General features: G+C 37.8%; 1 protein-coding gene, 1 long non-coding RNA gene and 2 other non-coding genes across 4 annotated transcripts; 2 read left to right on the forward strand and 2 right to left on the reverse strand.

The window, feature by feature from the left end:
* The first annotated feature begins 37655 nt into the window (after nt 1-37655).
* On the forward strand, nt 37656-37763 carry LOC112799312 (small nucleolar RNA R71). The gene has a single exon (XR_003200886.1). It is a non-coding gene; the product is annotated as a small nucleolar RNA R71 (small nucleolar RNA).
* Nucleotides 37764-44665: 6902 nt separating this feature from the next.
* LOC140184311 (uncharacterized) lies at nt 44666-46914 on the forward strand. Its single transcript, XR_011880743.1, has 3 exons — nt 44666-44791; nt 45350-45492; nt 46562-46914. It is a non-coding gene; the product is annotated as an uncharacterized lncRNA (long non-coding RNA).
* A 210-nt stretch (nt 46915-47124) lies between these two features.
* LOC140184106 (uncharacterized) lies at nt 47125-48461 on the reverse strand. The gene is made up of 5 exons (XM_072234392.1): nt 48209-48461; nt 47860-48095; nt 47542-47757; nt 47233-47325; nt 47125-47136 (listed from the first exon to the last, which is right to left on the reverse strand). Exons 1-5 carry the CDS (start codon nt 48459-48461, stop codon nt 47125-47127), a joined length of 810 nt encoding a protein of 269 aa, XP_072090493.1.
* Nucleotides 48462-58043: 9582 nt separating this feature from the next.
* On the reverse strand, nt 58044-58151 carry LOC112798892 (small nucleolar RNA R71). The gene has a single exon (XR_003200488.1). It is a non-coding gene; the product is annotated as a small nucleolar RNA R71 (small nucleolar RNA).
* Between the last annotated feature and the right edge of the window lie 9223 nt (nt 58152-67374).

The raw sequence follows: 67374 nt of genomic DNA on the forward strand, positions 1-67374 counted from the left end.
GCATGTTTTCACTTTTAGGAAGAAATCTCAAAAGCATGCTATTTAGATGAATAAGTGTGTGTTTATGTGAAGAAATCCACTCAAATCAATCCAAAATATATCGTCAAATTTGGATTCATCAAACGATCTGGGATTTAAAACTATCGGTTACTTGATTTGAATTATGACAATCTTCTAAACTTTGATAGGGTTATTTGCCAGTTTAGGACTATAATTGCAACAAATTCGAGTTTTAAATTTGTAAAATTCTAAACCGGCATTTAGCCCACGTCAAGTTTTTGGCGCCGTTGCTGAAAATTTACAATGTGTTCTTGTTATTGGCTATTGTGAATATATGAATAGTGTGAATATCTTCTTTTTGGTTATTTCTTGATTTTTGTTAGTAGCTAGGAGTTGTTTTTCTTTGTTTCTTGATATCTTTTTTTTTTCTATTTTCTCTCTTCTCTATGAATTCTCATTCTTATGATTTTGGGTATGATTGTGGAAATGTTATAGAAAATGGTTATTTTAATGCATGATGGTTTGTACCAAAGAAGGAATTATCACTTGAGGGAGGAGGCTTACATTCAAATTCAACCTTCATGACATGAACCACCTCCACCTCTCTATGATAGCAATCTTCCCTGTAGTGTATATCAACCCAATATATATGGTGGCCCTTGCTATAGTTATGAACCTCAACCACCATATTCCTATGAACCCTATCCTAAACATTGTCCTCAACTACAATACCCTCAAGTCCCATTTCACCATCAAACACCTCCATACAATCCAATTTCATATCCACCTTTATACAAATCTTATGAGCCTCATGAACAACCATATAAGCCATATGAACTAACCTTTGAACGACCACCATTCAAACATCACTACTCCTATAACCCCCTTGAACCATCACCTCATAATACACCACCTTAATACTTTCACCCTTATGAACCACCTCCCATATATCAAGACTTTCTTCAACATGATGAACTCTATTTTTTTTCTATAAACCTTGATGGAAGAAACTCTTCAACTATTAATCTAAGAACAAAAAGAGTTTCGGTATTTTTGAGAGGAATTCCAAAAAGGAGGCGAGAAAACTACATGGCTACTATAGCCGAAGCCCTAACCTTCTTAGCCTTACTACATTCATGCCACAACCAAAGCATTTCTATGGATGAATGTGAAAAATTGACTTTAACTGAAGAGTTCAGGGTGAAGAAAAGCCTGGAACCTCAAATGGAAGAAGAGGAGTGAAAGCATGAGTTTCGACAAATGGAGGATGTTGAGTGTATTGACCACGAGGAGATGATTAAGTATTTGGAACAAGTTGAGATTGCAAGCAAGCTTGACAATGAAGACCTTGTGCCTTTTCACCATTGCAAGGTAAAGAATCTATTGGAGAGGAATGTGTACACCCTCTAATGAATGTATCTCTTGATATAGAGGAAGTCTTAGATAAAGATGATGAACAAGAGATCAAATTTGAAGAAGCTTGCCAAGAGGTGGTGGTTGCTAAAGAAGAGTCAAAGGGAGAGGGAACAACCATAGCATATCCATTGGAAATCTCCCTTGCTAAGTCACCATCCATATTACAAGTTGAGTGGGTAATCATCTCATCCTTTAAATTTCTTGGTCCATATCAATATGCCTTGTTGGAAACGAATGGTCAACTTAGAGCTCTTTGTCAGTTGAAGAGTAAGGAAGAGTTGGATCTTGGTTGTCAACTAGAATCAAGGTGCATGGTGGAAAGAAGCTTAAACTTTGGAGTCCGAATGTGGATTAAAGCAAAATTCAAGGCATTTCGAATGAGGATTTGGAGCTTTGAGGAGAATTCAAAAGTTTTGTCACCCAAAATAAAGCATGAAAATCAACAAGAAGGCGAGTGCAAAAACAAGGTTTGAGATCCCGGAATACAATGTGAGAATCAACAACATTAGAATCCTACTACTTGGGATTTTTTGAAAGTTTGGTGCACACAATTTGGGATCCCAAAGACCATTGGAAGTCCAAGCGTTAGTGGAGATTCAAGGATGAATTAAGCATAAGCCACCATGACAAGAGTCTCGCCAACCATGCAACTTAAGGACGATAAATAAAAGTGCTTGGTGGGAGACACCCCCACTATGGTAAAACCTTCCTAAACTCATCTCTTTTTATAAATCTTGTATATATTTTTCTTAGTTATTAGCTTGATTTGATAGATTTTTATTGTTAATTGCATGTTTGAATATCTTGTTTGATTTCACTTTTGAAATAGTTTATAGCTTTCTTAATTTGATTTTTCTATCCTTATTGCAATTATTGAGTTTTCAAGTAAGTTTTGAGTTGATTTTGGCTTTAGGATGTTAGAAAATAGGTTGGAAACTTCTTAATAGGCTTAAGTGTAAGAAAAAAGTTTTCTTTTATGCATACGCATCACACCACTTTCCGAATTGAAATCATACCTACACATGACCTAGATTGCATAAACAAGGGGTGTGAACCCAATTTCATGCAGAACTCCCCCCTTTTATTCTCTTCTCTCTTCCTTATTCCTCTCTCCTCCCACCTTTCCTTCACCAGCTGCCACAACTACCAATGACCACCACAGCACTGTCGGTGGCATTCTCTAATAGCAGATATCACTACTATTGCACCACCTCTGCTTTTCTATTTTTGCATCTCCCTCCCCTATTCTTCAGATAGGTTCTAGTTTAATTTTTCTTTAATTGTTCTAGGTTTTGATTAACCTAGGTTAGTTATATGTTAAGTTTTAGTTATTAAATGAATTGGTTATGATTATTTTCTGCTATTGTTAGGTTGTTTTAAAGTAGAATTAGGATTTTCTGGTGTTAGTGTGTACATAAGTAATCATGCGATTGTGGTTCGTGTGTTTGAAATTTCAATTGTTTGGATTGGTTTGATTCATGTTCTACTGAAATTATGAGATATGTTGCTGATTTTTGTGTTATTGATGTTGAATTTTGTGGATTGGTGTTGAAAAGAATGCTTGTTAGTGTTATTTTGTGTTGTTTATGCTTTTTCATACCAATTGTTTGATAATATGCCTCTAAGAACTTTTAATGAAATTTTGGTTCAATCTTTGAAAATCAATGCTTGTTTGCACATGTTTCTTGTTATTATGCATTGATGTGAATGTTTCTAATTGACCAAAGTTTTTTAATCTTGAATGATTGAGGCCTTTGTTTAATGGTACGAGATTTAGTTATATTGGTCCTAGGTAACCCAACTATCTCAACTTTGTATGCTCTTTTGGTTTTGGGTTATCTTAGGAACACTTTTCAATTCTTAAAATTAATCTTGTGCTATTGATTATAGAAAGTACATTGGTTTTTGAACTTACTACACTTACTTTGCTTGAATATTATTCTTGTTTATTTCATACACCATTATTTATAAATATGCCTCTATGACGATTTTGGATTTTAAATTGCATGTCGTAGCTACCATGTGATTTAAAATGTTTGATTTTGTTTGGCATAATTTCTTAAGTATAGTTGATAATAGTGAGTTGCTTGAGATGATAATGGTTGTAATAATTGAGGTTTTGGTGTATTTGTAGTGATACCATACCATGATTGGTTTATTTTTGAATTGAATTTCAATCTCTACATATCATATTTCAAAACATTTTTTTGCACAATCTACCACAAATGCACCATTTCCAAAATACCTAAATATTTTTGGGCTCTTTTGACTTGTTTTAACTTACAAGAATTCTTTAAAGTATCTTAAGCGCACTAAAATGAGGGAATTGAATGTTCACTTTTTATGTTTGTGACATATAGCTTTTCAAGAGCTAGTATGTGAATTCTAAACCATGCACAAACTTAGAATTCAGCACTATTTTTCTTCGATGTCACCATTTATGAATTCACCTCATTTTAATGATCATAACCTCTTTTTAAGAAAGTCATACCTCCTTGATTATTGAGGATTTGAATTGTTGTTTGAATGAACTTGTTTTCTCAATGTCTAATTGTCTTGACCTTTGCTTATGATTGTTTTAAGTCGCTGAATGTATGTTTTGACATATTCTCTTCGACAAATTTTTCAGAATGTGTCATCATAAGCAAACGGAACGCAGAAGAAAAGGGAGGCCTATCCTTCATCCGCCAATAGCATGTTTCTTGAAGATAACATGTGAACTCTCGAATATTCATAGCATGTTTCTTTATTGTTGGGTTTTTATTTTATTTTTCATGGATTGTGTTATTAGTTTGCTTTTCTGTTCTTATGGATAACCTTCTTTCACTTTCTATCATTGTCTTCACTTTGGTTTTATTAGTTGAATTAGATTGTTTTTGTACATATATATTAGTAATACTTGATATAATTTAGGATATTTGTCTCTTTTTTTCAACTTAACATCTCATATGTTTAGAAATTGTGAAATTTGACAATATTTGATACTAATGCCTTTTATTGAAACGTTGAGAAATTTTATTGTTTTCTATTTAGCTTGAATTGTGTTGAGATTGAGTTGTTTGTTGTTTATGTCATTGATTGATCATGAAAATTATACTTATGAGCTTTTGAGTCAGAAGTGGTGTATTAATACAACACTCAATTATTCTTTTCTTGTGTGACTTTAGTCTCTCCTTGTATTTGTAACCCTACCTTGTCTCATCCTTTGATTTTAATTGTCATTGCATGCATATATTTAAAATGATAAGGCCTTGATTGTTTTGGAGCCACTAACCATATAGACTACCCCTTACATCAACCCTAGTTAGCCACTTTAAGCCCCTTATCCCTTTTTATTGAAATATAACACAATACAAGCCTAAGACAAAAAAAACCAATAAATTACCTTGAGCTTAACTCTCTAATAAACCGCTATTTTACGGTTTATTTTGTACTGAATTGAGTGGATTTTATCCACTATTCTCACACTTATTCATAGAATTCGCATGTTTTACATGTTCCTTCCTAATTTTGTGATATGATTGAAAACATGCTTCTTTGGCCTTAAATTTTGCTAATTTTAATATTTTTATTACCATTCGATGCCGTGATATGTGTGTTAAGTGTTTTCAGGTTTTATTGGGCAGGAATGGCTTAGAGGATGGAAAAGAAGCATGCAAAAGTGGAAGGAACACAAGAAAATGAAGATGTGAGAAGCTGATACCAACGTGCACGCATAGACAACGCGTGATCGCGCTATACTTCAAGCGACGCGTATGCATGACATGACGCATACACATGACCAATGCATCTTCAAAGCAACGTGTATGCATGACAAAGCGTCACGTGCTGTAGATATTAGAAAATGCTGGGGGCGATTTTTGGGATGTTTTTAGCCCAGTTCCAAGCCTAAAAACACAGATTAGAGGCTGTAGAGTGGGAGAATCAATCACTCATTCACACTTTCATTCACACAAATTAGGTTTGGATGTAGAATTCTAGAGCGATAGGCATTTCTAGGTTTAGGGTTTCTTTTTTCAATTTCTCCTTAGGTACAGATTCAGTTTTCCTTTAAATTAGTTTTCTCTTACTTTTACTTGTTTAAGAACTTTAGTTCATCTTTTTCTCTTGTTAATTTCCCTTTTTCACCATCTTTATGTTTATGATCTCTTGTTACGTTTGGTTTCTTTTAATGAAATTTATGTTCTCTATGTTTATTGTTACTCTCTTTAATTGTTAGTCATTTATGTTGATAATTGGTTGTTTAGATTTTATTATCTCTTATTAATTCTCTATGTTTTTTATTTTGTGCCTTCCAAGTATTTGATAAAATATTTGATTGGATTTTAAATTAGATTTTTATGTCCTTAACTTGGATTGATCAATTAGAGACTCTTGAGTTATCAAAACTCTTTTGTTGAATGGTAATTGAAGATTGCCGGTTAGCTTGAACTTCACTAAATCTAGTCTCTCACTATGAGTTGACTAGAACTTGTGAACTCAAGTTGATTATATGCACTTGAAGTTCCTCCATTAGTTTGAGGTTAACTAAGTGAAAGCAAAAGGCAATTACCATCACAATTGATGATGATAATGAGGATAGGAATTCCAATTCTCAATCCTTGCTAGGACTTTTCTTAGTTGTTATTTCATTTCCTTGTTATTTACATTACTTGTCTCTTATCACAAAAATCCCAAAAATACTTTTCCATAACCAATTATAAATACACTTCCCTGTAATTTCTTGAGAGATGACCCGAGGTTTAAATACTTCGATTTATTTTTATTGGGTTTGCACCGTGACAAGCAAATTAAATTTTGATTGAGGTTTAATTGTCGGTTAAGAATTGTACTTACAACACAATAATTTTGTAAAAAATTATTACCGACATTTTTTCTCCGTCACTCTCTAGATAACTTAGGATGTTATGTGTGCTTAGGCATAAGATAGGAGTATTGCGTGAGGACATGAAATAGTCAAAGTGTGAGGGAGGATGTATATATTAAAGAAAGAAAAAATTGTGTAAAAAAAAGAGACAAAAGAAAGAAATGAATATATATATGTGTGTGTGTGTGTGTGTGTGTGTACATATATACATAGATATATAAGGTATAAAAAGAAAGAAAGGGAAAAGAAGAAAAAAAAGAAAAAAATTTTTGGCAATAGTTAAGCTATATGGTTTAGAATAACAAAATGTGGTTGGTTAAGTTTAAGTTTAGGCACACATAACTTAAGTTCTTAGTGAAGTAGGCTATTTTCACTCATTTTTTTCAAATCTTACCATACCCTTACTTTGGCATATTTCAATCTTGTTAAAAGTCCTCTTGATTATATATATGCATGTAAATGGTTTCATATGGTAAATCTTAGGAGAAGACAAGTTAAGGAAAGCATTTTGTAAGAATGAGTAGAATAAGAGTTAACTTATACACTTGAAGAAATGAGTGATACACTATTTTTTTCTGGTGAGGCCCCATTTTGATCAATAGATGAATGATTAAACATCAACTCAATTGGTTTTAATTGTTTGAAGCATTAAATATTTCCCATGTTGAGTATTGTTAAATTTTTAAAACTAAGTTTTTAGATCCTATAAGGCTTAGGATATTTTGTTGAGATGTTTAGGTATTAGTATTTTTCTCCTTGAATGCTCATATCTTTTGGGCATTGTAGCTCGAGGACATGCTTTTGTTTAAATATGGGAAAGTTGATAAATCTATATTTTATGATGTTTTTGGGTTGAAAAAAATGGATTTTATCAACTTATTTTGCACTTATTCATGAAAAATGTATGCTTTTAAAATTTTCTCCTAATGTGCTTTAGTGTTAAAAATATTCTTTTAAACCATTAAATTATCAAAAATTTAATTCACTTCTATCTCATTTGATACCTTGATGTGTTTGTTGAGTGATTTCAGGTTTAAAAGGTAAGAATGACTTGGAAAGATGGAGAAAAAGCATGCAAAAGTGGAGGATTCATGAAGAAATTGAGTTTTGAAAATCTGCCTGGTTGTGCATATACATCTCTTCCAATTCGTGCATACGCATATATCGTGCGTATGCACGACTCGCAGCATGTAACTCGCTTAAAAGAACACGTGGCTCGCAATTTCTAACCCATTTTGGGCCCAATCCAACTCATTTCTGAAGTATTTGAAGCAACAATTCAAGAGGGATGAATCAAGTAGTGTAGTAGTAGTGTAATATCATGTTTTACGCAGAATTCTAGAGAGAGAAGCTCTAACTTCTCTCTAGAATTTAGGGTTTCTTAGTTTAATTTTTTCTTAGATTTAGGTTTTAATCTTGTTTTAGTTTAGTTTTCTTTATATTTTCTTGTTCTATTATCTTAATTCCCTTAGTTTTATTTGTTAGTTTCTTTATTTTGTCAATTTTAGTTTTATGAACTCTTATTGAATTTTTGTTCACTTTTAATGCAATTTTATATTTTATGTTTTATTCATTCTTAATTGAGTTGTTAATATTGATTTATTGCTTTGTTTAGCTATAGATTTTACTAATTCTTGCAATTTGTCATGTTTTACTTTTATGAACACCAAGTATTTGATAAAATGCTCGGACTAGTTATAGAGTAGATTTTTCTTCTTGGCTTGAGATTGAGGACTTGGGTGACCTTGAGTCGTTGATGTTTGATATTGATTGGTGATTTAGGGTTGTTAGTTGATTTTGTTTCCACTAACGCTATTCTTTTACTAAGTATAATTAATGAGTTGGTTAGGATTTGTGGATTAAGATCAATTATACCTATTTGACTTTTTTACCATGTTTATGGGTTGACTAAATGGAACTAACTCTTCATAATGGTTATACTTGTGGTCAATGACAAGGATAGTGATCCTTGACTTTCAACCCTTGCTAAGAACCTTTTTAGCATTGAATTTCCTTTCCTTTGCCTTAATTGCTTTTAGTTTAATTCCCTTTGTCTTTTGTTCTTCGCTTGTCATTTACTTTCTTGTTATTTAGTGTTCCATTTATTGCTAACAAAATCCCAATCTCTCATGGCCAATACTTGTACACTGGATTGCAATTTTGTGGGAGAACGACCCGAAATTTAAAAATCCCGGTTATTTGATTTGAATTGTAATAATCTTTTCTTCTTATTAATCCTATTAAATTTCTTTGATTCAAGAGTTATCCTTGAAGTTGTCAATTGATTCCTTTCTAGCAAACTTCATTACTTCTTCATCCTTGTTTACCTGCAATTGCATTCATTTTTTCAAGTCTTTATGAGTATTGTCCTTGACACCTGTCTTTCCTTTCTAAAATCTTGTGTCCTTCTGAGTAAGCACGAGATTTGTTTTAGTGTCACGTGCGACTTTTAAATACAGCAAGCGATATGCTAGTTCTTAAGACGCGGTTGGTGGATGCGGAAGGTGAAACTTGTTAGTGTTGGATACCACAAGATGTTGTGAAGCCTTGTTTTACGCAAAAGAGTTTTGTCGATATTAGGCTTGTGACCGGTAGTGGGTTTACAAAGTGATTGATGAGGTTGAGAATTTCTGGATGAATCATTTGATAAAGTATAGTTGGGAGTTGTGATGCTAAAATATGTTAAAGCATGGAAAGTTAAAAAGTGCCTAGTGATTGATTAGTTCAGGGAAAAATAGCGTTGGCCTGTCGACCACATTATTTTGCAAACACCTATTTTGGAAATTTACACCTTATTGAGTTTCTTCAGGTTTTGGTAAATTGATGACACCATGTAATCTCTTTATTTTGAGCCAATCTTGTAACTTTTGCATTACACCACACTCTTCTCTTATATCTGAGTCTTATGATATATTCGGTACATGAAAATATATGTATGCCAAGACTTCTTGCTTTTCTAAAGTATTAAAATTATGAAATATCTTGTGTATTACTTTAATTTTTGAGGATGAAAATTTTTATAAGGTGAGTAGAATGTAAAACCCAGAATTCTTGAAAAATCTTATTTTGAGCCGATTTCAAATTTATTTATTTATTAGAGATTTTATTTTCAAAAATTATTTCATTGAAAATTATTAAATCAAGTTTTGATAATTAAAATAGAAATTTTACTTAATTTTGTAATTATTGAATAATTTTCTATATTTAAATTCTAAAACTTAGCAGTTGTAAAAGAATAAGAATTTTATATGATTTAGTTTAAATAATTGAGATTTTAGAAATTAATACTTTAATTTTTATAAATAAAGAAAATTAATTATATTATCTTATATTTTAAATGAGAATACTTGATTGAGAGTTAATTAGCAAATTAATAATTAAATAATATTTTTAAAGTAATATTTAGGGATTAAATTAGATTTCAATTTAATATAACATCCCTAGTTTTATTAAAATTTCCCAAATTTCAATTTTTTCAAAAATTCCTAATTTCACATTTTTCACAAATAAAACCATAACCCTAAAATCAAATCCACAAAACCCTAACCCCTTTAACCCTAGCCACCACCCTTCAAGAAAGAAAGAAAGAAAGAAAAGGGAGCAATGGGAGGGAAAGAGAGAGTTGCGGGAAAGAGGGAGGAACAGAGACAGAGGAGAAGAGAGGGAGAACGGTGCCGGCGGGCATCACTGCCGCCACGCTATCGTGTCACTGTTGAGGGAGGAAGGCCACGAACCAGAGCCACGGATGGAAGGAGCAGAATCATGAAAATGAGAAAGAGATCGAGGAAGGAGGTGTTCGCGCCATTCATCCTCGCTGCCGCCGCTACCGTCATGGGTCCAATGCCGTTGAGCTTGAATTAGAAAGGGAGAGTGACGTCGGGATTGAGAGAGACAGAGACAATGCGACGCGAGGAAGGAGGCGAGCCGTCGCATCATCGTCACCGAGTCTCGCGTAGTCACCGTTGCGTGTGGAGTCACTGCCGTGCCCAGCCGCCGTGGCGTGCTTCATCACTGCTACTAGAAGAGGGTGGCCGAGCGTTTGTCGTCGGAAAATGGCGCTGCCATAGCTGAGCTCCACTATTGGTAAGGTTTTTGAGTTTGGTTTCTGTTCTTTTGAATTCCGAAAATATTACTGACGCTGCCTAGTTATTACAGTTGTTGTCAGTAGAGATTCAGGCCGCTGCCGTCACTTGAGGTAGCTGCTGGAGCTGCTACTGCTCCGTTGCCTCATTTCTCTTTAGCTGCAGTGAGTTATTCTTGCCTTGAAACCCTTATCGCTATTATTCAGCTATAAATTATTGAGAATTTCATGATGTTAATATCCCAGGGTCCACCTTATATTTGCGAGCGAGCCCAGAAATGTTAGATTAACTTTGTGCTCTGACAAGTTTGTACCAAATTCTAATTTCAATAGCGCATAATCCTGTTGGCCTGTAGTTGTGACTCCTTATAACCTGCCTCCCAAAATGTGCATGAAGGACCCATACATGTTCCTAACTTGTATCATATTTGGTCCAAGCAATCCAAAGGCCAAAATAGATATCTTTTTGCAACCCTTTGTGGATGAGTTGATGGAGTTGTGGGTTAATGTTGTAGAAACATATGATATTTCAACCAAAACAAACTTCCAACTACATGTTATGTTGATGTGAACCATTAACAACTTTTTTGCGTACGGGATGTTATCAGGTTAGTCCACTCAGGGCAGAAAGTTGTGTCCCATTTGTATAGAAGATACAAAAGAATTTTGGCTGATGAATAGGGGTAAGAATTCGTAGTTTGATTGTCATCGAAGGTTCTTCGATATTGATCATCCTTTTCAGCGCAACAAAGATTCATTTAGGAAGAATAGAACTGAACAATAAGAAGCAATTGTGAGATTGAGTGGTTTGTAAGTTTGGCATCGTGTTATTAGAATCATAATCATCAATAACAGGGCAGGTGTGAGACCTCTGGGATATGGCAAGGAGCATAGTTAGACAAAATAGAGTATATTTTGAAGTTGCCTTATTAGAAAGACAATTTTGTTTGACATTGTCTTGACATGATGCATATTGAAAAGAACGTGTTTGATAATATCATACACATGGTAATGGACGATGAGAGGACAGCGGATAACGATAAGGCAAGGTTAGACTTGGTGGGCATTTGTAGACGGTCAGATCTGAACTTAACGACACTTGATAACGGCCGATGGATTAAACCAAAGGCGGTGTTCGCTCTAACGAAGCACCAAAGACAAAATATTTATAGGTAGATTAGAGGATTAAGGTTTCCTTTTGGTTATGCCTCTAACTTGAGCAAGTGTGCAAACGTCTCACAACGTAGGCTTGTTGGGTTGAAGAGTCATGATTGTCATATCTTTATGGAGTTATTGCTTCTTGTCGTATTCTAAGAACTTCCTACCAACATATGGAAACCCCTTACAGAAATTAGTGAGTTGTTTAGGGAGTTATGTTCTATGAAACTTAATGTAAATGATTTCACAGTCATGAAGAAGAACATTATGATCATACTTTGTAAGTTAGAAAGGATATTCCCTCCCGGATATTTTGACATCATGGAACACTTAGAAATCCACCTAATGTACAAAGCAAGAGTATGTGGGCTAGTCCAATTTAGGTGGATGTCCCCATTTGAGAAGATGATTGGATCATCCAAGTGCACCATAAAGAGCAGAGCTCACATTGAGGGTAGTATTTGTGAAGCATTCCTAGCTAAAGAAACATATACATTTTGCTCCTTCTATTTTGAGCTTCACATTGAGTCATGAGGAACAAGAGTTAGAAGAAATGATGAGAGGAGAGAATCCTTGTTAGGTGGACCAACATATCCAATATTTGTTCCGAAAGGAGTTGTAATGGGCGCAGTAGTGAATATTGGTTAGAGAGAAAGAAAATCGATGCCACACATCTGCATGTATCGCTTAACTGTGACCAGGTTTTACCCTACCTGATGTAACACCCTAACTTTTAGCACCTCATGATCGCACTAAAAGTCCATGCGTTACCTTTCTCTACTCATTTAATTTCATACTAAATTTTATTTCATATTGAGCCTTCGTGAAATACAAACCGAATCTTTAATTATGAAAATGAAAAGTCTTTACTTTAAACCACATAATCATATAATTATATCCACATAATAATAAATATATAGACTTATTGAAAACTTCCTAAATACAAGTTCTACCCCTCTAAAATCTCAAAAGGACGAATGACAAGGGATAAAATCTCAACTAAACCAACAAACAGAAAATACAGCATATATACAACACGTAGATCGGTCGCAGTTTTGCGCCAAAGCTTTCTGAACCTATCATTGAAAAAGAAAAGCTGTAGGGGTAAGAACACCATCCTTGTAGGTTCTCAGTAGGGAAAGGAATACCATCAAAGCAAAGAAAACTTGCAAATAGGAAGAAGTTCATTATAAAAATGGTTTATCCCTTAATTAACCTCTTGGAAAAGCTTTGTGAAAAACTTACTTTGAAAAGTTATAAAGAAACTCCTTTAATTTACAAATCCGTAAGGTGAATAATTTAAAAACTTGAAATGGCCAAAGACGTACCCAAGGACTTTCTACCCGCCAACTTACATCGCTCTTTCCTATCCATCTAATACATAAACGAGAGAAATAAAGCAATACCTAGTCCAACCTATCTCAACTTCTATCACCACACACCAGGAACAACCCTCATGACGCCTCCATCATATGAGGGGTCTCTCAGATACATACACATACAAATCAGACAAAGAAACACAGATAGGGCACAGATACAGTAAGTAAAGCAAGTAGCAGATAGATATAGTTAATCATTTAGGCAAACCAAGGTAATGCACACTCAAACAAAACATATAAATTTATATGATGCATGCCTGTCCTATAGTTGATGAGTCTCATCTGTCGGTTATATAGCCAACTCGACATGTCCTGGTTGCTAACCATTGGACAGTCCCTCTGTGCGCGCATTCCCAAGCTAAAAAATATCCATGGAGAAAACCCCAAACTCAAATTAATATATATATATATGCCCATGGGAGAACCCAGGGAGTTAAAGTACCCGGTCATATATTGCAAGTGGTGGCAATTGGCAAGCCACTGCATCTACCTAGGGAAACTCATATCTTAGATAATTCAAATACATAAGCCATATGAATATTTTAATCATAATTCATCAATATCCACATCATTCTCAATCATGTCTCATTCATCACAAAACGTGTCGTCAATAACATAACCGTCATTATCAATCACAATTATCATCCCACATCACTACAATCAGCCGGAATTATCACCACATTCATAATCATCACTAATCTTATCCTTAATAACATAATGGTCATTAATCATTATAATCTCAATATTTATTTATCTCAACTTAAATCATAACTCTTAACATACTCATCAACAACTCCGTCAAAACCCTACTTCACACCCCTATCATTCACCGGGTGAGGCTTGAATCGTTACATATGACTTGCGGGTATGAGGTCTCTAAATACGACACCCTAGACTCAAGGTCAAGGTTGTATACTAACTCAAAATAAAACATAATCTTTCATAGCCAAAAACAATCTAACTCAAACACAGCATAACCTCTTCAATCTCATTAAATCATTTCTCTAATTAGTCACTTTATAAATTGATGCAAGTGGAAACTGTCTCTCAACAGATTTTCTTCGGCAAGTGTACCGAATTTGTCGTCAAGTAAAAACTCACAATAGAGTGAGGTCAAATCCCACAGGGATTGATTGATCAAGCAACTTTAATTAGAAGAATGTTCTAGTTAAGCGAATTCAGAATTTGGGTTGAGATTTGCAGAAAATAAAATGACGGGAATGTAAATAACAGAAAAAGTAAATGCTAGAATTAAAGGGCTGAAAGTAAATGACTGAAAGTAAATTGCAGAATTGTAAATGGGAATTGGGTGTTTGCTCATGAAAGTAAACGCAGAAATTAAAGAGAATGGGTGAGATCAGAATTGGGGGGGTTCATTGGGCGCAGGAGATGTTGCAATTCTCCAGATCAAGTTCATTTTCATCTCTTCCTCAATCAATGCACTCATTGATCTCCTTGGCAATCTTAATTGATTGAATTACAATTTCATGCAATTCAATCTCTCAAATCTTGATCAATAGCCAATTCCTTGGTCAATTGCTCATGAGAAGAGATGAAGTGTGGTCACTGATTATACCACATGCTTTTCCCAAATCAAGTATTGAGAGGATTATAGTCACATATCCATCCAAATCCAATTTGGTCCAGCATGAGAAAGCATTTCTAGCTTGATCTCTTCATTCCTCTTTCAAGGCTCAGAAGAGATCCAAGTTTGAATAGCTTCTTTTCCATGATAACTACCCAATGGGATGAAGATCGAAAGCTTTCAAGTGAAATCAAGAGAAAAGATAGAAGAAGAATAATGAAAACTAGTATTGATCCATCAAATTATAGCAGAGCTCCCTAACCCAATGAAAGGGGTTTAGTTGTTCATAGCTCTAGAAAATGAAAACAAAGATGGAGAATACATCATGGATCTAGAAGAGCAGAGTAAAATACAGAGAGTAGTGCCCTTTTCCCCTCATTCTGAACTCTCTAAATAATTCAAAGCTACTCCTATATATACTACTCTTCTCAGCTTCTAGTATGCTCTTCATGTCTTGGGCCTTTGGATCTTGAGATTGAAGCATTTCTCCTCTTTATTTGGGCTTGGTTTTTACTTGCAGAGAGAAAGTGTGAAGTGGGCAGAGACTTTAGCTCAGGACGTTAGGGCTGTTAACGTTTTAGTTAAAGAATGAGTTCGAGAACGTTAGTGACACTCAACATTGTCACTAATGTTCCAATGTACCCCTTTGCCTCACGTTAGAGCCCACGTTAACTAGGTTAATGTGGCTTCTAACGTGGCCTTGCCAACCTTCGAGAACGTTAGTGACACTTAACATTGTCACTAACGTTCCAATGTGCCCCTATGTCTCACGTTAGAATCCACGTTAACCTAGTTAACGTGGCTTCTAACGTGGCCTTGCCAACCTTCGAGAACATTAGTGACACTTAACATTGTCACTAACGTTCCAATGTGCCCCTATGTCTCACGTTAGAGTCCACGTTAACTAGGTTAACGTGACTTTTAACGTGGCCATTCTTAGCCATCCCCAACGTTAGTGACAATGTTGAGTGTCACTAATGTTGGCTCATCTTTCACTCATCATCGTTAGCCTTCCACGTTAACTAAGTTAACGTGGAAGTTAACGTGGCTCCTTGGGATTTTGTGGTTGCTTCCAACGTTAGTGACAATGTTGGGTGTCACTAACGTTGTCAACCACCCTTGCCTCTTATGTTAGCTCCCATGTTAACCAAGTTAGCGTAGGAGTTAACGTGGTACATTGCACCTTAGGCCAACGTTAGTGACAATGTTGAGTGTCACTAACGTTGGCTTCCTTCCCCCTTTTAACGTTAGAGGCCACGTTAACTAAGTTAACGTGGACTCTAACGTAGCCACTTATGATCATTGGCCAACGTTAGTGATAATGTTAAGTGTCACTAACGTTGGCTCCAAGTCCCTTCTTCACGTTAGAGTTCACGTTAACTTAGTTAACGTGACTCTTAACGTGGGCAATGATGGCTTCGAGAGCATTATTGGCAATCACTTTTCTCATTAACTTTGCAAGTTACCTCTCATTCCACGTTAGTGGTAACATTAATTAGATTAACGTGACTGCTAAGTGGTTCTTCCTTGCTTCCTTTGGTCCTGAAATCAAGCAATAGAGTGCATCAAAGTTCTAGTCCAAGTCATGGGTAATGCAACATACAATTTGTTGTTAAACTCATGCAAAATCCTCATGAAATCATGTAAAATTCACAGTGTATGCTTGAATCAAGGTGTAAGTGAATATCTACCCAAAACTAGCTTATTTCCTAAGGAAATGCGTGAAACTACCTTAAAAACAGTAAAGAAAAGGTCAGTGAAACTGGCTAAGATGCCCTGGCATCACAACACCAAACTTAAAGCTTGCTTGTCCCTAAGCAAGTACTGGAACAAGAGAATGATGAATGGAATGCCAAAAGAAATGAGTCATTCTTGTGGAAGTCATGTCACTGATTTTATGGTGGTTTCATGCATAGCAACTTAGGTTCATTCCATTACTGGCTTTCAGACCTTTATCATGTCCTAAAACACTGATTTTGCTTATATCCCATGAGACTTTTATTGATCCTTTTATTGTCATTCCAGGGCTTATTTGTGTTCTTCAGGCTAAGTGCTCTGTAAGGGGGCAACTCTTTAAGATAAGCTTTCAGCCAACACTCCCGAACCAGTTGGTTCAAGGTGCTAGGTGTTGAGACACCCCTAAGGACTTACTCCCTCAAGTCTCTCCCCCATACATACACACCACAGGCATCTGGTTCATTTATTTTCCTTCTTGAGACCTTGGTGTCCAGCACCTCTTTGGGTTACTAAATGCTCTGTAGTGAGGGTTACTCTTGATAGTGGACTTTCAGCTGATAATCCCGAGTTAGTTAACCCAAGTTACCAAGTGATAAGGCACCCCTAAGAGCTTATTCATCTAAGTAAATCCCTCACACGGAACACCACAGACACATGCCTCAAGATTAAAACCATTGGTGCCTAGCCTTATTGCTTACTCTTTTTCTTTTGTTTTTCACTTTAAGTGTTCTTTCCCTTGCTCTTATTAGGATCTTGTTGTTTACTTAGTCTCATGGGTATATTCAAAGTATATGATTCAGGACAGATAGTTGTCTTCCCACCTTGTGGTTGAACCAACTTAGCTAATTTATGACCACACCACAAACTCAGGAACTTACTCCATAGTATGAACTCTACTCTGGTCTTTTATAAAACACTCATTCTCTTTTCATTTGATTCAAAAGGGTCAAGCATACTAGTAAGCAAAGTAAGGATGCAGTAATGACATTCAGACTAGAAAACACAGACTTAATCAATAAAAAGTTTAAAAGACAGAATTGACATGCTTATTCACAAGGGGAAAGCATACATACATACAAAGAACATAGAAGACAATCATGCAAATTAAAGTGCTGGAAATAAGTAAGAAGAGAAAGGAATTTTACCACCTTGTATTTTATCTTCATTGTTGTTGCCCTTTTCCTCCTATTCTTCCCCTTCCCACACCAGACATAGAATGATTGCTTATACTCAAGCAACAATTAAAACAGTGGTGACGGGGTTTATGATGGATCATGAATGTCTTAAAATAAAGTGTGAATATGCATGTGTTTCATCAAGCAAGATTATGGATCACAACAAAAGCACAAGAAGTAAAACAGAGACAATGTGATTGCATTAATAAGTGGTGTTGGCATGGTACTTTGCATGAAAGTTAAGTGGCAACACCAAACTTAGTGTGCCACTGTCAATTTAGAATGTTGCAAGTACCCAGTGAAGATTGAAAATCAAATTGTTGCATAGTAACACCAAACTTAGAGTGCAATCATATGCCAAATTATTGAAAGTAAACTAAGCAAAGCAAGAAAATGTTACCTACGGTTGGGTTGCCTCCCAACAAGTGCTCTTTTAATGTCATTAGCTTGACATGTTGTTCACGACTTTCTTCCTCTTCTTCCAGTTTGTTAAGAGGAATGACCTCAAGAGGAAAGAGGAGCCAGTTAATGCCCCTTGTTTTGAATGCCTCTCCCCAGCAAGCCTTCTTCTGTTGTTAGCTTGAGTAAACTTGCTTGTTGGGGTAGGGGTGGGATGGCTTTTGGTTGAGCTTTTCTTCTTCATGAATATTGTCCTTCTTTTCTTGGTCACCATCCTTTTGTTAGTGTTCATGTTGATTGCCTTTACCACCTTGATTTCAGGATTTGGGTATTGTATGATGGGTGGAGCATCCTCTTCATCAAGAACTTCTTGAATTGGTGGTTCAATGAACTCACCCTCTATGCAACTCTCTATTTCATTGGAGTGTGGGCTCCCTTGATTGACTTCCTCCCTTATTCTTGACCTTTGAATGAACTCCTCTGTTTCTAGAGAGAGTGAAGTGGTCTCTCTTTGTGATCTTAGCTCTTCAATGAATTGTTCTTCAGAATAGAGTTGTGCATTCTGTCTCAATTTTTCTTTATGGTCTCTTTCTACTATTTTCTCCCCTTCGATTGTCTTCATTATTTTTTCAAGGAGTTCTATCCTAGTGAGTGTCTCCTCTACTCTACTTTTTCTGCATTCTTCAATGATGAGTTCCACCCTAGCAAGTTTATCTAAAGGAGGTTGGGTAGATTGTAATGGTTAGGCGGGGTTGGCTTGTGAATGGCATTGGATGTTTTGTGGTTGTGTGTTCTGAAAGTGGTATGACTCTTGTGGGTAGTGGATTGAGTTTTGTGGATGGTGAAATGAATTGTATGGATTTGGGATAGACTTTTGTGCTGAGGCATACCCAAATGATGAAGAATTTAGGCATGTAAAACTTGAAGGTGAGGTTGTATAATTGAGAGGTGATGGCTCTTGATGAATGGGGTATGAATAAGTGAAATCTCTTTGATTATGATCTTCCCAGCCACAACTTGAGTAGTGATCAATTTTACCAAAATATGGATCATTTTGTGGCTCTGGAAAGTACTCCATTTCATGTTCTTGATACTCCCACCAACCATGAGCATAGTAAAGTGAATCATTCTGTGGTGGTGGAGAGTTTTCCATGAAATTTGATTGACTAAAATATGATGGATGCTCCTTTCTTTCCTGCAGAGAGCTCTGTCTCAAACAATAATCACCAAAAGAAATTAGAATCTCCATTGTCACAGATGAGGAAATTCCCAGTGAGGCAATATCACAAACAGTTAGTTAGCAAAAGAAAATAAAGAAACAAAAGAAAACAAAGACAAAAGAAAAGTGTCTAATCTAGTAAATCAAACTTAGAATGTGATCATATGCCAATTTTATTTGGAAAGAAGCTGAGTAAAAGACTGTTGTGTTAATAACAAAATCACCAAGAGCCAGAGCTGTCACGACAGGGGCTTCTTGGTGAGGCATTAACACAAACAGTTAGAGAGCATAGAAAATAAAGAACTAAAGCAATTATATGAATAAAGCAAAACAAAAGAAAATGTCTAATCTAGGTAATCAACCAACCGGTAGTTTATTAATCACAATTAATCCTCGGCAACGGCGCCATAAACTTGATGCATGGAAACTTGTCTCTCAACAAATTTTCCTTCGGCAAGTGTACCGAATTTGTCGTCAAGTAAAAACTCACAATAGAGTGAGGTCGAATCCCACAGGGATTGATTGATCAAGCAACTTTAATTAGAAGAATGTTCTAGTTAAGCGAATTCAGAATTTGGGTTGAGATTTGCAGAAAATAAAATGGCAGGAATGTAAATAACAGAAAAAGTAAATGCTAGAATTAAAGAGCTGAAAGTAAATGAATGAAAGTAAATTGCAGAATTGTAAATGGGAATTGGGTGTTTGCTCATGAAAGTAAACGCAGAAATTAAAGAGAATGGGTGAGATCAGAATTGGGGAGTTCATTGGGCGCAGGAGATGTTGCAATTCTCTGGATCAAGTTCATTTTCATCTCTTCCTCAATCAATGCACTCATTGATCTCCTTGGCAATCTTAATTGACTGAATTACAATTCTTGCAATTCAATCTCTCAAATCTTGATCAATAGCCAATTCCTTGGTCAATTGCTCATGAGAAGAGATGAAGTGTGGTCACTGATTATACCACATGCTTTTCCCAAATCAAGTATTGAGAGGATTATAGTCACATATCCATCCAAACCCAATTTGGTCCAGCATGAGAAAGCATTTCTAGCTTGATCTCTTCATCCTCTTTCAAGGCTCAGAAGAGATCCAAGTTTGAATAGCTTCTTCTCCAAGATAACTACCCAATGGGATGAAGATCGAAAGCTTTCAAGTGAAATCAAGAGAAAAGATAGAAGAAGAATAATGAAAACTAGTATTGATCCATCAAATTACAGCAGAGCTCCCTAACCCAATGAAAGGGGTTTAGTTGTTCATAGCTCTAGAAAATGAAAACAAAGATGGAGAATACGTCATGGAACTAGAAGAGCAGAGTAAAATACAGAGAGTAGTGCCCTTTTTCCCTCATTCCGAACTCTCTAAATAATTCAAAGCTACTCCTATATATACTACTCTTCTCAGCTTCTAGTATGCTCTTCAAGTCTTGGGCCTTTGGATCTTGAGATTGAAGCAGTTCTCCTCTTTATTTGGGCTTGGTTTTTACTTGTAGAGAGAAAGTGTGAAGTGGGCAGAGACTTTAGCTCAGGACGTTAGGGGTGTTAACGTTTTAGTGAAAGAATGAGTTCGAGAACGTTAGTGACACTCAACATCGTCACTAACGTTCCAATGTACCCCTTTGCCTCACGTTAGAGCCCACGTTAACTAGGTTAATGATGAGCGGATAATTTGTATGCTTTTTGGCATTGTTTTTAGTATGTTTTAAGTATAATTTAGTTAGTTTTTAGTATATTTTTATTAGTTTTTAGCTAAAATTCACTTTTCTGGACTTTACTATGAGTTTGTGTGTTTTTCTGTGATTTCAGGTATTTTCTGGCTGAAATTGAGGGTCCTGAGCAAAAATCTGATTCCGAGACCAAAAAGGACTGCAGATGCTGTTGGATTCTGACCTCCCTGCACTCGAAGTGGATTTTCTGGAGCTACAGAAGCCTAATTGGCGCGCTCTCAACTGCATGGGAAAGTAGACATCCTGGGCTTTCCAGCAATATATGATAGTCCATACTTTGCCCAAGATTTGATGGCCCAAACCGGCGCTCAAAGTCTCCCTCAGAAATTCCAGCGTTAAACGCCGGAGCTGGCATAAAACATGGAGTTAAACGCCCAAACTGGCATGAGAACTGGCGTTTAACTCCAGAAAACGTCTCTACACATAAAAGCTTCAATGCTCAGCCCAAGCACACACCAAGTGGACCCAGAAGTGGATTTTTACGTCATTTACTCATTTCTGTACACCCTAGGTTACTAGTTTACTATTAATAGGATCTTTTGACATTGTATCCGTACCTTTTGATGACCCTATGACATTTTTACACGTTTTCTTCCACAGCATGAGTCTCTAAACCCCATGGTTGGGGGTGAGGAGCTCTGCTGTGTCTTGATGGATTAATGCAATTACTACTGTTTCTCATTCAATCATGCTTGCTTCCATTCTAAGATAATACTTGTTCTTAATCCGGATGAATGTGATGATCCGTGACAATCATCATCATTCTCAACTATGAACGTGTGCTTGACAACCACCTCCGTTCTACCTTAGATTAAGTAGTTATCTCTTGGGTTCTTTAATCGGAATCTTCGTGGTATAAGCTAGACTGATGGCGGCATTCAAGAGAATCCGGAAGGTCTAAACCTTGTCTGTGGTATTCTGAGTAGGATTCAATGATTGAATGACTGTGACGTGCTTCAATCTCCTGAAGGCGGGGCGTTAGTGACAGACGCAAAAGAATCACTGGATTCTATTCCGGCCTGATTGAGAACCGACAGATGAATTCCGCTATGCTGTGACAGAGCATATGCAATCGCTTTCACTGAGAGGATGGGAGGTAGCCATTGACAACGGTGAAACCCTACATACAGCTGCCATGGAAGGAGACTCGCGTGCTTGAAGAAGAAGACAGTAGGAAAGCAGAGATTCAGAAGATGGAGCATCTCCAAACCTCAACCTATTCTCCATTACTGCAAAACAAGTAATCATTTCATGTTCTTTTGCTTTTCACAATCAATCCTGATAATTTCTGATATCCTGACTAAGATTTACAAGATAACCATAGCTTGCTTCAAGCCGACAATCTCTGTGGGATCGACCCTTGCTCACGCAAGGTATTACTTGGACGACCCAGTACACTTGCTGGTTAGTTGTGCGGGATTGCAAAAGTGTGATTGCAATTTCGTGCACCAAGTTTTTGGCGCCGTTGCCGGGGATTGTTGAGTTTGGACAACTGACGGCTTATCTTGTTGCTTAGATTAGGACTGTTTTATTTTTGTTGGTTTAGAGTCTTTTAGTTGAGTCTAGTTTCATATTCTAAGTTTGGTGTCAATTGCATGTTTTTGTTTTTCTTTTAATTTTCGATTTTTGCATGTGCTTAGTCCCTTTTTGATTTATAAAAATTCTAAGTTTGGTGTCCTCTTTGTGTTTTTCTCTTTAAAATTTTCGAAAAAAAATTAGTGTTTGATTTTCTAAAATTTTAAGTTTGGTGTCTTTTTGTGTTTTTCTCTTTCCTCTTTTCAAAATCAATTCTTTTTTATAAAAAGTTTTTCAATCATATCTTTTTAATTGCTGTCTTCAAAATCTTTTTAATTAACTAATTGATTTAGTTCTCAATTTACTTAGATTTTATTTTCTTTTTGATTTTCGGATTTTTATTTTAATTTTCCTTTGTTTTATTTTATTTTTTTTCGTTTTTTTCAAAAAAAAAAATTCATCTCTTTGCAATCATTATCATTTCCCTTTTGTCCATTATGGACTTAAGTGGGATCAATCAGTCCAAAAGGACTCTGGGGTCATATGCTAACCCCATTACAGCTGCATATGGGAGTAGCATCTGTACACCTCCCATCAAAGCAAGCAGCTTTGAACTAAATCCTCAACTCATTATCATAGTGCAGCAAAATTGCCAGTATTCCGGTCTTCCACAGGAAGAACCTACTGAGTTTCTGGCACAGTTTTTACAAATTGCTGACACAGTACATGATAAAGAGGTAGATCAGGATGTCTACAGACTATTACTGTTTCCATTTGCAGTAAAAGATCAAGCTAAAAGGTGGTTGAATAACCAACCTACAGCAAGCATAAAGACATGGAAACAGTTGTCAGACAAATTCCTGAATCATTTTTACCCTCCAAAGAGGATGACACAGCTAAGGCTGGACATCCAAGGCTTTAAACAAGAGGATAATGAATCCCTTTATAATGCCTGGGAGAGGTATAGAGGTATGCTAAGGAAATGTCCCTCTGAAATGTTTTCAGAGTGGGTACAGTTAGACATCTTCTACTATGGGCTTACAGAAAAAGCTCAGATGTCTTTAGACCACTCAGCTGGTGGATCTATGCACATGAGGAAGACAATTGAAGAAGCTCAAGAGCTTATAGACACTGTTGCTAGAAATCAATATTTGTACTCTAGCAATGAGTTCTCTTCAAAAGAGGAAGTCATGGCAGTAGCCACTGATCCTAATCTTCAAGAACAGATGATTGAGCTTAATCAACAATTGCTCCTGATGACAGAACAGTTAGCAGAATTTAAAGAGATGCTCATTGAAACTAAAGTTGCTAACAAGAACATAGAACTGCAGTTGAATCAAGCAAAACAGCAGATATCTAAACAAATAACAGAAGAATGTCAAGCAGTTCAACTGAGGAGTGGGAAGACATTAAATAACACTGCTCAAAGTAGCAAAAATCCAAATAAGGAACACTTGACAGAGGATAACCAAACCACTGTCCAAAATCCCTCTGAGGACAGTAAGAGCCCAGAGAGGATTACTTTTGGCGTTCAAACGCCAGAAAGGGGAGGAAAGCTGGCGTTAAACGCCCAGTCCTTGCCCAGTTCTGGCGTTCAAACGCCAGAAAAGGGGGAAAAGTTGGCGTTAAACGCCCATTTTCCACCCAACCCTGGCGTTCAAACGCCAATGGGGAATCAGACACCTAAGAGTGCTGATAGTAACCCCTCTAAAAAGGCTTCTCCAACCACTTCTGTAAGGAATAAACCTGCAGCATCTAAGGTTGAAGAATATAGAGCCAAGATGCCTTATCCTCAAAAACTCCGTCAAGCGGAACAGGATAAGCAATTTGCCCGCTTTGCAGACTATCTAAGGACTCTTGAAATAAATATTTCGTTTGCAGAGGCACTTGAGCAAATACCTTCTTATGCTAAGTTCATGAAAGAGATCTTAAGTCATAAGAAGGATTGGAGAGAAACTGAAAAAGTGTTTCTCACTGAAGAATGCAGTGCAGTCATATTAAAAAGCTTACCAGAAAAGCTTCAAGATCCAGGAAGCTTTATGATACCATGCACATTAGAAGGTGCTTGCACTAAGACAGCTCTATGTGATCTTGGAGCAAGCATCAATCTAATACCTGCATCCACTATCAGAAAGCTTGGGTTGACTGGAGAAGTCAAACCAACCCGGATATGCCTCCAACTTGCTGATGGCTCCATTAAATACCCATCAGGCATAATTGAGGACATGATTGTCAAGGTTGGGCCATTTGCCTTTCCAACTGACTTTGTGGTGCTGGAAATGGAGGAGCACAAGAGTGCAACTCTCATTCTAGGAAGACCTTTCCTAGCAACTGGACGGACCCTCATTGACGTCCAAAAAGGGGAATTGACCCTGAGAGTCAATGAGGATGAGTTCAAGTTGAATGTTGTCAAAGCTATGCAGCATCCAGACACAACAAATGACTGCATGAGAACTGATATTATTAACTCTTTGGTGGAGGAGGTTAATATGACTGAAAGTCTTGAATCAGAGCTAGATGACATCTTTAAAGATGTTCAGCCTGATCTGGAGGAACTAAAGGAAATAAAAGAAATTCTGAAAATTCCTCAAGAAGAAGACAAACCTCCTAAACCAGAGCTCAAGCCACTACCACCATCCCTGAAATATGCATTTCTGGGAGAAGGTGACACTTTTCCAGTGATCATAAGCTCTGCTTTAAATCCACAGGAAGAGGAAGCACTAATTCAAGTGCTAAGGACACACAAGACAGCTCTTGGGTGGTCCATAAGTGATCTTAAGGGCATTAGCCCAGCAAGATGCATGCACAAGATCCTATTGGAGGATGATGCTAAGCCAGTGGTTCAACCACAAAGGCGGCTAAATCCAGCCATGAGGGAGGTGGTGCAGAAAGAGGTCACTAAGTTATTAGAGGCTGGGATTATTTATCCTATTTCTGACAGCCCCTGGGTGAGCCCTGTCCATGTTGTCCCCAAGAAGGGAGGCATAACAGTGGTTCATAATGAGAAGAATGAACTGGTTCCTACAAGAACAGTTACAGGGTGGCGCATGTGTATTGACTACAGAAGGCTCAATACAGTCACCAGAAAGGATCATTTTCCTTTACCATTCATAGACCAGATGCTAGAGAGACTAGCAGGTCATGAATACTACTGCTTTTTGGACGGTTACTCAGGTTACAACCAAATTGCAGTAGATCCTCAGGACCAAGAGAAAACAGCATTTACATGTCCTTCTGGGGTATTTGCCTACAGAAGGATGCCTTTTGGTCTGTGCAATGCACCTGCAACCTTTCAGAGGTGCATGCTCTCTATCTTCTCAGATATGGTAGAGAAATTTCTGGAAGTCTTTATGGATGACTTTTCAGTATTTGGAGACTCATTCAGCTCCTGCCTTAACCATCTAGCACTTGTTCTGAAAAGATGCCAAGAGACCAACCTAGTTTTAAACTGGGAAAAATGTCACTTTATGGTGACTGAAGGGATTGTCCTTGGGCATAAAATTTCAAACAAGGGAATAGAGGTGGATAAGGCAAAGGTAGAGATAATTGAAAAATTACCACCACCTGCCAATGTTAAGGCAATCAGAAGCTTTCTGGGGCATGCAGGATTCTACAGAAGGTTTATAAGGGATTTTTCAAAAATTGCCAAACCTCTGAGTAATCTGCTAGCTGCTAACACTCCATTTATTTTTGATAAAGAGTGTCTGCAGGCGTTTGAGACTTTGAAAGCTAAGCTGGTCACAGCACCAGTCATCTCTGCACCAGACTGGACATTACCATTTGAACTAATGTGTGATGCCAGTGACCATGCCATTGGTGCAGTATTGGGACAAAGGCATGGTAAGCTTCTGCATGTCATTTATTATGGCAGCCGTATCCTAAATGATGCACAGAAGAACTACACAACCACAGAAAAGGAGTTACTTGCAGTGGTTTATGCCATTGACAAGTTCAGATCTTATTTAGTAGGATCAAAAGTGATTGTGTACACTGACCATACTGCTCTTAAATATCTACTCACAAAGCAGGATTCAAAACCCAGGCTCATAAGATGGGTGTTGCTTCTGCAAGAGTTTGATATAGAAATAAGAGACAGAAAAGGGACAGAGAATCAAGTAGCTGATCACCTGTCCCGGATAGAACCAGTAGCAGGAGCATCCCTCCCTCCTACTGAGATCTCTGAAACCTTTCCGGATGAGCAACTGTTTGCTATTCAGGAAGTTCCGTGGCTTGCAGATAGTGCAGAGTATAAAGGTTCTCCTTCTGTAACCATGGAGAGGAAGCATGAAGAGCTCCTCTCAAAACAGAGTCAAACAGAGCCCCCACAGTCAAACTCTAAGTTTGGTGTTGGGAGGCCACCACCAACTTCTAAGTTTGGTGTTGAACCCCCACATTCAAACTCTAAGTTTGGTGTTGGGAGGTTCCAACTTTGCTCTGAGCCTCCGTGAGGCTCCATGAGGGCCCACTGTCAAGCTACTGACACTAAAGAAGCGCTTGTTGGGAGGCAACCCAATGTTATATTTTATCTAATTTCCTTTGTTATTTTATGTTTTCTATAGGTTGATGATCATGAGAAGTCACAAAATCAATTGAAAAAGCAAAAACAGAAAGAAAAATAGAAAGAAAAACAGCACACCCTGGAGGAGAACTTGCTGGCGTTTAAACGCCAGTGAGGCTAGCAGATGGGCGTTTAACGCCCAGTCTGGCACCATTCTGGGCGTTTAACGCCAGAAAGGGGCACCAGACTGGCGTTAAACGCCAGGAATGGGCACCAAGCTGGCGTTAAACGCTAGAAATGGGCACCAGCCCGGCGTTTAACGCCAGAATGGGCTAAAAACGCATTTTTGCATGCCATTTGGTGCAGGGATGACTTTTTCTTGACACCTCAGGATCTGTGGACCCCACAGGATCCCCACCTACCCCACCACTCTCTCTCTTCTTTCTTCTTTTGCTTGAGGACAAGCAAACCTTCTAAGTTTGGTGTGGTAAAAGCGTTGCTTTTTGTTTCTCCATAACCATTTATGGCACCTAAGGCCGGATAACCTCTAGAAGGAGGAAGGGGAAGGCAAAAGCTTCCACCTCCGAGCCATTGGAGATGGAGAGATTCATCTCAAGGGATGCACTTTCCTCCACAAAAATATAGGGAGCAAATCAACACCTCCCTAGGAGAATTGAGTTCCAACATGGGACAACTAAGGGTGGAGCACCAAGAACATTCTATCCTCCTCCATGAAATTAAAGAAGATCATAGAATCATGAGAGAGGAGCAACAAAGGCAAGGAAGAGACATTGAGGAGCTCAAGCACTCCATAAGATCTTCAAGAGGAAGAACAAGCCGCCATCACTAAGGTGGACCCGTTCTTTAATCTCCTTGTTCTTTATTTTCTATTTTTTCGAATTTTTTTTTGCTTATGTTTATCTATGTTTGTGTCTTATTACATGATCATTAGTATCTTAGTGTCTATGCCTTAAAGCTATGAATGTCCTATGAATCCATCACCTCTCTTAAATAAAAAAATTGCTTTAATCACAAAAGAACAAGAAGTACAGGATTTCAAAATTTATCCTTGAAACTAGTTGAATTAGCTTGATGTGGTGACAATACTTTGTGTTTTCCGAATGAATGCTTGAACAGTGCATATGTCTTTTGAATTTGTTGTTTTGAGAATGTTAAAATTGTTGGCTCTTGAAAGGATGAGGAGAAAGAGAACTGTTATTGAGGATCTAAAAATCATTAGAGTGATTCTTGAAGCAAGAAAAAGCAGTGGATACAAAAAAAAAATAAAAAATTCGAAAGAAAAAAAATTTCGAAAAAAAAAAGGAAAAAAAAGAAGAAGAAAGAAATAAAGTTGTGATCCAAGGCAACAAGAGTGTGCTTAAGAACCCTGGAAACCTCTAATTGGGGACTTTAGCAAAGCTAAGTCACAATCTGAAAAGGTTCACCCAATTATGTGTCTGTGGCATGTATGTACCCGGTGGTAATACTGGAAGACAGAGTGCTTTGGGCCACAGCCAAGACTCATACACTGGCTATGTTCAAGAATCATTATGCTTAACTAGGAGAATCAATAACACTATCTGAGTTCTGAGTTCTTATAGATGCCAATCATTCTGAACTTCAAAGGATAGAGTGAGATGCCAAAACTGTTCGGAGGCAAAAAGCTACTAGTCCCGCTCATCTAATTGGAGCTATGTTTCCTTGATATTTTGGAGTCTATAGTATATTCTCTTCTTTTTATCCTATTTTGATTTTCAGTTGCTTGGGGACAAGCAACAATTTAAGTTTGGTGTTGTGATGAGCGGATAATTTGTATGCTTTTTGGCATTGTTTTTAGTATGTTTTAAGTATAATTTAGTTAGTTTTTAGTATATTTTTATTAGTTTTTAGCTAAAATTCACTTTTCTGGACTTTACTATGAGTTTGTGTGTTTTTCTGTGATTTCAGGTATTTTCTGGCTGAAATTGAGGGTCCTGAGCAAAAATCTGATTCCGAGACCAAAAAGGACTGCAGATGCTGTTGGATTCTGACCTCCCTGCACTCGAAGTGGAATTTCTGGAGCTACAGAAGCCCAATTGGCGCGCTCTCAACGGCATTGGAAAGTAGACATCCTGGGCTTTCCAGCAATATATGATAGTTCATACTTTGCCCAAGATTTGATGGCCCAAACCGGCGCTCAAAGTCTCCCTCAGAAATTCCAGCGTTAAACGCCGGAGCTGGCATAAAACTTGGAGTTAAACGCCCAAACTGGCATGAGAACTGGCGTTTAACTCTAGAAAACGTCTCTACACATAAAAGCTTCAATGCTCAGCCCAAGCACACACCAAGTGGACCCAGAAGTGGATTTTTACGTCATTTACTCATTTCTGTACACCCTAGGTTACTAGTTTACTATTAATAGGATCTTTTGACATTGTATCCGTACCTTTTGATGACCCTATGACATTTTTACACGTTTTCTTCCACAGCATGAGTCTCTAAACCCCATGGTTGGGGGTGAGGAGCTCTGCTGTGTCTTGATGGATTAATGCAATTACTACTGTTTCTCATTCAATCATGCTTGCTTCCATTCTAAGATAATACTTGTTCTTAATCCGGATGAATGTGATGATCCGTGACAATCATCATCATTCTCAACTATGAACGTGTGCTTGACAACCACCTCCGTTCTACCTTAGATTAAGTAGTTATCTCTTGGGTTCTTTAATCGGAATCTTCGTGGTATAAGCTAGACTGATGGCGGCATTCAAGAGAATCCGGAAGGTCTAAACCTTGTCTGTGGTATTCTGAGTAGGATTCAATGATTGAATGACTGTGACGTGCTTCAATCTCCTAAAGGCGGGGCGTTAGTGACAGACGCAAAAGAATCACTGGATTCTATTCCGGCCTGATTGAGAACCGACAGATGAATTCCGCTATGCTGTGACAGAGCATATGCAATCGCTTTCACTGAGAGGATGGGAGGTAGCCATTGACAACGGTGAAACCCTACATACAGCTGCCATGGAAGGAGACTCGCGTGCTTGAAGAAGAAGACAGTAGGAAAGCAGAGATTCAGAAGATGGAGCATCTCCAAACCTCAACCTATTCTCCATTACTGCAAAACAAGTAATCATTTCATGTTCTTTTGCTTTTCACAATCAATCCTGATAATTTCTGATATCCTGACTAAGATTTACAAGATAACCATAGCTTGCTTCAAGCCGACAATCTCTGTGGGATCGACCCTTGCTCACGCAAGGTATTACTTGGACGACCCAGTACACTTGCTGGTTAGTTGTGCGGGATTGCAAAAGTGTGATTGCAATTTCGTGCACCAGTTAACATGGCTTCTAACGTGGCCTTGCCAACCTTTGAGAACGTTAGTGACACTTAACATTGTCACTAACGTTCCAATGTGCCACTATGTCTCACGTTAGAGTCCACGTTAACTAGGTTAACGTGGCTTCTAACGTGGCCATTCTTAGCCTTCCCCAACGTTAGTGACAATGTTGAGTGTCACTAACGTTGGCTCATCTTTCACTTATCATCGTTATCCTTCCACGTTAACTAAGTTAACGTGGCTCCTTGGGGTTTTGTGGTTGCTTCCAACGTTAGTGACAATGTTGGGTGTCACTAACGTTGTCGACCACCCTTGCCTCTTACGTTAGCTCCCACGTTAACCAAGTTAGCGTGGGAGTTAACGTGGTACATTGCACCTTAGGCCAACGTTAGTGACAATGTTGAGTGTCACTAACATTGGCTTCCTTCCCCCTTTTAACGTTAGAGGCCACGTTAACTAAGTTAACATGGACTCTAACGTAGCCACTTATGATCATTGGCCAACGTTAGTGATAATGTTAAGTGTCATTAACGTTGGCTCCAAGTCCCTTCTTCACGTTAGAATTCACGTTAACTTAGCTAACGTGACTCTTAACGTGGGCAATGATGGCTTCAAGAGCGTTATTGGCAATCACTTTTCTCATTAGCTTTGCAAGTTACCTCCCATTCCACGTTAGTGGTAACGTTAATTAGATTAACATGACTGCTAAGTGGTTCCTCCTTGCTTCCTTTGGTCTTGAAATCAAGCAATAGAGTGCATCAAAGTTCTAGTCCAAGTCATGGGTAATGCAACATACAATTTGTTGTTAAACTCATGCAAAATCCTCATGAAATCATGTAAAATTCACAATGTATGCTTGAATCAAGGTGTAAGTGAATATCTACCCAAAACTAGCTTATTTCCTAAGGAAATGCGTGAAACTACCTTAAAAACAGTAAAGAAAAGGTCAGTGAAACTGGCCAAGATGCCCTGGCATCATAAATTGACAAGCAAAGCTTCTCTAAATCCTAAATTTCAAAATAATACTCCCAAAATTCGCAACAATTATCACAAGAATTCTAATAAATCAAAACTCAACTACATCCTTTCCCAAATATCTCTTTTTCCTTCAAGTCCATCACCTAATTCTATTAATACTATTTTCTCTCACACTTCCTAAATCTGAATCTGTGGTTTAATAAAGTAATTTACCTTTTTAAAACTTCAACTAATTAAATAAACCTCTTTTCGTCATTATTTAAAACCAGGTAAGTTAAATTGGTGCACGAAATTGTGATCAATACTTTTCACAACTCAAATAATCCCCGGTAATGAATCCAAAAACTTGGTATTCAACACTATGGCATAAACACAACTTCGCACAACTAACCAGCAAGTGTACTGGGTCGTCCAAGTAATAAACCTTACGCGAGTAAGGGTCGATCCCACAGAGATTGTTGGTATGAAGCAAGCTATGGTCACCTTGTAAATCTTAGTCAGGCAAACTCAAATGGGTATGGTGATATGCGAATAAAACATAAAGATAAAGATAGAGATACTTATGTAATTCATTGGTAGGAATTTCAGATAAGCGTATGAAGATGCCTTCCCTTCCGTCTCTCTGCTTTCCTACTGTCTTCATCCAATCCTTCTTACTCCTTTCCATGGCAAGCTTAAGCAAGGGTTTCACCGTTGTCAGTGGCTACCTCCCATCCTCTCAGTGGAAATGTTCAACGCACCTTGTCACGGCACGGCTATCCATCTGTCGGTTCTCGATCAGGCCGGAATAGAATCCAGTGATTCTTTTGCGTCTGTCACTAACGCCCCGCCCTCAGGAGTTTGAAGCACGTCACAGTCATTCAGTCATTGAATCCTACTCAGAATACCACAGACAAGGTTAGACCTTCCGGATTCTCTTGAATGCCGCCATCAGTTCTAGCCTATACCACGAAGACTCTGATTTCACGGAATGGCTGGCTCGGTTGTCAGGCGAGCACTCGGTTGTCAGGCGATCAACCATGCATCGTGTATCAGGAATCCAAGAGATATTCACCCAATCGAAGGTAGAACGGAGGTGGTTGTCAGTCACACGTTCAAAGGTGAGAATGATGATGAGTGTCACGGATCATCACATTCATCAAGTTAAAGAACAAGTGATATCTTAGAACAAGAAAAAGCGGAATTGAATAGAAGAACAATAGTAATTGCATTAATACTCGAGGTACAGCAGAGCTCCACACCTTAATCTATGGTGTGTAGAAACTCCACCGTTGAAAATACATAAGAACAAGGTCTAGGCATGGCCGAATTGCCAGCCTCCCAATGATCTAAGAACTAGATGTCCAGAGATCTGATCTAAGAACTAGATGTCCAAAGATTAAAATACAATAGCAAAAGGTCCTACTTATAGAGAACTAGTAGCCTAGGGTGTACAGAGATGAGTAAATGACATAAAAATCCACTTCCGGGCCCACTTGGTGTGTGCTTGGGCTGAGCATTGAAGCATTTTCGTCTAGAGACTCCTCTTGGAGTTAAACGCCAGCTTTGGTGCCAGTTTGGGCGTTTAACTCCCATTCTTGTGCCAGTTCCGGCGTTTAACGCTGGAAATCCTGAGGGTGACTTTGAACGCCGATTTGGGCCATCAAATCTTGGGCAAAGTATGGACTATCATATATTGCTGGAAAGCCCAGGATGTCTACTTTCCAACGCCGTTGAGAGCGCGCCAATTGGGCTTCTGTAGCTCCAGAGAATCCACTTCGAGTGCAGGGAGGTCAGAATCCAACAGCATCTGCAGTCCTTTTTAGTCTCTGAATCAGATTTTTGCTCAGGTCCCTCAATTTCAGCCAGAAAATACCTGAAATCACAGAAAAACACACAAACTCATAGTAAAGTCCAGAAAAGTGAATTTTAACTAAAAACTAATAAAAATATACTAAAAACTAACTAGATCATACTAAAAACATACTAAAAACAATGCCAAAAAGCGTACAAATTATCCGCTCATCACAACACCAAACTTAAATTGTTGCTTGTCCTCAAGCAACCGAAAATCAAATAAGATAAAAAGAAGAGAATATGCAATGAATTCCAAAAACATCTATGAAGATCAGTATTAATTAGATGAGCGGGGCTTTTAGCTTTTTGCCTCTGAATAGTTTTGGCATCTCACTCTATCCTTTGAAATTCAGAATGATTGGCTTCTTTAGGAACTTAGAATCCAGATAGTGTTATTGATTCTCCTAGTAAAGTATGATGATTCTTGAACATAGCTACTTATTGAGTCTTGGCCGTGGCCCAAAGCACTCTGTCTTCCAGTATTACCACCGGATACATACATGCCACAGACACATAATTGGGTGAACCTTTTCAGATTGTGACTCAGCTTTGCTAGAGTCCCCAATTGGAGGTGTCCAGGGTTCTTAAGCACACTCTTTTTGCCTTGGATCACAACCTTATTTCTTTTCTTTTTCTTTCTTTTCTTTTTTTTTTCTTTTTCTCTCTTTTTTTTTCGTTTTTCTCTTTTTTTTTGTATTCACTGTTTTTTCTTGCTTCAAGAATCATTTTTATGATTTTTCAGATCCTCAGTAACATGTCTCCTTTTTCATCATTCTTTCAAGAGCCAACATTCATGAACCACAAATTCAAAAGACATATGCACTGTTTAAGCATACATTCAGAAAACAAAAGTATTGCCACCACATCAAAATAATTAAACTGTTATAAAATTCAAAATTCATGCAATTCTTCTCTTTTTCAATTAAGAACATTTTTTTCATTTAAGAAAGGTGATGGATTCATAGGATATTCATAACTTTAAGGCATAGACACTAAGACACTAATGATCACAAGACACAAACATAGATAAACATAAACACTAAATTTCAAAAAACAGAAAATAAAGAACAAGGAAATTAAAGAACGGGTCCACCTTAGTGATGGCGGCTTGTTCTTCCTCTTGAAGATCCTATGGAGTGCTTGAGCTCCTCAATGTCTCTTCCTTGTCTTTGTTGCTCCTCTCTCATGATTCTTTGATCTTCTCTAATTTCATGGAGGATGATGGAGTGTTCTTGGTGCTCCACCCTTAGTTGTCCCATGTTGGAACTTAATTCTCCTAGGGAGGTGTTTAGTTGCTCCCAATAGTTTTGTGGAGGAAAGTGCATCCCTTGAGGCATCTCAGGGATTTCATGATGAGTGGGGTCTCTTGTGTGCTCCATCCTCTTCTAGTGATGGGCTTGTCCTCATCAATAGGGATGTCTCCCTCTATGTCAACTCCAACTGAATAACAGAGGTGACAAATGAGATGAGGAAAGGCTAACCTTGCCAAGGTAGAGGACTTGTCCGCCACCTTATAAAGCTCTTGGGATATAACCTCATGAACTTCTATTTCTTCTCCAATCATGATGCTATGAATCATGATAGCCCGGTCTATGGTAACTTCGGACCGGTTGCTAGTGGGAATGATTGAGCATTGAATGAACTCCAACCATCCCCTAGCCACAGGTTTGAGGTCATGCCTTCTCAATTGAACCGGCTTCCCTCTTGAATCTCTCTTCCATTGGGCGCCCTCTTCACAAATAACTGTGAGGACTTGGTCCAACCTTTGATCAAAGTTGACCCTTCTAGTGTAAGGATGTTCATCTCTTTGCATCATGGGCAAATTGAATGCCAACCTTACACTTTCCGGACTAAAATCCAAGTATTTCCCCCGATCCATAGTAAGCCAATTCTTTGGATCCGGGTTCACACTTTGATCATGGTTCTTGGTGATCCATGCATTGGCATAGAACTCTTGAACCATTAAGATTCTGACTTGTTGAATGGGGTTGGTAAGAACTTCCCAACCTCTTCTTCGGATCTCATGTCGGATCTCCGGATATTCACCCTTTTTGAGTGAAAAGGGACCTCGGGGATCACCTTCTTCAAGGCCACAACTTCATAGAAGTGGTCTTGATGCACCCTTGAGATGAATCTTTCCATCTCCCATGACTCGGAGGTGGAAGCTTTTGCCTTCCCTTTCCTCTTTCTAGAGGTTTCTCCGGCCTTGGATACCATAAATGGTTATGGAAAAACAAAAAACAATGCTTTTACCACACCAAACTTAAAATGTTTGCTCGTCCTCGAGCAAAAGAAGAAAGAAGAGAGTAGAAGAAGAAGAAATGAGGAAGAAGGGAATGGCTTTGTATTCGGCCAAAGGGGAAGAAGTAGTGTTTAGGTTGTGTGAAAATGAAGGAGTGAAGATGGGTTTATATAGGAGAGGGGGAAGGGTAGGGTTCGATCAATTGAGGGTGGGTTTGGGTGGGAAAGTGGTTTAAATTTGAATGGTGAGGTAGGTGGGGTTTTATGAAGGATGGATGTGAGTGGTGAAGAGAAAGATGGGATTTGATAGGTGAAGGGTTTTTGGGGAAGAGGTGTTGAGGTGAATGGGTGAAAAAGAGAGAGAGTGGTGGGGTAGGTGGGGATCTTGTGGGGTCCACAGATCCTGAGGTGTCAAGGAAAAGTCATCCCTGCACCAAATGGCATGCAAAAATGCGTTTTTAGCCATTTCTGGCGTTAAACGCCGGGCTGGTGCCCATTTCTGGCGTTTAACGCCAGCTTCTTGCCCTTTTCTGGCGTTTAACGCCAGTCTGGTGCCCCTTTCTGGCGTTAAACGCCCAAAATGGTGCCAGACTGGGCGTTAAACGCCCAACAGCTAGCCTTACTGGCGTTTAAACGCCAGCACGCTCTCCTCCAGGGTGTGCTGTTTTTCTTTCTGCTTTTCATTCTGTTTTTGCTTTTTTCATTGATTTTGTGACTTCTCATGATCATCAACCTACAAAAGAACATAAAATAACAAAGGAAAATAGATAAAATATAACATTGGGTTGCCTCCCAACAAGCGCTTCTTTAATGTCAGTAGCTTGACAGAGGACTCTCATGGAGCCTCAGAAATGCTCAGAGCCATGTTGGAACCTCCCAACACCAAACTTAGAGTTTGAATGTGGGGGTTCAACACCAAACTTAGAGTTTGGTTGTGGCCTCCCAACACCAAACTTAGAGTTTGATTGTGGGGGCTCTGTTTTGAGAGAAGCTCTTCATGCTTCCTCTCCATGGTGACAGAGGGATATCCTTGAGCCTCAAACACAAAGGATTCTTCATTCACTTGAATGATCAACTCTCCTTTATCAACATCAATCACAGCCTTTGCTGTGGCTAGGAAGGGTCTGCCAAGGATGATGGATTCATCCATGCACTTCCTAGTCTCTAGGACTATGAAATCAGTAGGGATGTAATGGTCTTCAACTTTTACCAGAACATCCTCTACAAGTCCATAAGCTTGTTTTCTTGAGTTGTCTGCCATCTCTAGTGAGATTTTTGCAGCTTGCACCTCAAAGATCCCTAGCTTCTCCATTACAGAGAGAGGCATGAGGTTTACACTTGACCCTAAGTCACACAAGGCCTTTTTGAAGGTCATGGTGCCTATGGTACAAGGTATTGAAAACTTCCCAAGATCCTGTCTCTTTTGAGGTAGTTTCTGCCTAGACAAGTCATCCAGTTCTTTGGTGAGCAAAGGGGGTTCATCCTCCCAAGTCTCATTTCCAAATAACTTGTCATTTAGCTTCATGATTGCTCCAAGGTATTTAGCAACTTGCTCTCCAGTGACATACTCATCCTCTTCAGAGGAAGAATACTCATCAGAGCTCATGAATGGCAGAAGTAAGTCCAATGGAATCTCTATGGTCTCATTTTGAGCCTCAGATTCCCATGGTTCCTTATTGGGGAACTCATTGGAGGCCAATGGACGTCCATTGAGGTCTTCCTCAGTGGCGTTCACTACCTCTCCTTCCTCTCCAAATTTGGCCATGTTGATGGCCTTGCACTCTCCTTTTGGATTTTCTTCTGTATTGCTTGGAAGAGTACTAGGAGGGAGTTCAGTAATTTTCTTGCCCAGCTGACCCACTTGTGCCTCCAAGTTTCTAATGGAGGATCTTGTTTCAGTCATGAAACTTTGAGTGGTTTTGATTAGATCAGAGACCATGGTTGCTAAGTCAGAGGTATTCTGCTTAGAACTCTCTGTCTATTGCTGAGAAGATGATGGGAAAGGCTTGCTATTGCTAAACCTGTTTCTTCCACCACTATTATTGTTGAAACCTTGTTGAGGTCTCTGTTGATCCTTCCATGAGAAATTTGGATGATTTCTCCATGAAGAATTATAGGTGTTCCCATAGGGTTCTCCCATGTAATTCACCTCTTCCATTGAAGGGTTCTCAGGATCATAAGCTTCTTCCTCAGATGAAGCTTCCTTAGTACTGCTTGGTGCATTTTGCATTCTAGACAGACTTTGAGAAATCATATTGACTTATTGAGTCAATATTTTGTTCTGAGCCTATATGGCATTCAGAGTGTCAATCTCAAGAACTCCTTTCTTCTGACTAGTCCCATTGTTCACAGGATTTCTTTCAGAAGTGTACATGAATTGGTTATTTGCAACCATTTCAATCAGCTCTTGAGCTTCTGTAGGCGTCTTCTTCAGATGAAGAGATCCTCCAGCAGAGCTATCCAAAGACGTCTTGGACAGTTCAGAGAGACTATCATAGAAAATACCTATGATGCTCCATTCAGAAAGCATATCAGAAGGACACTTTCTGATTAATTGTTTGTATCTTTCCCAAGCTTCATAGAGGGATTCTCCTTCCTTCTGTCTGAAGGTTTGGACTTCCACTCTAAGCTTACTCAATTTTTGAGGTGGAAAGAACTTTGCCAAGAAGGCATTGACTAGCTTTTCCCAAGAGTCCAGGCTTTCTTTAGGTTGTGAGTCCAACCATGTCCTAGCTCTGTCTCTTACAGCAAAAGGGAATAGCATCAGTCTGTAGACCTCAGGGTCAACCCCATTAGTCTTGACAGTGTCACAGATTTGCAAGAATTCAGCTAAAAACTGATGAGGATCTTCCAATGGAAGTCCATGGAACTTGCAATTCTGTTGCATTAGAGAAACTAATTGAGGCTTAAGCTCAAAGTTGTTTGCTCTAATGGCAGGGATAGAGATGCTTCTCCCATAAAAGTCGGGAGTAGGTGCAGTAAAGTCACCCAGCACCTTCCTTGCATTGTTGGCATTGTTGTTGTTTTCGGCTGCCATAGGTTCTTCTTCTTTGAAGATTTCTGTTAGGTCCTCTACAGAGAGTTGTGCTTTGGCTTCTCTTAGCTTTCTCTTCAAGGTCCTTTCAGGTTCAGGATCAGCCTCAACAAGAATGCTTTTGTCTTTGCTCCTGCTCATAAGAAAGAGAAGGGAACAAGAAAATGTGGAATCCTCTATGTCACAGTATAGAGATTCCTTTAGGTGTCAGAGGAAAAGAAAAATAGAAGACAGAAGTAGAAAATTCGAACTTATCAAAGAAGATGGAGTTCGAATTTTGCATTAAGGAATAGTGTTAGTCCATAAATAGAAGGATGTGAGAAGGGAAGTAATTTTCGAAAATTAAGTAGAAGATTTTGAAAACATTTTTGAAAAACACTAATTGATTTTCAAAAATGAAAGTGAAAAAGAAATCAAGTGATTTTTGAAAAAGATTTTGAAATGAGAAATCAAAAAGATTTGATTGAAAACTATTTTGAAAAAGATGTGGTTAAGAAGATATGATTAGTTTTAAAAAAGTGTGATTGAGAAGATATGATTTGAAAAACATTTTAAAAAGATTTGATTTTGAAAATTAATGACTTGGCTAACAAGAAAAGATATGATTCAAACATTAAACCTTTCTCAACAGAAAAGGCAACATACTTGAAATGTTGAATCAAATCATTGATTGATAGCAAGTATTTTTAAAAATAGAAAGAAATTGATTTTGAAAACATATGACTGAAAAGATATGATTTGAAAAAGATTTGATTTTGAAAAACTTTGAAAACTGAAAAAAAATCTGCATTAAAAACAAAATCTTCCCTCTTGTGCCATCCTGGCGTTAAATGCCCAGAATGGTGCACATTCTGGCGTTTAATGCCCAAAACTATACCCTTTTGGGCGTTAAATGCCCAACCAGGTACCCTGGCTGGCGTTTAAACGCCTGTCTTTCCTTCTTCACTAGGCGTTTTGAACGCCCAGCTTTTTCTGTGTAATTCCTCTGCTGTATGTTCTGAATCTTCAATTCTCTGTATTATTGACTTGAGAAGACACAAATTAAAAATATTTTTGGATTTTTAATAATAAGGAAAAATCAAAATGCAACAAGAATCAAATAATGCATGCAAGACACCAAACTTAGCAGTTTGTATACTACTGACACTAATGAGAATGCATATGAGACACACAAAACACTCAAGTCAAGAGAATTTAAAGATTAGAGTAAGAAATCATCAAGAACATCTTGAAGATCACTAAGACACATGAATGAATGCATGCAATTAACACCAAACTTAACATGAGACACTAGACTCAAACAAGAAATTTTTTTGATTTTATGATTTTGTAATTTTTTTTTGTGCTTTTTCGAAAATTAAGTGGAAAAAGATATCAAAATTCTTAATGAGAATTCCAGGAATCATGCAATGTTTAGTCTAAGACTCCGGTCCAGGAATTAGACATGGCTTCACAGCCAGCCAAGCTTTCAAGGAAAGCTTCGGTCCAAAACACTAGACATGGCCAATGGCCAGCCAAGCCTTAGCAGATCACTGCTCCAAAAGCAAGATTGATAGAAATCAACAAGCTCTTGTGATGATAAGTTGAAACCTCGGTCCAATGGAATTAGACATGGCTTCACAGCCAGCCAGACTTCAACAAATCATCATGAAACTCTAGAATTCATCTTCAAGAATTTCGAAAAAAAAATACCTAATCTAAGCAACAAGATGAACCGTCAGTTGTCCAAACTCAACAATCCCCGGCAACGGCGCCAAAAACTTGGTGCACGAAATTGTGATCAATACTTTTCACAACTCAAATAATCCCCGGTAATGAATCCAAAAACTTGGTATTCAACACCATGGCATAAACACAACTTCGCACAACTAACCAGCAAGTGTACTGGGTCGTCCAAGTAATAAACCTTACGCGAGTAAGGGTCGATCCCACAGAGATTGTTGGTATGAAGCAAGCTATGGTCACCTTGTAAATCTTAGTCAGGCAAACTCAAATGGGTATGGTGATATGCGAATAAAACATAAAGATAAAGATAGAGATACTTATGTAATTCATTGGTAGGAATTTCAGATAAGCGTATGAAGATGCCTTCCCTTCCGTCTCTCTGCTTTCCTACTGTCTTCATCCAATCCTTCTTACTCCTTTCCATGGCAAGCTTAAGCAAGGGTTTCACCGTTGTCAGTGGCTACCTCCCATCCTCTCAGTGGAAATGTTCAACGCACCTTGTCACGGCACAGCTATCCATCTGTCGGTTCTCGATCAGGCCGGAATAGAATCCAGTGATTCTTTTGCGTCTGTCACTAACGCCCCGCCCTCAGGAGTTTGAAGCACGTCACAGTCATTCAGTCATTGAATCCTACTCAGAATACCACAGACAAGGTTAGACCTTCCGGATTCTCTTGAATGCCGCCATCAGTTCTAGCCTATACCATGAAGACTCTGATTTCACGGAATGGTTGGCTCGGTTGTCAGGCGAGCACTCGGTTGTCAGGCGATCAACCATGCATCGTGTATTAGGAATCCAAGAGATATTCACCCAATCGAAGGTAGAACGGAGGTGGTTGTCAGTCACACGTTCATAGGTGAGAATGATGATGAGTGTCACGGATCATCACATTCATCAAGTTAAAGAACAAGTGATATCTTAGAACAAGAAAAAGCGGAATTGAATAGAAGAACAATAGTAATTGCATTAATACTCGAGGTACAGCAGAGCTCCACACCTTAATCTATAGTGTGTAGAAACTCCACCGTTGAAAATACATAAGAACAAGGTCTAGGCATGGCTGAATGGCCAGCCTCCCAATGATCTAAGAACTAGATGTCCAGAGATCTGATCTAAGAACTAGATGTCCAAAGATTAAAATACAATAGCAAAAGGTCCTACTTATAGAGAACTAGTAGCCTAGGGTGTACAGAGATGAGTAAATGACATAAAAATCCACTTCCGGGCCCACTTGGTGTGTGCTTGGGCTGAGCATTGAATCATTTTCGTGTAGAGACTCCTCTTGGAGTTAAACGCCAGCTTTGGTGCCAGTTTGGGCGTTTAACTCCCATTCTTGTGCCAGTTCCGGCGTTTAACGCTGGAATTCCTGAGGGTGACTTTGAACGCCGGTTTGGGCCATCAAATCTTGAGCAAAGTATGGACTATCATATATTGCTGGAAAGCCCAGGATGTCTACTTTCCAACGCCGTTGAGAGCGCGCCAATTGGGCTTCTGTAGCTCCAGAAAATTCACTTCGAGTGCAGGGAGGTCAGAATCCAATAGCATCTGCAGTCCTTTTTAGTCTCCGAATCAGATTTTTGCTCAGGTCCCTCAATTTCAGCCAGAAAATACCTGAAATCACAGAAAAACACACAAACTCATAGTAAAGTTCAGAAAAGTGAATTTTAACTAAAAACTAAGAAAAATATACTAAAAACTAACTAGATCATACTAAAAACATACTAAAAATAATGCCAAAAAGCGTACAAATTATCCGCTCATCATAAATCATAAACCATTTTCACAAATTGAAATAAGAGAACTCATTTCTTGTTTAAACCAACTTCTAAAACTCGTTAAATTTTTACAAAAATTTCAGCAGAACCTCCCTAAAAATCAAAGGTTACCACCCTTCACGGGTTTCCTCTATTCAACCTCAACCCAACAAAATTAGGTTTCCTCTATTCAACCTCAACCCAACAAAATCAGCATGTCAAATTAATATTTCCAAATTCATTATTCAAAACCAATCATCATTTTCAATTTAAAATCCAAAATCAACATATTCAATCTATTTTACCAGAAACTCAAAAATCAATCAATCACCAACAAACATAACTTTTCAATCACAACAGAAAATCATTTACATCAAAGACATTCATTTATTTGCATTAATCTACAAAACTTGTTAGGTATTCAAAGCCCAAAACATTTTTATTTTAAAACAAATCCCTACCTCGAGGAATTAAGCCTGCAGTGATTCTTAACGTAATAAATCTCTTTCTCTCCCTGGCCTGCAACAGCAGTGGCTGCATCCACAGCTCCACTTACTTCCGCAACAGCAGAAATAGCTTTAATCGCAACATACAACCTTGATAACTTAATCCTAAATCATCAATATTGTGAAATCTTTAATAACATATAACGGAATACTAACGGCAAGGGTTCCAAGAAAGAGATACTTACCGTGATAAAAGAACGAAGTAGCAACGACCTTTGAACCGATCCGCCAGCAGCTCTGACAACTATCTCAAGTGACAGCGATGACCAAAAACTCTGGCAACAGAAACTGTAACAACCATGCAGTGACGATAATGTTCTTGGAGTTCATAAGAATGAAAACCAAAAGCAACACCTTTACCAGTAGTAGAACTTGACGACAGTAGCACCATTTTCTGGCAACAGAGGCTCAAGACGCCACTCCAACAGCAGCGACGGAGCACACAACAGCAGTGACCCATGACGGCGATGAGGCTCAATGACAGAGACGGAAATTGACCGATTAAGAAATTAATGGAATAAATACGTTGCAAGTACAGTTCTTAATTAGTGAAAATCCGCTTATCAATTTAAAAGGGTTGTCACAAAATTAGAATAAAAATACTGGGAGTATGAATTCCAAGTCGTCTCCCAACGAGTTGACAAAAGAGTGCAGCTTATTGGTTAGAGGTTTTCCAAGAAATTTTGAGTTTGAGAAACAGGAAAATAAATAAGAGAATTTATATAATTTAAATAAAGATCTTGATCGGGAGAAGATTAATTAGAAGTTCTATCCTTGTTGGATTTTTCTCAAGATCAATTGATAATTGGTAGTTATTTTCACTTAGTTATCCTTTACTGAATAAAGGAAGATCAAGTAAGTTGGAAGTCAACTTCTATTCACAAGTTCTAATCCTCTCCCTTGGGAAGGATTAGCATTAGTGCTTAGAGATTCAACCAACAATAAACCCAATTACAATTTGACTCTTGAGTATTCTAACTCAAGGTTCTCCTTTTAATCAACTCCCAATTAAGTTGGGAAACTACTCCATTATCATAAATGTAGACTTCATAAAATTAAAAGGGAAAATAATGAAAGACATGATAAACAATAATCAAAAGATCAATTAAAAATAAAAATAGTTCTTGTATTAATAAACTCTAAAAATAATCCAATTCTAACTCTAGACAAATTAAGGATATGAAAGAGTAAGTGAAAAGTAAGAAAACAAACTAGAATGACAAAGTCTTGGCGGAGGTAACAACTCTTCTCAATATCCAAATCCAAAAGCAAATCAAAATTCTAAGAATTATGAATGTGTAGTGTGAAAACCTAGAGGAGGAGTAAAATCAGATCTAGAAACTAAAAACTATCCTAATGAGAATCTCCTCGAGTCTCTACATATATCCCGGCTTTAGTCTGTGTTTCTGGGCCGAAAACTGGGTCAAAACATGGCCCAAAATCGCTCCCAGCGTGTTCTGTTAATTATGTAGATCGCGCATGTCACGCGTACGCGTCGTCCACACGTGCGCATCATTCAGCATTTTTCTCGCCACGCGTTCGCATCATTCGTGCAGAACGCGTCACTGTGATTTTCTCCAGTTCGCGCGGTTGTGTGAGCCATACGTCCGCGTCAGTGTTCGCTAGTCATCTCTTTGATTTCTTGTGTTTCTTCCATTTTTGCAAGCTTCCTCTTCATTCTCTAAGTCATTCCTGCCCTATGAAACCTGAAACACTTAACACACGGATCACAGCATCGAATGGTATAAAAGAGAATTAAAATACACAATAAAAATATCTCTAGGAAGCAAGTTTACAACCAAAGAATAACTTTGGGAAGGAATTGTAATATAATGATAATCATATGAATAAGTAGGTAAAGACTTGATAAAAACCACTCAATTAAATACAATATAAATCATAAAATAATGGTTTATCACTCGGCAACGGTGACACGAAAATTTTTAACTATTACACTTATATCTATTATAGTGTTTTAAAATTTTAAAAGTTATTTTAACAAACAAAATTATTATTGTTTGTGTTTATTAAAAATTATTTTTAATTTGATTTATTAAATATAGGTACTATAACTTTTGAAAAATAAAAACTTTACCAAATAAACTCTAAGTATATTCCATTAAATTTTAATGTTTTTAGAATAATAAGAATATGATTACAAATTTAAAATAGGTATAGAGATCCAATTAAAAATTGTTAAAGAGTACAAACTCAATTATAAATTTAGTGAGATTATAAGGACTAATATAAAAATTTAACCTTCATTTTATTTGAGCTTGATACCTTACTTTTTTTTGTAGTAAAGAAAGGACATAGAAAATTATTAAAGGTTTTCTCAATATTTTGCTTATCTTATACATCACAAATTCCCATATGATCCTTTAATTTGTGACGGAAACATAACACATACGCTGCTAGCTATATGTATGGTTGAATAGTTCCTTACCCGATCTTTACGCTTTCTGCCATGACCTACACTTGTATATAAATTCTTACGCGCATCTGTTAATATATATGTAACAACTAACATCAAATTTCATTTCAACATACACCAAAATTGAAATTTGGAGCAGAACTTCATAGTTCGTACATAAAATGACGGACCCTGATGAAGAAGTAAGCGACCCTCATTGGCAAGGAGTAAGCGCTTTCATCATACCACTCTTCGATCGATTTTTCTCTTTATACAATAGAATATATAATGACATATCGTGTCAGAACTCTCGTTAAATCAGTTTATTATTAATTCATCATGATAATAATTTTATTATAAGTTAGGATTGTACTATATATATATATATACTCTAGTAATAACACTAACACTCTTCTTTTTTTATCTACTGAAAATGTTCGCCCTCTAGTCCTTCGATTCCCCTAAATTCATATTTTTAATTTAAAAAAGACTATTATGTGAAGAAACAAATGAATATAACACGTGTCATATATATTTTTTAATAGTTTGAATTTTTGAGATAAATTATTTGACACTATTTAATAGTTGCTTTAACTTTTATTAAGTATGGTGTCGTACTTTATCTAACAATTCAAAATGATAAATTCAAAAAATATATATAGAAAAAAACTAGTCATACAAATATTTCCTCTTAGTGAAAATTTATCACAAACAAACATGTTATGTTATGCTAATCAGTATTTAGAAAATATATATAATATCTAGAAATATAAAAATTTGTCCAGCCGGAGATCATCCATCTTGGGAAACCCTATCAACACGGAAGAGAAATTATTTTCAGTGTACGTGTTCGCTTCCTAACCATTACTTGGGGAAACCAAAGAAGATTCGGGAAAGAGTTTGATAATATAACTGACCCGGCCTGTGGGTAAGTCATCTTTATATGTGTGTTTTATTACTACTCATTTTGTCTCAAACAAGAAAAAGAAAATTGTTTCCCCTTCTGCTTGTTTGAGTTCTGTTTAATTAGTTTATAATGTAATTGAAGAAATTTAATATGTTTTTCCTTATAAATATGGAGAATTATTAAAAGAAAAAAGTTGTTTTTGTACTTCACATACATACAATTATGTTTGTACCAAATTGATCCTATAATATCATATAGTATAAATAATAATTATTTCATACGTACATACACTAGATAGTAATTCCGTCACATACATTAAAGTAATTTCTTTATGCAATTTATACATAACGATTTACATAATCAATTTCATATGCATATTAAAAATAAATCAATCATATTACGTAAACACGAAAAATTAGACGCTAAAACATTTTTCAAATATAATAGATATTCAAATAAACACTACAACAAACGCGGCAGATGGCGGCGGTTGAAACCTCAGATGGTAGCGGTTTTTTTACCGCCGCTAGACATTTTGCAACGGTTGGTTGACCGCTACTAGTAAGGGCGCTAGTAAACCTTTAGCGGCGGTTTTTTACGACCGCCGGAATAACCGTTGCCAAATTGTGTTTAGCGTCGAAAACATTTTGTGGCAGTTAGCAACCGCTGCTATCTTCCAGAACTGATTTTAGACCGATTTCGCGGCGGGTAGATAACCGCCGCTATTTAATTTTGTTAAAGTTAGGATTTTGCGTCGTCCTATAGTAACCGCCTCTAAAAGTTCAATTTTGTTTTGATTTAAATTGATTATTTGAATTTTGTTTTCATATCACAATCAATATTTAAAAAATCATTTAATTTTAACATGTTACGTATTAATTTAACTGATTATGTTTGCAATTACAGTAAAAAAATACTTGACTTAAAAAACAATGATGTGGTATTCTAACTGATATTTATAGATCCCAAACGAAAATAGCTAATAACAAATACTTTCTCAAAGTATACTATTCACAAAGGAAAAAAAATTGTGTTTAAGATCCCTATTTTGCTCCACTCCCCAAAGACTTAAGCTGTGCATCAATTTCAGGTGGCAAAGTATGTCCTTGCTGTTGGATGATGTATTTTACCAGGTTCTCCATGATCTATATCTTTGCCTTGTCTTCTGCTGCCTCTGCCTTATGTTCTGCTGCTGCTGCCTTATGTTCTGCCACTGCTGCCTTCAATTCTGTAATCTCCACCTTCTGTTCTGTTGCCAATTCGTTCAATTCTATAATTTCTCTCTGATACTCCTCAATTTGCACTCTAGGGTTCGATTGTGGAGTATTACGAATAATTTTGCTTGGACATGGTCCAAATTCTAACCCCCGAACTCATCCTAAATGCTCCTTTCCGAGGATTTGCGCAAGCGAATCAGTAACAGAAATCTCTTTTGAGGTTTCACCTTGGCTCTCGATACATGCAATCGTTTCCTACAGACATATCGGAGTTAAGTTTATGTGTTTTTGAAGTTAGCAACATGAATAGAGTAACAGATGTAAATCATTCTTAACCACTACTTACTCCAACAACACGCGCATCATCATTTAACCATGTGCCATCCCTTTTTTTATGAGTCATAATAAATATCTCTCCTCTGCTGATGCGCCTTTGCTATTTTTTCTCCTGTAACCACATAAAATATTTACCCAATCATACATGTTACAAAAGAATATAACAAACCAAAAATATATGTATCAAACATAATACACACATAATTACCTCTTCATCCCTTAGCCTTGCTGTTGTCTTAGAGCCCCCAGTATGTGTATACAGTGACTTCAACCGATTTTGAGAATTTTGTCTGCACATTTCCTATAAAAAAATACACAAATACAGTGTATCATGCAATGAATTGTATAAAGTAATGATGCCTTCATAGTGTCACGGATTTTATTTTTTAAGGTTTGAAACTAATTTGTGAGATTTTTGGCTTTTTAATTATATCACATTCTATCAATTATTTTATTCAGGTATTAAAAATGTTAAAAACTGCAACATTAAATGGAGTACCAATTTAATATTAATTACCTTTGTAGATTCCTTCAAGCGATAGTGAAGGAACCATCTCCACTGCTGTGCATCTATTCCTGATGGGTTACGCTTGGCATTTACTTCGAAACTCTCTTCCTCGTCGTAAACCTTGTGAAACAAGTGGTTTCTTGCTTCCTTCCAGATTTTTCCTAGCCTTTGAATCATTACCCGCTTTATTTTTTCCTTGTCATCCTCCTCATACCAAAAGGTGCGCTAAAAGTTTGAGACACAATGCGATGCACGTCCACAAGTGGAAAAGTAAGAATTTGATCTGATTTTACTTAACATAATAAATTCTAAATTTAAATATCATACCTTAATTGTCTCATATGCATGTTCCTTTAAAGCTTTGTCCATTGTCTTCCAATTGTCTTCATTGATGGGAAAATGTTGAAAGTCAGCACCCAGATTCCCTAGAAACCCACTTAATAATTCAGCCGCCTGACCGATCGATTGTAACTCTTCATTAAACTCTAAAATGATTTTTCTGCTAGGAGGATGTACTATGGCCTCCTTGACGCTCAAACTCATCGTTCTTGTGATGCTATCATCTAAGAAACAAATTAGAAGGATTAATTGCATTAGTGTTACCTTAAAATAAACAAAAAAAACCAAAGTCATCCAATTATGATTAAATAATATAGACCAAAGATAGAAATTTTACCGCTTACAACAACATTCCAATAATCCATATCCTTGCGACCGTTGGACTTGTTCCGGGGTACAACTTCTTCTTCAGCATATAAGTCATCAACGTAATCATCCCATGAGTCAACCTCATCAGCCTCGGGATCATAATCTTCATCATCCGAAGAACTTTGGGCAGGCTCAGCAACATGTTCAGTCCCAGTGTTGATATGCTGGGTTTTGTCAGTGCCAGCATTGGAGATACAGGTGTACCGCGGTTTCTTAGGCATATTTCCAAACCTTCAAGCAAACTACTAATACTTATTATAGAGTAAAAACCTACCAAAAGCCAATGACACAAATGTAATAAATTTAAAATTTCAGTGTAACTACACAGATTACATGCCTTAAATAAAAATCACATCTATTATTGAAATTTTGCAAATTAAAATGTCACCATAGATTTGGCAACACGACAACCGTACAAGGGAGCACACAAGATGAGCTTCGTAACAAGAGTTTAAATCGGATAAGAAGTGCTTGAGAAAAAAATATATTCAAAGATTGCAATCAAAGTTAGTTAAGGAAGGGGTGTGATTTGGAGCACACCATTTATGATATGTTATTCACAGTTTTCTAAATATGTGTGTGTTCAAACATAAAAAAATTTCTTAGTAAATGAGTCTCACCGTATTTAAACAAGCATCCAACAATACAGCAAACTCTCTAACTATCCTCTCTTCCTCGCTTTCTGAAAACTATATATTCAAGTGAATTTTGATGTCACAGAAAAAGAAGTTCGGTAATTGATTTTTCATTCAAACCAGTTGATTCCTATGGTGCCTAATAGGTGCTGTCTAGTTTGCAAAAAAGGTTTAAAAATATCTAATTTTAAAAATATAAAAATAAATCATTTTTAAATTGTTAAAATTTACTCTAAAAAATAAATTTGGTAAAAATTTAGACACCATAGAATTCACCTTGAAACTAATATTCTGTCAAAGGACCACTAATTCAATTAAAAAATCCAAATACTAATTTTTGAAAAGTCTTCTTATCCAGAAACAGAGTATATAAACTTAGAAAGAGCAATTCCACACAGTCAGCAAAGTACTATAAGAATTACTTAGAATAAAGTAGTCTAATCCACTATTCTGTCTATCCATTCAAGAGTAAAGCAACATGCAAGACAATTCTAACAACCCTATCCTCATAATATTTCGTGCACTAAACATTTTTCCAATTTTGTATCACTTATGGGATGTTACAATGGAAGTGTACAGATTATAGAAACTAAACTAAAAGCAGATCACTTTTCTATCATCACATTTGGTGTCTTTGACATTATCACAAACAGTTGGTGGAATAAGACTTAACATGCATCAAAATCCAAACTTTTTTACATAATAGAAGACGCCAAAACTTTTTTACACAAACAGTTGGTGGAATAAGACTTAAGATGCATCAAAATCAAAATCCAAACTTTCGGTCAATTGAAACAAATATTAAATAATTTATTAAAAATAAAGTAAATATATTGAATATTAATCAAACTTTAAATTTTGTTCTTTTTTTCGTTTTTCCTGTTTTATTCTAAGTGAAAGAATCCTCTAACAAAGCTCAATAGTTGACTGAACCTAATTAACTAAAAATAAAAAATGAATTCAATCAAAGGAAACGTAAAATAGCTACAAGCTTTCAGCAATTTGAATGGGTTAACAAAATGTTGTGACTATCCAATACCCCATGAATCTAACATCAGGCGTACTATAAATTTTCATAGACTTAGTAAATATACAGCAAATTTTTTAAGCACTTAAATTTTGTTAAATAAAACAATAATGATAGAAGTTTCGTTGGATACATTGGCAAATTAAGAATAATGGAATAACTCACCACAAAATCAGCAAAGGAGTGATCTCAACAAGGACCAGACCAACCGAAGAAAATAGAAGACCTTATACAAGTACAGCCAAGAAGAATGAGGAACACAACGCGCGTATTAATCTGGTTAACAAAACAGGATTTAAAGCTGTAACAGTAGAGGAGCAACAATAGCAGAAGCACGCAGCACAGAGTATATAGCATATTCTGGCGCAACGTCTCCGAGATAAAATACTGCTTGCGGCCCCAAATTAGGCATATGAATGTGAGGAGGAGGTGCTGAAGATTAAGTTAAGGTTTTCTGTGAAACATTGTGTGCTGAGGGGTATAAACGTGTGGGGAAATTAAGGCTAAAATTTTGAATTTGTTACTAAGATCTTTCCTGAAATATTGGGCCTGACTTGCTGCCGTTACACTAAGTGAGACCTTTATAAAATTTATTTGTGTTAAGTAATTATCCTTTAGCTTAGGAATTCATTGTTTGTTGTTAATTGAATTTTAAATGTACGTGCCTTACTGCCGTTACACTAAGTGAGACCTTTATAAAATTTATTTCTATTAAGTAATTATCCTTCAGCTTAGGAATTTATTGTTTGTTGTTAATTGAATTTTAAATGTTCGTGTAACCACTTAAGATTAAATAAATTTGAATTCTTTGTTGGTCTTATTTTCAATTTTAGCTTTTTATTAAATTTAATTCAAAATTTAAAATTTAGAATGCTTACACAATATGTTTAAAGTTTTTTGAATTAAATTTTTTATGATATTTATTGTTATTTTTTCTAAGGAATTTGAATCCTAATATGAACATATATATTTAATGTCATGTAAAGGCTATATAAATACTTCTATATTTGATCAATACATATGTTAAGTTGAAATACAATAACAAAATTGTTGCGTTAATATTTGCAATGTCAACATTCATATTTGTAGGAACTTTATGAATGAGGATCAATGTACGAGAAGAAATTTGGATATGATTTTGTGACATGTGCATCTGGAAAGAGCTCTGAAGACATACTTACTGAACTGAAGGTTAAAAATATATTATGTACAAAGTTCTTAATACAGACACAGTGTTGACCCAAAAAGATAATGAACTATGAATTTTATTATACAGATGCGCTTTACAAACAAGCATGCAATTGAGTTGGATATTGCATCACATGAGGAAATGAAATTTATAGAATTGCAAATTACACAACTTTTTTCCAAAGAATCTTCCCAAACGGTCAACAACAGAGATGGTAATTGTTGTTTATTGTTTTTTAGTTTTGAATCCTGTGTTAGAAAATTACACGTACCATTTTTTCCCTAAAGTACTATCTAATGACTTGGAAGTTATTGGCATCTTCTGATTATACTAATATTGTTGTATGCGGATTTATATTTTCAGTTCTAGCTGAATATTCAGGCGAAATAGTTAACGACATTCTAGATGAGGCAGAGATTGATTCAGCAGACAATTTAGACGAAATCTCATCCACTGGCATTAACATGTCCATGCAGTTTGACCTAAATAAGGTGTCGGAAGAAGACAACAAAACTTCAGATGACCAACAAGTAGAAGATGACATACATGTTGCAAAACAGTGCTTCAATTTGAACAAAAAATCATGGTTTGGAGATGACCTATCAGATCCTATGTCACGTGAAGCCAGTAGATTCATTACAGAATTTTCTGGTCGGGTCAATATGATGTTGACGAGAAAAATTGACCTTTTAATTAAACAAACTACATTGTGTCCTTTAATTTAATGGTGGGATTGCAGTATTACCTATTTCACTACATTTACAATTAATTGATTTATAATTAGTAAGGTCTAAGTTCGAAGAAGCCTATTATAAACACATGCTAATTTGAACTTAGCATTAATTTATACATATTTTAAGTATTTCTTTTATAGTTATGCCTGAATACAAACATAGAAGTTCTTATACTAAATGAAAAAATCTCATTTTCAAGATTGTTCACCTCATTAAATATATTATTAAAATAAACTTTTTCTAACGTAAAACGAGGGACACGGTTGATGTTCCCTTAACATCGAACGTATTTGTGAAAATAAACTTATTAGAATATATCAAAAATGAAACTACAGACAAACTCAATTTAATTACTAACGGAAAACTCTAAATTTTATGAAAGAAAACATTTTTGTATTACGAGGGTCAAGAAATTAGTGAGAAATTTAGTCTGTACTCTGTTAGTCTGTAAAAAGTTATAACGTCTGAATATCGAAGTTAATAGAAATGTTAAAGATGGCGGCGGTTGGACTGAAACCGCCGCTAAAAAGCAAACATTGAATCAGCATCTCTTCCGCCGAATGTAATCAATTAACAGCGGTTACAAAAAAACCGCCGCTAAAAGACAGACGACTACCAACCCTCCGTGTAGTCGCCGCTTCAACCGCCGCTAGTTTCAGTTTTGCAGCAGTTAAATGTCAACCGCCGCCAAACCGCCGCTGCCATCTGCCGCGTTTGTTATAGTGAAAAGACATGTATCTATACAAATATATAATGAAAAATTTTTTATGTACACATAACATTTTTGTTTATAAAATAAATGAGTATTAAAATAAGTTCAATCTTTTAAATTGGACTAAATACATTAAGGTGATAAAAGAGATCAAACAGACAAAAAAATAGATAAGAAAAGATTTGAAACCGTTAAATTAAAAAAAATACCAAATCCGCACCACCAAATTCACATGGTTTTCTAGGATAGGACGGATCATTTACTCGGGTCAAAAGTTTTTTTTAATATTGATTAGTACATGGTGGACGAAATTGTGATCCTCTTTGTATTTGCATGAGATTTAAAAATTGGCTCTATTGGAATTTATGATCACAACTTCATTCAACTTAACCAGCAAGTGTACTGGGTCATCCAAGTAATACCTTACGTGAGTAAGGGTCGATCCCACAGAGATTGTTGGTATGAAGCAAGCTATGGTCACCTTATAAATCTCAGTTAAGCAGATTAAATGGTTATGGGTTTCGAAAATTAATAATAAATAGAAAATAAAAAGGGATAGAAATACTTATGTAAATTAATAGTGGGAATTTCAGATAGGCGTGTGGAGATGCTAGAATCCTTTCGAATCTCTACTTTCTTATTGCTCTCATCCAATCATTCTTACTCCTTTCCATGGCAAGCTGTATGTAGGGCATCACCATCATCAATGGCTACTTTTAATCCTCTCGGGAAAATGGTCCTATGCGCTGTCACTGCACGGCTAATCGTTTGGAGGCATCACCCTTGTTGATAGCTACATCCCATCCTCTCAGTGAAAATGGTCCAAATGCTCTGTCACAGCACGGCTAATCATCTGTCGGTTCTCAATCAGGTTGGAGTAGAATCCATTGATTCTTTTGCGTTTGTCATCACGCCCAGCCTTCAGGAGTTTGAAGCTCGTCACAGTCATTCAATACCGGAATCCTACTCGGAATACCACAGACAAGGTTAGACTTTCCGGATTCCCGGGATCCTACTCGGAATACCACAGACAAGGTTAGACTTTTTGGATCCCCATGAATGCCGCCATCTATCTAGCTTATACCACGAAGATTCTGTTGGGGAATTTAAGAGATATGCGCCTGGCCTAGAGTAGAACGGAAGTGGTTGTCAGTCACGCGCGTTCATAGGTGAGAATGATGATGAGTGTTACGGATCATCACATTCATCAAGTTGAAGTGCAACGTATATCTTGGAATAAGAATAAAAGAGAATTGAATAAAAAGTAATAGTAATTGTATTGAAACTTGAGGTACAACAGAGCTCCGCACCCTTAATCTATGGTGTGCAGAAACTCCACCGTTGAAAGTACATAAGTGAAAGGTTCAGGCATGGCCGAATGGCCAGCCCCCTAAAACGTGCTCAATGGCCTCCTAAGATGAAGAATAAAACAAAACTGAGACCAAAGATGAAACGTGGTGAAAAGACGACTAATACACTAGTAAAAAGTCTTATTTATACTAAACTAGCTACTAGGGTTTACATGAGTAAGTAATTGATGCATAAATCCACTTCCGGGGCCCACTTGGTGTATGCTTGGGCTGAACTTGATCTATCTACGAGCTGAGGCGTTTATTGGAGTTGAACGCCAAGTTATAGCGTGTTTTGGGCGTTCAACTCCGGGTTGTGACGTGTTTCTGGAGTTTAACTCTAGACAGCAACATGTACTTGGAGTTGAGCGCCACTTTACATCGTCAATTCCCGAATAAAATATGGATTATTATATATTGCTGGAAAGCTCTAGATGTCTACTTTCCAACGCCATTGAAAGCGCGCCATTTGGAGTTTTGTAGCTCCAGAAAATCCATTTCGAGTGCAGGGAGGTCAGATTCCAACAGCATCAGCAGTCCTTTTGTCAGCCTTTTGCAGTGTTTTGCTCAAGTCCCTCAATTTCAGCTAGAAATTACCTGAAATCACAGAAAAACACACAAACTCATAGTAAAGTCCAGAAATATGAATTTAACATAAAAACTAATGAAAACATCCCTAAAAGTAGCTTGAACTTACTAAAAACTACCTAAAAACAATGCCAAAAAGCGTATAAATTATCCGCTCATCACAACACCAAACTTAAATTGTTGCTTGTCCCCAAGCAACTGAAAATCAATTAGGATAAAAAGAAGAGAATATACTATAAATTTCAAAATATCAATGAATATTAATTCTACTTAGATGAGCGGGACTTGTAGCTTTTTGCTTCTGAACAGTTTTGGCATCTCACTTTTTCATTTGAAGTTTAGAATGATTGGCTTCTCTAGGAACTTAGAATTTTGGATAGTGTTATTGACTTTCCTAGTTAAGTATGTTGATTCTTGAACACAGCTACTTATGAGTCTTGGCCGTAGCCCTAAGCACTTTGTTTTCCAGTATTACCATCGGATACATAAATGCCACAGACACATAACTGGGTGAACCTTTTCAGATTGTGACTCAGCTTTGCTAGAGTCCCCAGTTAGTGGTGTCTAGAGCTCTTAAGCACACTCTTTTGCTTTGGATCACGACTTTAACCACTCAGTCTCAAGCTTTTCACTTGGACCTTCATGACACAAGCACATGGTTAGATTGGGTGAATATCTCTTGGATTCCTGATACACGATGCATGGTTGATCGCCTGACAACCGAGTGCTCGCCTGACAACCAAGCCAGCCATTCCGTGAGATCAGAGTCTTCGTGGTATAGGCTAGAACTGATGGCGGCATTCAAGAGAATCCGGAAGGTCTAACCTTGTATGTGGTATTCTGAGTAGGATTCAATGATTGAATGACTGTGACGTGCTTCAAACTCCTGAAGGCGGGGCGTTAGTGACAGACGCAAAAGAATCACTGGATTCTATTTCGGCCTGATCGAGAACCGACAGATGGATAGCCGTGTCGTGACAGGGTGCGTTGAACATTTCCACTGAGAGGATGGGAGGTAGCCACTGACAACGGTGAAACCCTTGCATAAGCTTGCCATGGAAAGGAGTAAGAAGGATTGGATGAAGACAGTAGGAAAGCAGAGAGACGGAAGGGACAAGCATCTTCATGCGCTTATCTGAAATTCCTACCAATGAATTACATAAGTATCTCTATCTTTATCTTTATGTTTTATTCGTATATCATCATTCATATCCATTTGAGTCTGCCTGACTAAGATTTACAAGGTGACCATAGCTTGCTTCATACCAACAATCTCTGTGGGATCGACCCTTACTCGCGTAAGGCTTATTACTTGGACGACCCAGTACACTTGCTGGTTAGTTGTGCGAAGTTGTGTTTATGCCATGGTATTGAACACCAAGTCTTTGGATTCATTACCGGGGATTAATTGATTTGTGGAAAGTAGTGATCACAATTTCGCGCTACCAAGTTTTTGGCGCCGTTGCCGGGAATTGTTCGAGTATGGACAACTGACGGTTCATCTTGTTGCTTAGATTAGGTATTTTTTTTTTCAGAGTTCTTAAGAATGAATTCTAGAGTTTCATGATGATCTGTTGAAATCTGGCTGGCTGTGAAGCCATGTCTAATTTTATTGGACCGAGGTTTCAACTTATCATCACAAGAGCTTGTTGATTTCTATCAATCTTGCTATTGGAGCAGTGATCTGCTAAGGCTTAGCTGGCCATTGGCCATGTCTAGTGTTTTGGACCGAAGCTTTCTTTGAAAGCTTGGCTGGCTGTGAAGCCATGTCTAATTTCTGGACCGGAGTCTTAGACTAAACATTGCATGATTCCTGGAATTCTCATTAAGAATTTTGATATCTTTATTTTCTTTTTCCACTTAATTTTCGAAAAAGCACAAAAAAATTTACAAAATCATAAAAACCAAAAATATTTTTCCTGTTGAGATTCTATTCTCATTTTAAGTTTAGTGATCTTCAAGATGTTCTTGATGATTTCATTACCCTGATCTTTAATTCCTCTTGACTTGAGTGTTTATGTGTCTCATATGCATTCTCATTAGTGTCAGTAGTATACAAATTTTTAAGTTTGGTGTCTTGCATGCATTATTATTTGATTTTAGTTGCATTTTGATTATTCCTTACTATTAAAAATCCAAAAATATTTTTAATTTGTGTCTTTTCAAGTCAATAATACAGAGAATTGAAGATTCAGAACATACAGCAGAGGAAGTATACAGAAAAAGCTGGGCGTTCAAAACGCCCAGTGAAGAAGGACAGACTGGCGTTTAAACGCCAGCCAGGGTGCCTGGTTGGGCGTTTAACGCCCAAAAGGGTAGAGTTTTGGGCGTTAAACGCCAGAATGTGCACCATTCTGGGCGTTTAACGCCAGGATGGCACAAGAGGGAAGATTTTGTTTTCAATGCAAATTTTTTTCAAGTTTTCAAAATCTTTTCAAAATCAAATCTTTTTCAAATCATATCTTTTCAATCAAATCTTTTTCAAATTCAATTTCTTTCTATTTTCAAGGATACTTGCTATCAATTAATGATTTGATTCAACATTTCAAGTATGTTGCCTTTTCTGTTGAGAAAGGTTTAATGTTTGAATCATATCTTTTCTTGATAGCCAAGTCATTAATTTTCAAAATCAAATCTTTTTTTTAAAAAATGTTTTTCAAATCATATCTTCTTAACCACATCTTTTTCAAAATAACTTTCAATCAAATCTTTTTGATTTCTAATTTCAAATTCTTTTTCAAAAATCACTTGCTTTCTTTCCCACTTCTATTTTTGAAAATCAATTAAGGTTTTTCAAAATGTTTTCAAAATCTTTTACTTAATTTTCGAAAATTGCTTCCCTTCTTCTCATATCCTTCTATTTATGGACTAACACTATTCCTTAATGCAAAATTTGAACTCCATCTTCTTTGATAAGTTCGAATTTTCTACTTCTGCCTTCCATTTTTCTTTTCCTCTGACACCTTAAGGAATCTCTATACTGTGACATATAGGATTCCACATTTTCTTGTTCTCTTCTCTTTCTTATGAGCAGGAGCAAGGACAAAAGCATTCTTGTTGAGGCTGATCCTGAACCTGAAAGGACCTTGAAGCGAAAGCTAAGAGAAGCCAAGGCACAACTCTCTGTAGAGGACCTAACAGAAATCTTCAAAGAAGAAGAACACATGGCAGCCGAAAACAACAACAATGCCAACAATGCAAGGAAGGTGCTGGGTGACTTTACTGCACCTACTCCCGACTTCTATGGGAGAAGCATCTCTATCCCTGCCATTGGAGCAAACAACTTTGAGCTTAAGCCTCAATTAGTTTCTCTAATGCAACAGAATTGCAAGTTCCATGGACTTCCATTGGAAGATCCTCATCAGTTTTTAGCTGAGTTCTTGCAAATCTGTGACACTGTCAAGACTAATGGGGTTGACCCTGAGGTCTACAGACTTATGCTATTCCCTTTTGCTGTAAGATACATAGCTAGAATATGGTTGGACTCACAACCTAAAGAAAGCCTGAACTCTTGGGAAAAGCTAGTCAATGCCTTCTTGGCAAAGTTCTTTCCACCTCAAAAATTGAGTAAGCTTAGAGTGGAAGTCCAAACCTTCAGACAGAAAGAAGGAGAATCCCTCTATGAAGCTTGGGAAAGATACAAACAATTAATCAGAAAGTGTCCCACTGATATGCTTTCTGAATGGAGCATCATTGGAATTTTCTATGATGGTCTCTCTGAACTATCCAAGATGTCTTTGGATAGCTCTGCTGGAGGATCTCTTCATCTGAAGAAGATGCCTACAGAAGCTCAAGAGCTGATTGAAATGGTTGCAAATAACCAATTCATGTACACTTCTGAAAGGAATCCTGTGAACAATGGGACCAATCAGAAGAAAGGAGTTCTTGAGATTGACACTCTGACTGCCATACTGGCTCAGAATAAAATATTGACTCAACAAGTCAATATGATTTCTCAAAGTCTGTCTGGAATGCAAAATGCACCAAGCAGTACTAAGGAAGCTTCATCTGAAGAAGAAGCTTATGATCCTGAGAACCCTTCAATAGAAGAGGTGAATTACATGGGAGAACCCTATGGAAACACCTATAATCCTTCATGGAGAAATCATCCAAATCTCTCATGGAAGGATCAACAGTGACCTCAACAAGGTTTCAACAATAATAATGGTGGAAGAAACAGGTTTAGCAGTGGCAAGCCTTTTCCATCATCTTCTCATCAACAGACAGAGAGTTCTAAGCAGAACACCTCTGACTTAGCAACCATGGTCTTTGATCTAATCAAAACCACTCAAAATTTCATGACTAAAACAAGGTCCTCCATTAGAAACTTGGAGGGACAAGTGGGTCAGCTGAGCAAGAAAATTACTGAACTCCCTCCTAGTACTCTTCCAAGCAATGCAGAAGAAAATCCAAAAGGAGAGTGCAAAGCCATCAATATGGCCGAATTTAGAGAGGAGGAAGAGGCAGTGAACGCCACTGAGGAAGACCTCAATGGACGTCCACTAGCCTCCAATGAGTTCCCCAATGAGGAACCATGGGAATCTGAGGCTCAAAATGAGACAATAGAGATTCCATTGGACTTACTTCTGCCATTCATGAGCTCTGATGAGTATTCTTCCTCTGAAGAGGATGAGTATGTCACTGAAGAGCAAGTTGCTAAATACCTTGGAGCAATCATGAAGCTAAATGACAAGCTATTTGGAAATGAGACTTGGGAGGATGAACCCCCTTTGTTCACCAAAGAACTGGATGACTTGTCTAGGCAGAAACTACCTCAAAAGAGACAGGATCCTGGGAAGTTTTCAATACCTTGTACCATATGCACCATGACCTTCAAGAAGGCCTTGTGTGACTTAGGGTCAAGTGTAAACCTCATGCCTCTCTCTATAATGGAGAAGCTAGGGATCCTTGAGGTGCAAGCTGCAAAAATCTCACTAGAGATGGCAGACAATTCAAGAAAACAAGCCTATGGACTTGTAGAGGATGTTCTGGTGAAAGTTGAAGACCATTACATCCCTGCTGATTTCATAGTCCTAGAGACTGGGAAGTGCATGGATGAATCCATCATCCTTGGCAGACCCTTCCTAGCCACAGTAAAGGCTGTGATTGATGTTGATAGAGGAGAATTGATCATTCAAGTGAATGAAGAATCCTTTGTGTTTCAAGCTCAAGGATATCCCTCTGTCACCATGGAGAGGAAGCATGAAGAGCTTCTCTCAAAACAGAGCCAAACAGAGCCCCCACAGTCAAACTCTAAGTTTGGTGTTGGGAGGCCACAACCAAACTCCAAGTTTGGTGTTGAACCCCCACATTCAAACTCTAAGTTTGGCGTTGGGAGGTTCCAACATTGTTCTGAGTATCTGTGAGGCTCCATGAAAGTCCTCTATCAAGCTACTGACATTAAAGAAGCACTTGTTGGGAGGTAACCCAATATTATATTTTATCTATTTTCTTTTGTTATTTTATGTTTTCTGTAGGTTGATGATCATGAGAAGTCACAAAATCAATTGAAAAAGCAAAAACAGAATGAAAAACAGAAAGAAAAATAGCACACCCTGGAGGAAGAACCTGCTGGCGTTTAAACGCCAGTAAGGCTAGCAGATGGGCGTTTAACGCCCAGTCTGGCACCATTCTGGGCGTTTAACGCCAGAAAGGGGCTCCAGCCCGGCGTTAAACGCCAGAAATGGGCACCAGCCCGGCGTTTAACGCCAGAATTGGCTAAAAACGCAATTTTGCATGCCATTTGGTGCAGGGATGACTTTTCCTTGACACCTCAGGATCTGTGGACCCCACAGGATCCCCACCTACCCCACCACTCTCTCTTCTCTTCACCACTCACATCCCTCCTTCATAAAACCCCACCTACCTCACCCTTCAAATTCAAAACACTTTCCCACCCAAATTCACCCTCCTATAACCGAACCATTGCCCCCCCACTCCTATATAAACCCATCTTCACTCCTTCATTTTCACACAACCACACCACCACTTCTCCCCCTTTTTGGCCGAACACAAAGCCATTCCCTTCTTCCTCATTCCTTCTTCTTCTCCTCTCTTCTTTCTTCTTTTGCTCGAGGACGAGCAAACCTTTTAAGTTTGGTGTGGTAAAAGCATTGCTTTTTGTTTTTCCATAACCATTTATGGCATCCAAGGCCGGAGAAACCTCTAGAAAGAGGAAAGGGAAGGCAAAAGCCTCCACCTCCGAGTCATGGGAGATGGAAAGATTCATCTCAAGGGTGCATCAAGACTACTTCTATGAAGTTGTGGCCTTGAAGAAGGTGATCCCCGAGGTCCCTTTTTCACTCAAAAAGAGTGAATATCCGGAGATCCGACATGAGATCCGAAGAAGAGGTTGGGAAGTTCTTACCAACCCCATTCAACAAGTCGGAATCTTAATGGTTCAAGAGTTCTATGCCAATGCATGGATCATCAAGAACCATGACCAAAGTGTGAACCCGGATCCAAAGAATTGGCTTACTATGGTTCGGGGGAAATACTTGGATTTTGGTCCGGAAAATGTAAGGTTGGCATTCAACTTGCCCATGATGCAAGGAGATGAACATCCTTACACTAGAAGGGTCAACTTTGATCAAAGGTTGGACCAAGTCCTCACAGTCATATGTGAAGAAGGCGCCCAATGGAAGAGAGATTCAAGAGGAAAGCCGGTTCAATTGAGAAGGCATGACCTCAAACCTGTGGCTAGGGGATGGTTGGAGTTCATTCAACGCTCAATCATTCCCACTAGCAACCGGTCCGAAGTTACTATAGACCGGGCTATCATGATTCATAGCATCATGGTTGGAGAAGAAATAGAAGTTCATGAGGTTATAGCCCAAGAACTTTATAAGGTGGCGGAGAAGTCCTCTACCTTGGCAAGGTTAGCCTTTCCTCATCTCATTTGTCACCTCTGTTATTCAGTTGAAGTTGACATAGAGGAAGACATTCCCATTGATGAGGACAAGCCCATCACTAAGAAGAGGATGGAGCACACAAGAGACCCCACTCATCATGAGATCCCTGAGATTCCTCAAGGGATGCACTTTCCTCCACAAAACTATTGGGAGCAACTAAACACCTCCCTAGGAGAATTGAGTTCCAACATGGGACAACTAAGGGTGGAGCACCAAGAACACTCTGTTCTCCTCCATGAAATTAGAGAAGATCAAAGAATCATAAGAGAGGAGCAACAAAGACAAGGAAGAGACATTGAGGAGCTCAAGCACTCCATAAGATCTTCAAGAGGAAGAACAAGCCGCCATCACTAAGGTGGACCCGTTCTTTAATTTCCTTGTTCTTTATTTTCCTGTTTTTCGAATTTTAGTGCTTATGTTTGTCTATGTTTGTGTCTTGTGATCATTAGTGTCTTAGTGTCTATGCCTTAAAGTTATGAATGTCCTATGAATCCATCACCTCTCTTAAATGAAAAATGTTCTTAATTGAAAAAGATAAGAATTGCATGAATTTTGAATTTTATAACAGTTTAATTATTTTGATGTGGTGGCAATACTTTTGTTTTCTGAATGTATGTTTAAACAGTGCATATGTCTTTTGAATTTGTGGTTCATGAATATTGTCTCTTGAAAGAATGATGAAAAAGGAGACATGTTACTGAGGATCTGAAAAATCATAAAAATGATTCTTGAAGCAAGAAAAAAGCAGTGAATACAAAAAAAAAAAATTCGAAAAAAAAGAGAGAAAAAGAAAAAGAAACAGAAAAAGAAAGAAAAAGAAAGAAATAAAGTTGTGATCCAAGGCAAAAAGAGTGTGCTTAAGAACCCTGGACACCTCTAATTGGGGACTCTAGCAAAGCTGAGTCACAATCTGAAAAGGTTCACCCAATTATGTGTCTGTGGCATGTATGTATCCGGTGGTAATACTGGAAGACAGAGTGCTTTGGGCCACGGCCAAGACTCAATAAGTAGCTGTGTTCAAGAATCATCATACTTAACTAGGAGAATCAATAACACTATCTGGATTCTAAGTTCCTAAAGAAGCCAATCATTCTGAATTTCAAAGGATAGAGTGAGATGCCAAAACTATTCAGAGGCAAAAAGCTAAAAGCCCCGCTCATCTAATTAATACTGATCTTCATAGATGTTTTTGGAATTCATTGCATATTCTCTTCTTTTATCCTATTTGATTTTCAGTTGCTTGAGGACAAGCAACAATTTAAGTTTGGTGTTGTGATGAGCGGATAATTTGTACGCTTTTGGCATTGTTTTTAGTATGTTTTTAGTATGATCTAGTTAGTTTTTAGTATATTTTTATTAGTTTTTAGTTAAAATCCACTTTTCTGGACTTTACTATGAGTTTGTGTGTTTTTCTGTGATTTCAGGTATTTTCTGGCTGAAATTGAGGGACCTGAGCAAAAATCTGATTCAGAGACTAAAAAGGACTGCAGATGCTGTTGGATTCTGACCTCCCTGCACTCGAAGCGGATTTTCTGGAGCTACAGAAGCCCAATTGGCGTGCTCTTAACGGCGTTGTAAAGTAGACATTCTGGGCTTTCCAACAATATATGATAGCCCATACTTTGCCCAAGATTTGATGGCCCAAACTGGCGTTCAAAATCACCCTCAGAATTTCCAGCGTTAAACGCCGGAACTAGCACAAGAATGGGAGTTAAACGCCCAAACTGGCATAAAAGCTGGCGTTTAACTCCAAGAAGAGTCTCTACACGAAAATGCTTCAATGCTCAGCCCAAGCACACACCAAGTGGGCCCGGAAGTGGATTTTTATGTCATTTACTCATCTCTGTACACCCTAGGCTACTAGTTCTCTATATATAGGACCTTTTACTATTGTATTTAGAGCTTTTGATCATGTTTTTATGATTGAACCCTCTTTGGGAGGCTGGCCATTCGGCCATGCCTAGACCTTGTTCTTATGTATTTTCAATGGTGGAGTTTCTACACACCATAGATTAAGGTGTGGAGCTCTGCTGTACCTCGAGTATTAATGCAATTACTATTGTTCTTCTATTCAATTCCGCTTGTTCTTGTTCCAAGATATCACTTGTTCTTCAACTTGATGAATGTGATGATCCGTGACACTCATCATCATTCTCACCTATGAACGTGTGCCTGACAACCACCTCCGTTCTACCTTAGATTGGGTGAATATCTCTTGGATTCCTGATACACGATGCATGGTTGATCGCCTGACAACCGAGTGCTCGCCTGACAACCGAGCCAGCCATTCCGTGAGATCAGAGTCTTCGTGGTATAGGCTAGAACTGATGGCGGCATTCAAGAGAATCCGGAAGGTCTAACCTTGTCTGTGGTATTCTGAGTAGATTCAATGATTGAATGACTGTGACGTGCTTCAAACTCCTGAAGGCGGGGCGTTAGTGACAGACGCAAAAGAATCACTGGATTCTATTCCGGCCTGATCGAGAACCGACAGATGGATAGCCGTGCCGTGACAGGGTGCGTTGAACATTTCCACTGAGAGAATGGGAGGTAGCCACTGACAACGGTGAAACCCTTGCATAAGCTTGCCATGGAAAGGAGTAAGAAGGATTGGATGAAGACAGTAGGAAAGCAGAGAGACGGAAGGGACAAGCATCTTCATGCGCTTATCTGAAATTCCTACCAATGAATTACATAAGTATCTCTATCTTTATCTTTATGTTTTATTCGTATATCATCATTCATATCCATTTGAGTCTGCCTGACTAAGATTTACAAGGTGACCATAGCTTGCTTCATACCAACAATCTCTGTGGGATCGACCCTTACTCGCGTAAGGTTTATTACTTGGACGACCCAGTACACTTGCTGGTTAGTTGTGCGAAGTTGTGTTTATGCCATGGTATTGAACACCAAGTCTTTGGATTCATTACCGGGGATTAATTGATTTGTGGAAAGTAGTGATTACAATTTCGCGCTACTAGGTCCACAGATCCTGAGGAGTCAAGGAATTCCATCCCTGCACCAAATAGGCATGTAAAATGCCATTGCACACCATTCTGGCGTTTAAACGCCGAAGTGATGCACATTCTGGGCGTTCAACGCCCATGTGAAGCATGTTCTGGGCGTTGAACGCCAGTTTCATGCTTGTTACTGGCGTTCAGCGCCAGCTTTTCCTCTAGGCAAATTTCTGGCATTCAAACGCCAGGATGTTGCTTGCTTCTGGCGTTCAGCGCCAGATTCATGCTCTGTTCTGGCGTTGAACACCAGCCAGATGCTCCTTACTGGCGTTGAACGCCAGTCTGTCCTTCCTCCAGGGTGTGATTTTCTTCTGCTATTTTTTATTCTGTTTTTAATTTTTATATTTTTTTCGTGACTCCACATGATCATTGATGAGCGGATAATTTGTACGCTTTTTGGCATTGTTTTTAGTATGTTTTTAGTATGATCTAGTTAGTTTTTAGTATATTTTTATTAGTTTTTAGTTAAAATTCACTTTTCTGGACTTTACTATGAGTTTGTGTGTTTTTCTGTAATTTCAGGTATTTTCTGGCTGAAATTGAGGGACCTGAGCAAAAATCTGATTCAGAGACTAAAAAGGACTGCAGATGCTGTTGGATTCTGACCTCCCTGCACTCGAAGTGAATTTTCTGGAGCTACAGAAGCCCAATTGGCGCGCTCTCAACGGCGTTGGAAAGTAGACATCCTGTGCTTTCCAGCAATATATGATAGTCGATACTTTGCCCAAGATTTGATGGCCCAAACCGGCGTTCAAAGTCACCCTCAGAAATCCCAGCGTTAAACGCTGGAACTGGCACCTAAATGGGAGTTAAACGCCCAAACTGGCACTAAAGCTGCCGTTTAACTCCAAGAAGAGTCTCTACACGAAAAAGCTTCATTGCTCAGCCCAAGCACACACCAAGTGGGCCCGGAAGTAGATTTTTATGTCTTTTACTCATCTCTGTACACCTTAGGCTACTAGTTTTCTATAAGTAGGACCTTTTACTATTGTATTGAGATATCTGGGTAGCTATCTTCATTTTATGATATCTTAGATCATTGGGAGGCTGGCCATTCGGCCATGCCTAGACCTTGTTCTTATGTATTTTCAACGGTGGAGCTTCTACACACCATAGATTAAGGTGTGGAGCTTTGCTGTACCTCGAGTATTAATGCAATTACTATTGTTCTTCCATTCAATTCTGCTTGTTCTTGTTCTAAGATATCACTTGTTCTTCAACTTGATGAATGTGATGATCCGTGACACTCATCATCATTCTCACCTATGAACGTGTGACTGACAACCACCTCCGTTCTACCTTCGATTGGGTGAATATCTCTTGGATTCCTGATTGCACGATGCATGGTTGATCGCCTGACAACCGAGTGCTCGCCTGACAACCGAGCCAACCATTCCGTGAGATCAGAGTCTTCGTGGTATAGGCTAGAACTGATGGCGGCATTCAAGAGAATCCGGAAGGTCTAACCTTGTCTGTGGTATTCTGAGTAGGATTCAATGATTGAATGACTGTGACGTGCTTCAAACTCCTAGCAGGCGGGGCGTTAGTGACAGACGCAAAAGAATCGCTGGATTCTATTCCGGCCTGACCGAGAACCGACAGATGATTAGCCATGCTGTGACAGAGCATAGGACCATTTTCACTGAGAGGATGGGAGGTAGCCATTGACAACGGTGAAACCCTACATAAGCTTGCCATGGAAAGGAGTAAGAAGGATTGGATGAAGACAGTAGGAAAGCAGAGAGATGGAAGGGAAGGCATCTTCATGCACTTATCTGAAGTTCCTACCAATGAATTACATAAGTATCTCTATCTTTACCTTTATGTTTATTTCGTTCATCACCATATCCATTTGAGTTTGCCTGACTAAGATTTACAAGATGACCATAGCTTGCTTCATACTAACAATCTCCGTGGGATCGACCCTTACTCGCGTAAGGTTTATTACTTGGACGACCCAGTGCACTTGCTGGTTAGTTGTGCGAAGTTGTGTAATGCCATGGTACTGAGCTACCAAGTTTTTGGGGTTCATGACCAGGGATTATGAGAGTTGTGAAAAGTATTGTTCACAATTTCGTGCACCAAGTTTTTGGCACCGTTGCCGGGGATTGTTCAGTTTGGACAACTGACGGTTCATCTTGTTGCTTAGATTAGGTATTTATTTTTTTCGAAATTCTTGAAGATGAATTCTAGAGTTTCATGATGATTTGTTGAAGTCTGGCTGGCTGAAAAGCCATGTCTAATCTCATTGGACCGAGGTTTCAACTTATCATCACAAGAGCTTGTTGATCCTTATCAATCTTGCTTTTGGAGCAGTGATCTGCTAAGGCTTGGCTGGCCATTGGCCATGTCTAGTGTTTTGGACCGAAGCTTTCTTTGAAAGCTTGGCTGGCTGTGAAGCCATGTCTAATTCCTAGACCGGAGTCTTAGACTAGCATTGCACTGATTCCTGGAATTCTCATCAAGAATTTTGATATCTTTTTCCACTTAATTTTCGAAAAACACAAAAAAATCAAAAAAATTATAAAATCCAAAAATTTCTTGTTTGAGTCTAGTGTCTCATCTTAAGTCTAGTGTCAATTGCATGCATTCATTCATGTGTATTAAGGATTCTCAAGTAATTCTTGATAATTTTCGTGCTCTGATCTTTGAATTCAATTGACTTGAGTGTTTTGTGTGTCTCATATGCATTTTCATTCTGTTAGTGTCAGTAGTATACAAACTGCTAAGTTTGGTGTCTTGCATGCATTGTTATTTGATTCCTGTTGCATTTTTCTTATTATTAAAAATCCAAAAATATTTTTAATTTGTGTCTTCTCAAGTCAATGATACAGAGAATTGAAGATTCAGAACATACAGCAGAGGAATTATACAGAAAAGCTGGGCGTTCAAAACGCCCAGTGAAGAAGGACAGCCTGGCGTTTAAACGCCAGCCAGGGTACCTGGTTGGCGTTTAACGCCCAAAAAGG

Source organism: Arachis hypogaea, chromosome 4 (genome assembly GCF_003086295.3).
Source record: "Arachis hypogaea cultivar Tifrunner chromosome 4, arahy.Tifrunner.gnm2.J5K5, whole genome shotgun sequence".
Lineage (NCBI taxonomy): Eukaryota > Viridiplantae > Streptophyta > Magnoliopsida > Fabales > Fabaceae > Arachis > Arachis hypogaea.

What these genes read in the sequence shown, in the direction of transcription:
- LOC140184106 (XM_072234392.1), bottom strand. Translation starts at nt 48,461, where the DNA reads ATGCCTAAGAAACCGCGGTACACCTGTATCTCCAATGCTGGCACTGAC. An exon ending in ATGCATATGAGACAATTAAG is followed by an intron (nt 47,758 to 47,859) that starts GTATGATATTTA and finishes TCAAACTTTTAG; the next exon opens with CGCACCTTTTGGTATGAGGA. An exon ending in GCTTGAAGGAATCTACAAAG is followed by an intron (nt 47,326 to 47,541) that starts GTAATTAATATT and finishes ATTTTTTTATAG; the next exon opens with GAAATGTGCAGACAAAATTC.